General features: G+C 41.6%; 4 protein-coding genes across 6 annotated transcripts in view; all 4 read left to right on the forward strand.

The window, feature by feature from the left end:
• LOC118792924 (serine/threonine-protein phosphatase 2B catalytic subunit alpha isoform) overlaps positions 1-7,037 on the forward strand; it is a 105,632-nt gene extending 98,595 nt beyond the window's left edge. For both annotated transcript variants that reach the window (XM_036550772.1, XM_036550771.1), the window contains 2 exons: positions 2,101-2,130; positions 5,263-7,037. In XM_036550772.1, the coding sequence (XP_036406665.1) occupies positions 2,101-2,130; positions 5,263-5,459 (227 nt within the window). In that variant the 3' untranslated portion in view covers positions 5,460-7,037. The remainder of the gene's footprint in view (positions 1-2,100; positions 2,131-5,262) is intronic.
• Positions 7,038-14,561: 7,524 nt separating this feature from the next.
• On the forward strand, positions 14,562-33,078 carry LOC118793346 (flocculation protein FLO11-like). Of its 2 annotated transcripts, none has more exons than XM_036551487.1 (14): positions 14,562-14,825; positions 19,095-19,142; positions 22,654-22,701; positions 23,533-23,619; positions 24,429-24,470; positions 25,195-25,239; positions 25,689-25,814; positions 26,270-26,314; positions 26,891-26,953; positions 27,246-27,308; positions 28,269-28,370; positions 28,591-28,615; positions 28,929-29,014; positions 30,752-33,078. In XM_036551487.1, the coding sequence occupies exons 1-14, from the start codon at positions 14,768-14,770 to the stop codon at positions 30,763-30,765; spliced, it is 852 nt and encodes a 283-aa protein (XP_036407380.1). In that variant the 5' UTR covers positions 14,562-14,767; the 3' UTR covers positions 30,766-33,078. The 2 variants fall into 2 exon arrangements, with proteins under 2 accessions (XP_036407380.1, XP_036407379.1); XM_036551486.1 differs by having other exon boundaries at positions 14,563-14,825; positions 25,686-25,814.
• Positions 33,079-43,492: 10,414 nt separating this feature from the next.
• Positions 43,493-45,194, forward strand: LOC118793649 (DNA damage-inducible transcript 4-like protein). Its single transcript, XM_036551879.1, has 3 exons — positions 43,493-43,611; positions 44,004-44,130; positions 44,699-45,194. Exons 2-3 carry the CDS (start codon positions 44,034-44,036, stop codon positions 45,187-45,189), a joined length of 588 nt encoding a protein of 195 aa, XP_036407772.1. The 5' UTR covers positions 43,493-43,611; positions 44,004-44,033; the 3' UTR covers positions 45,190-45,194.
• An 18,694-nt stretch (positions 45,195-63,888) lies between these two features.
• On the forward strand, positions 63,889-65,673 carry LOC118793355 (histone H2A.Z). The gene is made up of 5 exons (XM_036551502.1): positions 63,889-63,967; positions 64,249-64,326; positions 64,591-64,704; positions 64,846-64,975; positions 65,219-65,673. The coding sequence occupies exons 1-5, from the start codon at positions 63,965-63,967 to the stop codon at positions 65,278-65,280; spliced, it is 387 nt and encodes a 128-aa protein (XP_036407395.1). The 5' UTR covers positions 63,889-63,964; the 3' UTR covers positions 65,281-65,673.
• Positions 65,674-71,816: the final 6,143 nt, after the last annotated feature.

Consider the following 71,816-nt stretch of genomic DNA (forward strand, 5'->3'; position numbering starts at 1 on the left):
CTGCTGCCTGAGTTGACCATCACCTGGGTTGTTTGTGGTCCAATGCGCCGAACTGATCTCTCTCTTTTCGATCTCTCCAGTCTACTGGTTATCTCAAACATTGTCTGTCTTTCCTTCTTTTTCCTTTCTCTCTAGAAACCGCAGGTATAATCTGTTGCGCAAGTATTCTATCAGACGTGTTTGTGAGACAAAATGTAGATTTCACCCTCCCATGTTGGAAAACCCGATTCTCCTGATGGCTTCACGTTATATCTCCTTTACATCACAGAATAGTGTCTAAAGTTTTCCTCTCATGATCAGGATGTCCTCTCTGGAGGAACAAGAGGCACTCATTGAACTCTTACTTCCAGAAATGAATAGAAATTACACTAGAATCAGAGTAATGCCTCAGAGTAAAATGCCTCTTTTTTTATTTTAAATATTTTTTGTTGATTCCTAGCTTCTGTGAAGGCGGGGAGATGACCCCAATCAGATAATCAATTAAACCTGACATAAACTGTGTATGAAAGGGGATACTCAGAAACTACCTCATCCACACAAGGACAGAAATCAAAATAACCTCACTCTTGTCTTGTTGACATGTTAAGTTGTTTCTGATATGCTTTGCCCATATGCCCCCCCCCCCCCCCCCCCCCGATCAAAAGCTGTGTAGGTCTGGCCATTGCAGTCTGGCCCCCTAAAATCTCAGCCTACCCAAAGTTCAGAGCACCCTGTGCCATAGGCTGTGTTGAGATCAAATTTTTAGTGCAGGTGCGTGCTGTTTTGGCTACACGATGACCCTGCACCTATTTCCCTGGGATAGAAGCTGTCCCTTGCGGCTGTGTGCCCTTGTAACAGGGAGCAAAATTCAGAAAGAGTCTCCCGTCCGAAGCCTGTCAAAAGCAGAGTGACGTTACTGGGATTCCTGTTGCAACATTGGTAGAATCACAGCGTGACGGCGGTCTCTCTGTCCAGACGGACGAAATGTGCTTCTATTGCAATGTTGTGGCCCTCATCATTTGCTGGTTTGTTTTCGTTTTGTTTCTTTAGCTCTGTGTGTGTGTGTGTCTCGTGTCTCGCTTTCCCCAGAGGTGGAAGGCATTTGTCTAGTGCAGGGCTAGCCGCACATTTTATTTACACATTTCTTTGCAGCCTACTGTTGTAGACGTTTTGTTATGTGTAAAATAAACGGTAAGAACAGAATGGTTGTGATCATCCTGACAAAAATAAACACTATAGAATAGCAGTCAAAATACGGTAAGTGTTCTAGACAAACTGTATTGCTCTCTACTGGTCCTGTTGCTTCCTCAGTTTAGTGGATTGCTGATTCAGATAGATGCTACGTTTTTAGACGTGCCTTATGTAATTAATAAAATAATGTTTAAGAAATCATTTTTCCTGGCACAGTTTGGGTGGCTATTTATCTTGCTGTTGTTTTTACTCATATTAAGTGCTCATTCTGTCGAATGAAACCTGTACTTTGGAACTATAACGTTCTGTCAGTCGTTCTTTTGGAACAGTTACCAGTTCATTCAGCAGTGTCACCGCCTTATTTGACCTTATTTTACCTGACCTGGTTTTATTGATTGGAGATGAGAGGGATTGTCTGTGGTTGCGTGTTAGCTGCAAGTCAACCAAAAAGATTAGACAAAGACAAACCCTGCCAGATGCACTTCTGGTGGTGAATGTCCTTAGCTTACCTGAATTTGTCGATTGCCTCTTCAGTAGAACCTCCCTAATACTGCTACCTGTCATGTGCTCTGCTTCAAAAGCCAGCTTTCTTCGTTAAATGGCGTGTTTTTTTTTTTAAAGACTCAAAGAACTAAGTTCCAAACAGGTTTTTGACAAACGTCCAGCACTTCTTCTCAAGTGGTGTCCAGTTCGAAGTAGAACAAGGGCTGTCAAACGGACGTTCTTAGACCCGTATTTAGGCTCTGTTTCCAAGCTCCTGCTTCTGTTTCCTCCTACTAACATTCATGTGTGTCTCTCTATCAGAACCACAAGGGTTTAACATTAGTCTGTTCTGTTGCTTATTGACTACTGCTTCTTCTTCTCCGAACTGAAATCCTATCTGCTCACTTTTTCTCACTCGTTTTGCAACCCCCCTCTTCTTCTCTTCAGCTACTATTGAGGCTATTGAGGCAGATGAAGGTAAATAAATAGGCTGGTCTACCTCTCTGTTGCTTTGGCAATAGACAAAGGGCCCGCTGGGTTTATTCATTTTGCCGTAGCTTGTATATAGTGTGTGGGTGTTGAGCTAACAAACTGTGCAATAGTGTTAATCACATGAAAACAAAGGGGAAAAAAAGACAAGGAAAGCCATGTCTGCTTTAAAGGGGAACAACCTCACTGCCCAGTGAAGGTGCAGCGTGCACACAACACGTGGTCTGTGTGCAAACTTCACTTCACTTCACTTCACGGTCGTCCCATCACACTGGGATACACGGTGCTTGTCACATGCCTTGTCACACTGCCAGCACGTCCAACCCATCTCCCTCACAGGGCACTCAGCATCCAATCGGAAGTAAAAACAGCAGACCCGTGATTCCACAAGCACCGCCCCATGAGTGCAGATACGCAGCAGGGTTTACATGTTTTTATGTAAGTTATGAGGGATTATGAAGAATTGCTTTTCATACTTCCACACTGTGACATTGCAGAGCTGAAAATATGGATGAAGAGAACCCTGTTGCTCTGCGTGTAAAAAGTTATATTTCAGCCCGTGTAAATTTTCATTATGGCACAACTGCCTTTTGGTGCCTTGCAAGATCAGCTGTAGTGTGTCAGGCTAAGAGTTTAAGTAATAATGCTCTCCCTAAAACTGTAGTAACACTATACAGAGGTCTTCTGTCTCAGAGCCAGAGTTTGTTCAGTATATGTGAAATGAACGCTCTGTAGCCCACCATATACTCATTCCGAGAAAGATGCAATGAAAGGGACTTGCAGCGCTATGTTACTGTTTTTGTTATCCAGATGACTCAGACCATCATCTGTTATGGCCAGTACTATTACAGTACACAAAATACAGATGAGTTTCTCCCTCGACACTCTCTGATCTCCACTCGCTCAGTGCCATTGTCTGATCTGAGTTTCCACTTGTCCAACGGGGGTGTTTTTTTCAACCTCTTTTGTCAGAGTGCCTCATCCTGCTTTTTAAAATCCCAGATGGCCTGCCCTCTTATTCAGCTGGGAATGGCGTCACTGCATAAACTTTATCCAGTTTAGTTAGCACCTTGCAGACTTGGCACTAGCAGTCCAGAAACCCAGGTAGTCTGCTGTTGGGGAGTGAAGATTTTGACATGCCATGCCAGTGCAACAGAGGCTGATCTGAGGACAGAGTTTTACTTCTTGCATGATGGTGGACAGTGTCATTGCACTGATCTGAGGACACTGACAACATGTCATATACCTCTGTATTCACACCAACCACTCACATGTAGGTTCAGATCAGATACTGCTATGAACCTCAACTCAAATTGTTCCCCTTTAAAACAACGTAAGAACTATTTTTTTTTTTTTTTGCCTTAAAAAAGTTTTCCATCGGATTAAAATTGTTTGTTGACATTGATTGATCTCTTCCCAAAAAAAGCCAATTGGATTTTTTTTTTTTTAATGATTTAGCCTCCTCTTCCCTCACAAACAAATGCCAGAACAACATCAGCTGCACACTAAATAGCAGTTGGCCAGCTGCTATTTACGTTAGAATTGGTGGTGAACTCCTTACCGACTCTGATGGGCGGTGTGCATCCGTGTTGAACTGTTTTTTTTTTTGTTTCTTTTTTGCTTTTCCATGTGGCTCATGTGATCCTGTTGTGTCATGTTCTTCTCTCTCTGAGCTGCTAATAACCTGTCTAATGACCTGCGCTATGCAGCAACACCCCCCCCCCCCCCTCCACAATTCAGCTTTTCAATAGCTTCAGACAACAATTGGTGGTTGAGAGAGGGATAAAAAAAATGTGAAAGCTCAGATCCAGAACACAGGGATCTCCAGAAACCGTAGCTCCGCCCCCCCCCCACTGGTTTGCTGCATGCCGGAAGCAGGCTTAACAAGTGGTTAGCACCGTCAGTCTGTCCGTCTGGTCCATATTCAGCGCAGCTGATAAACCCAGTGCGGTCGTACTGTGATGGTACTCTTTTGGTGTTCCGTATCAGTGATCTCAGTTTTAATCACGTTTGATATTGTCATTTTCTTTTTCTCTTTTTTTGTGTACTGCCCTATGTTTAGCCAAACTGATACAATCCCATTGTAAGGCGGGATTTGTGACTGTGATGACATTGTGATTGCTGGTGGTAGTATTGTTGTGTTTTTCGTTCATTTTGACAGTTTCGCCTAAAATGCCGTTTACGGATTGTGCTCGTTTTTTGTATTACTGTGGTAATGTGGACACTTTAGATGCCAGCATATCAATGCCAGTATCAGATATCAGTTTAATAGCTGCTGTTTGGTTCAAAACCAACATGTACTTTCTATCTTGACAGAATAGCTATAGATTTTGTAGCTGTTTTGATTCAAAAGGGATGTTTTCAGCTCAACTGAGAGCAGTGATGATGCCAGTGTTGGGATTTAAGACACTGAATGCTCACACATTGTCAGTGAGTTTTATTGCTGTAACATACCTCCCATACATGTTATTTCCATGCAGTGAATATCTGGTTTGTTCAGTAGGCTGTGTGTGTAGTCAGCTGAGCTGTGTTGAGTAATGGGCCATGTGCCCTGTTGAGGGGAGAACTGGTCAGACCGTCTCATAAACACTTTTCCAGGGTCTCCCTACAGCCCTGTTATCTGGCCCATGTGGTCCCTGTGTCTTTCTGCCTAAAACCACACCCTATATGTCTGTGGAAATAGTCCTGCCAGGCCCTGCAAAAAAAGGATTTAACTTTCCAGATTGACATGAATTACATGACGTGAATTTCCCAAACCACGTCTTTGTAATGTCCTTAGTGATAAGTCCTCTTTTCCGTGTAAAAAATGTTACATTTAAGTCCATTTTGTATTCAGTTGTACAGTTTGGGGACACAACCCTTTTTAAACTGTCCGTTCAGAATATTCATATGGTGCTTGCACCAACTTTGAAACTCACAAAAGCGTTCTCAGTGGTCTGCCCAGAGCGGTTTCCTTGGTTTTGTTTCCTGTCAACAAACACTTGGCACTGAACATCACCAGAGACGACCAGGCAGGTCATAAGGGTGGGATGTCCCGTTTTTAATATCCACCTCTGTCTCCTCCTCCGCTACCCACCCCCTCACCCCCTTCTCCCTGCCCCTCTGCCCCCCCCCCCCCAGCCATCAAAGGCTTCTCACCCCAGCACAGGATCACCAGCTTCGAGGAGGCCAAGGGGCTGGACCGCATCAATGAGAGGATGCCGCCGCGGCGCGATGCCATGCCCTCGGACGCCAGCCTCAACTCCCTCAACAAGGCCCTGTCCTCGGAGACCAACGGCACCGACAGCAAGGGCGGCAGCAGCAGCAACATCCAGTGATGGCCCCCCCTTGCGTGGCCTGCGGGGTGCAGGTGGGGGGCCGTCCCGGGGGAGAGCCAGGGCGCCCTTGCCTGCTCCACCCGCTAGCTTGCCACAGGGTTGAGGCTTATTGAGGGATCCGGTTTTGCAGGATCGAAAAAAAGGTGTAGAAAAAAAGGGAGGGACGAGAGTGTGACGTGCAGAGAATGATATCAAACCATACATTTGGTGGCGTGTCACTTCCTAGTCTATGGGTATGCCTTTAAAAAAATATATGCTTGTAGAAACATGAGAAGTTATTGCTGGTTAACTCTTTTATGAATCATTGGGGATGTACTTGATTATTGCATTGGGAGACAGAACTTAAAGGGTATGTTTTGAAAGGCCTTTGCTCAATTACTGGATATGAAAAATTTTGTCTAACTTCTTACTAACTCTTATACGTTTACAAAATACAGCACTAAAAATGGACAGTACATTTAAAAAAGTTTTTAACATATAAGGGTGTACAAACTAAATGAGGACTATTTATTGATAACTTTTTTTTTTGCTACTCTTATCATGAAAATAGCTCTAAAATAAATTAGGCAGTCTTAAAAGAATGTTGCAACATTGTTAAAATGCCAAAAAAGGAAAGTTTTATGGTTTTGTACAGGTTATGCTTACCTCAGGTTTAAGTGGTGTGTGCGCTGGCCCTACTTTCTGTATAATGGCTAATTAACTTGGCAATGAATACCTTTTTTTCCTTGGAGTTTAATAACTGGAATTACATTTATCATTTGCAGATTTTACTTTGTTTTTTTTTTTGTTTTATTTTTTGTTTGTTTTTTGGGAGATAGAATTATTGGTTGGTTGTGGCTTGCTGGAATTCTGTATTGATGAGTGGTAACTTTTTTCATTTAAATATAGTGAGCAAAAAACACGATTCAGTGAGAAAGCATCTATATTCTGTAAAAAAGAGGAATAACTACAAGAATCTGCCTATGCATGTTTTATAAAAGTAAAGAAATGAAATAATAAATAAATGAATTAAATTAACATGGCTGCAGAATCCCTCCGGGGACTGTAGTGTGCTTTGTGGATATTTACTGGAAATGTATACTGGCATTCTTTAAACTCACTCCATGAGACTGCTTCATGCCTTCTTTTGTAATTAAACCATTGAACTATTGAAAACGAAAGAGGATTCATAATATTTTTAGCATAAGCTTGTAAGTGCACATGTAGTCCGATTTAGCATGTTTAGCAATTCTCGTGAGATAAGTTTGTGGTTACATGTTGAACTCAAAATGCATGATAGCTGTTAGTGTCATAATGGTTTTAGTCATTTTCGTTCTGTTTTGTAACGTGCCACAAAAAAGTGTAAGTTTATTATTACTATGATTACTATATTATTATTTGGAACTCGTTTGCTTTGTATATCAGTTGCGGAGTTGTTAATGCTCCATACTTTAAGATATAACAGAAGAAAAACTCCATTGATCTTTTTTAACAACTGTTTAAGTGCCCAAGTAATTCACTACAACATGAAGCCTTGCTTTTGTAATTTGACTTCTAAACTGTTGGCAGACAAAGCATGCACTTGCAACAATGAAAAGTATTTTATATTACTGTTCAATAAAATGTGCATGAAATTAAATCTAATCACATTTGATTTCATTTGTGCGCGTGTGCATGCGAGTGTGTGTGTGAGAGAGAGGGAGAGCAACAGAGAAGAGAGTTTGGACATCAACAAATAAAAATTTGAGCAAAGATAAACATGTAATATGATCCAAATGCCCTTATTTATGTCTTCTGTAATTTCCTCTGTATCAATATTTTTTGATGCTCTCTGATTGGTCCAAATGCTGCCCATGACAAGTCTAAGTTACCCAGCGATGACTTCAAGTTGTGGCGGAAGAGGAAAAACAGCATTCCCGATAACTTAAAACTTAAAACAGGTCTGTTACTTGTCTAGTTATGGTCAACAAGGGTGTCATGATAACGCAGAGAGTACCGGTTGTGAGGCACACTTTCTGGTCCTGTGGGTTCAGACACACTCACCAGAATACCATGAGGGAGGCTCAGAGGTCACCAGGCAGTGAGCCTTGTCATTGGGAGTCACATGAATCTAGAAGAGACATGCGATTTCCTTCAAGATCAGTCATTGGACAGTGCTTTGGTTTTTTTTTTCTTTTTTTTTCCTCAAGCACTGTTGATTAGTTTTCCAAAGTCTTGATAGTCATAACAACTTCATGGGAAACTTGGCAGCCCTTAGGTGTAAGGTGTTTCCTTTTGTATACAGCCAGAGGATCTTTGATTATGTTCTGAAAAACAAGCACAAGCCTTTAGAGTAATGTCTATTTCCTAGAATACCTACCTATTCCTTAGCCAGTACATTACGCAAATATCTGGTGTATTTGGAAATTGGATGTAGACATAAATAGCTAATACAGGATTATGACAAAAATGTAAGTGAAAGTTATATGTTTGTATTTGAGGTGTTGTTGAATGAAATGTTTGTTTGCTGTTCTGCACAGTAAATGTTATCTTCTTTTCAGAATAAGAATGGGTGGTACTACTGTTGCAAAATGAATCCATCACTATTGTTCCAATAAAAGGACCTCGAACAGATCAAATTCTCATTGGCTTGTATATTTGCAATAAAAGAATTTGTACAAGTTCTTTTCAAAAAGGGTCCTAAAATTAAATCCATTTAGCAGAAGATGCTTGATTTACTTGCCATTACAGAAAAAAAACTTTTACAGCTTTGTGAAAAGCATACAACAATTCTCTTTCTCGATGTGGTTTATGTGTGCCAAACGTGTCAAATCTTCTTCTCTGCTTACGCTGGTGCTGAAAAATACACTCCAAGAACAAAACGTCTGCGGCTTGTGCCAACAAGGTTGCACAGCAAGATGAGCCAGACTACTGTATCAGCAGTGTCACTCTCAAACTCTGCAGCACAGAAGAAGTCTGTTTATCATCAGGCTGGTGCAGAGTGTGGGAAAAGCCATTTTGGATCCCCTGAAAATGGGTAAGATTTTCCAGAGGAAGTGAGTTCTTTCGTGGGCCAGATGTGTGAGGTGTCCCATCTGAATTTACACATGGTGGGACACAACTGATCTTTCCTCGACAAGGGGAGTCTCGCCCTGAGGTTGACCTCTGATGAATATCTAATCTCCCTCTGCAAGAAGAACCTTTCCTCTGATTTATGCCATCCTTCCAGGGAGCGTCGTGATAAGAGAAACATTGTGACACAATGATATCTGTAATGTTGAAAATAACGGGTGCGGCGAAGGGACTTCTTTCAGCACTGAATCATCCTCACTGGAGTGTATTTTCAGGGAGGGCACCAACAATAAAGAGAGAAAAAATAAACTCATCTTGCATAGTTTGCATTGCTTTGGAGCAATCAGTTTCCCCATTCCTTCTGTATAAGGACTTCCCTTGCTACCAGGAATGAGACCTGTTTAAGACAATGTTATCTTGGGAATTGGGGGACAAGGGGGAGCATATGCTCGGAGAGATCAGGGGATGAGTGTATATCCATGCATACGAGGAGGGGAAGGAAGTGTATGCGTGTGCGATAGAGGGAGAAGGACCGAATCGGGAGTGTGTGAGAAAGATAAAGAGTTTGATTGCGAGGACAGAGGGCTCATATGTGAAGAGGAGCCTCGGCCAGGAGGTGAGTGGATTCCCTAACGAATACGCCTCGCTGGCCCCTCGCCTTTAACCCCTGTTGGGAAAATGACGTATCTCTAAGTGTGCTATACTTCCGCTGCAGTAGAAAAAGAAATCCAGACCTCGTGATCACCACAGCACTGTCCACAGTGGAAAGGGGTACTTCCAAGGCACTGCTTGGAAGAAGGAGTATTGCCATTGACAATACTGATGCAAAGAAGGTTGTAAAACTTCAAAACTTCATGTTTTTCCACTTCAGCATTACCGACTACCAATTCATAGTCTTGTTTGCCATATCAATTTATGAAGATCAAGCTTTTGTACTGCGTATGCACTCACCAACACAGACACACCCTTACCCGGCAGCTTGCGAAAAAGGAGGCATGGCCGTTCTAGAGGAAAGTGTGGAATGGCGTCAAATTTACTAAATAAGGTATTGTTTAGTAAATGTTTACAGTATCTACTAAACAATTGCTCTTTCCTGTTATCAGAACTGTACTGGCTCAGTCCTCTAGGGCCGGACTGGCCAGATGGGGGAGGTGGCTAGATGGTAAGCATTGTCATCTAGGCCAAGCCCCATCCTCCTGCTGTCTTGTTGTTGTGTGAGGGTTATTGGTCTTGCAGTGGAGAGCCCAACGGAGCGCTCTCACACCCAGAGCCTCTTGGCAGGCCGAGGTACGAACAGTTTACACTGAGGGAAAGCTTAAGTGTTGTGTTTGTCAGGAAGCCTTCTGCAGGCCCTCTTTGAGCAGGCCCCATGTACGTGGGGCACAATGGTAGCTGGAAGGAAGCGAGCCTTTTCATATCCTGTTTTGGGAGGGCCCTGAACCTCCAGTTTGGGAAGGAACAGAGTGAACTCCTCAGGAAGAGCATTGGATCCCTGGCAGGCCTCAGTCTGGGCCACCAATTAGCATTGTCGACCGCACCTTGGTAAATTACCATCAGCATTTTAAAGAAATACAGTTAAAATTCTCAACTGTTGCACAGACATACACAGTCCTGGATTTCAGCTTATGTTATGTGCAGATGTTCTTGTGCAGAGAAAGTTATATAGTTGTGCATGTGTGCAATATAATATACATTTCTTCTATTTGTACATATGGATAATTAATGAAGCAACTCCTTTTTCAAGGATACAAAAGCCCCGCCTGGAATCAACCCTTTTTTATGAGCCCTGCTGCTTCTCACCTCAGCTTATCACTGCTTAGAAATTGACGGCAAATTTATGCAGTGAATGTGTATCACATAATATTCTCTCATGCAAAATGTTTCAGAGCTAAAGCAATAGATGAAACTGAAGAAACGATAGCACTTAGCTGGGTTTTCTGTCAGTCCTATTCTGTATTTATTTGGTTTATATAGGAATGATATGTCCCCTTAGGTGGAAGGGGAAAATGAAGTGTCAAATAACTTTAAAAAGGGAAAGAAGTTTCCTCAGAAGCCTGCCTGTGTCCAGCTGCACATCTTAGATGAAAGCGAAAAAAAAACTAGAATGGAAATACGCATATTTAGAGGAATCTTTTTTTTTTAGGATTTAAGTGATTTCTCCTGAAGCCAGCAAATTACATAAAAACAGGAAGAGCAGAAGTCTCCGAAGGGAAGGTCGACAAGCACCACACAAGATGGTAGCTGCAGATGAGGCGTGACGTTGTCCACCCCTGGCACTTCACTAAGGACGGCCTGCATTCTTTCAGTCTCTCCGAGCTTCACAAACTCCGCGCAGCCCTTGCTAGGGAAGCAAAAGCATCCACATCCACGATAACAATAACATTCCCAGGCAAACAGCCGATAGTCATCTGTGTGCGTGACACACCTAGGAAAACAGTGCTGCCGGAGAGAGAATGGGGAACGCTGCAGATGGGGTTGCAGAAACCTCCCGCAGATCTCTGCAGCGCTGTCACCACCCTACGCAGCTCCTCAACGTGCCAAACCCCCACGTCTTTGCGCTAATTCATATGAATGCCATTTAGATGTTGACGATATGAAAACAATGAGAGCCTCCTGCAAGTGGAGAAAGATTACTGGGCTGGCAATTCTTTCAGAGAAGAGCAAAGATTTTCTCCCAATTTACGCTGCGCGGCAAAGCCAAGCTTATTCTGGTGCAGGTTCGAGTTGAGTCTAACTTTGAAAATGGAAGCGTCTTCATGCACAAGATATTTGTAATGTGTGGTGTATATATTCCTGGGAATAGTGTGAAGTACACGATTTGTTTTTTTTAATTTTTTGTAAACGCAGTAAGCATAGCATTGATAGGTCTGTGTATAAAACATACAGCATTAGGACACAATCACCGCTGTGCTGTATGTGCAGGCAAATCTTTCTGCAGTCCTTCTGGAGTACATACAGTTTCATTCTGCCACGTCACTGTTGAAGTACAGTACATCCTCTCAGGGAGCGCTGGGCTGGCCCAATATAGAAACACACAAGGCAATGTTCCTTCCTGAAGGTGAGTCCCACTTCTCCTGTTTGTCTGCCTTTGTATACATTAGACAGGACTTCTTTGTCCTGGACTTTCAGACATCACATAGCGCACCAGCGGCCTGAAAGCACTGGCTTCCATCTGCCCTGGTCATAATGGAGAATAGGTACGGTGGTAAAACTGAATTATGCTCTGACTTCCCTTTTTTGCTTCTTTTGTGTTTTTTTTTTCTTGTATGAGCTTTAATAAACAGCATACAGTACAATGTCCTCACCCATTCCAAAAAAGCAAAGAACGAATTCAAAACTAAATCAATGCAAGTTTTTAAAAAAAAAAAAAAATCCAAGTCAAGTGGATCAATCATTAAGCTTTTTTTTTCTTTCTACCTATATAATAGTCCCAGGCCTAGAGTCCACATGCTGTGAGGCATCTATTATTTCTCACAGTTAGAATTTCATTCGCATAGTCCAGAAGTGCTCAGAAAATTGCTCCTTCCCCTCGGTGACTGAGAAGAGTGACGAATCAGCTCAGTGAGTCCACAGAGAGCATTATTAAAGGCTGAAATGTGAGTCAGAGGTAAAATCAGTCTTTAGGACATAGGGGTGGAGATCATGATTAGTATGATTGCTTAACGACAGCTGAGTCACTGAGGCTGGTATGAAACCACAAATTCAGTTATCCACTGAGCAGGAAATTGCAAACCATTGCTGTGGCTCAACCAGTGTGATTTTTCTCTATCAAATCTAGCCCCTTGTACTGAGATGTCTTTGAAGTTCCACTGATAATTTTTTTTTATCATCCATCAGTGTGATTCAGCTTTTCAGATATATATACTTTTATGTATATATACCACTTTTATGTAAGTGGTAAGGCGCAGGGCTTGTTGTAATCCAAAATCTGCTGATTCAGTAGGGATGGGTAGCCATTGTTATTCCCTTAGGTAATGTACTTCACCCAGATTACCTCAGCAAACATCCAGCTGTACAAATGGATAATGTACAACCTGAAAGTGCTGGAAGTCGCTTCAGAAAAGACTGTCTCCTAAGCAAACATAATGTAATATAGAAAATGATCAGCGTGAATAGATTTGCTTGCTAGAGTGGTGGGGAATATCGAAGATCCAGATAGAAATAGAATCCGCGATCATCCCCTCGCCTCGGAGGGAATTTTCCTCTCATGGTGTGCATTGGCCTCTCTTTGTAATCACAGCGGTGTGTGTTCCTGTTACTCGAACCTCACTCCGTTCCCCCTCCCCCCCCCCCCCCCCCCCCCCCAGAACAATGCTCTTCTCCTATATTCCCCGACAACTGAGTAGACAGATAGAAGCTCCTCCGGCAGTGTTTGTTGTCATTCGAGTTCCTGACTCACTGTACGGTGGAGATAAAGGCATACGTACCCGCGCTGCTAGCCGCCGTATCAAGTAGCCTTTGTGACGTCCATGTTCAGTCAACAGGATGTAGAAGACTGAGAGAGAGAGAGCGCCGACGCTCTTCAGATTTAAGTGGAGGCATTGGGACTGAGAGATACTATAGGCAGACTCTGTAGCATGATTGCACTGTTCAGATAAGGATTTCAGCTCATTTCTTTAATTTGCTGAAAATAAATCTGGACACTAGAGGCAGTAAAATCTCTACAGTGCTGAAAAAGTATGTGGTGAGGATTAACTCATGTCTGTTGGAGGAAGTGACATTACACTGACTGGTAACAAAAGCATGGATTTATGTATTTCAACAGCGCCCCAAAGTGATCTGAGGTTTGAGTGGCTGCATGGTTAAAGACTTCTCTGTAAGGCTGCTGTGTTCTGCTTACCTGCTGATGTGATCCAGTACTCCATTTCCCCTGTTACGACTGGCTGGCTTCTCACCTCAACACAAGACTTGGCTTGAATTCTGCACTTAGGCATAATGTTTCCTGCTCTTGGCTAGATTTTAGGATGTGGTCATGACCCAGGTCATGACTCCACTGACCATCGCCCGGCCACATATTGTAGGAGGTCCTCTCCTTCCACGAATTGTACAATTTTGTTCCAAGCAAACAACGCAGCAAGCAATGCTGGCGCCCTCTCCTACAGCGCACAGTTGTTGTTTGTTAATCCTATGACTTTCATTAGAATACAAAAAATGTTTTTTTTTTCTCCTCCTCAAAGGCACAGAACAATAGGCACCTGGCTTTGTAATCACTTGAGTGTTTTTTGAGGGAGCTTTCGGATAGGAAGCTGGCAGTGAGCACAACGTGAGGAGTGTTGGTCAGAGAAGAGAAAGGCCCTGCCTGATTGCAAACGGAAAAGGCTAATCAAGCAAGCAAGGTCAGGCCTTTATATATGAATAAAATCATCAATGCCTGCACTCACTCCCAGCTTATAAGGAAAGAACACAGGGAACACTCTCCTCTTCCTAACAGCGAGGTACAAATGATAAGTCATTACTTTCCCTGTTGGGTTAAGCTGAATTGAATGCTGTGCAATGTTTCGTTGAGACGGCATCCAAAAGATAATAGCAGTTATTGTGCAGTGGACCTGTAACCCTTGCAGTATAACAGGATGTCCAATATGTTTATGGTTTCATCATACACAGCGTAGGAGCAGGAGGGAGTCATAACCCATACTGGGCCAAAATCTGCACAGTCAAATCGAGAATACGACCCCTATCAGCTCATGCCTGAACTTCTTTAACAGAGCATGAAAACGGAAGATGAGCACCGAGACATGAATCAAAAGAACTTGCTGCTCATATTTGAGACAACATCCCATGCATTTAAAATTCCTACAGAGTCTTCATTACAGTAGCATATTTTTTGTTTTGTAGTGCTTAGGGTGTGATAGGCAGTCTACGGCGATAGCATCCCCAGCCTCTGTGAGGGCAAAGGCGATTTGGCTCTAGCAGACGGCAGAACCCCGAAGTCACATAGCTCCCCGCAATCGGACATGTGACAGCCTCTTGTAATGACTCCAGCTGTGAAGGGATGGGGGCAAGGAGGAAAATAAGAGAGAGAGAAGCCGGCAATGGAGCCACAAACACAGCTTTAGAGACGGAGTTCCTGTGGACAGCCTAAAGAGCACTCCCACTGGCTGACCTCCCCACGGGAGCCGCTTGACTTCCGCCCCTTCTCTGTCTGAGGAAGTTGCCAAAAATAAGCAGCAGTGGGCCTGAACCGCAAACACCTTTTCCACTCACTAGCCACAGAGCGCAGCCCTGAGCAGGAGTTTCTCCGTCTGCTGCTCCCTAAACAGACGCTCCAAGCCGCTACCATGAAGCCCAGTGGACTATCTCTGCTTCTCCTGGCATCTCTCCCTCTGCTCACAACAGGTAAAGCTCCATTCTGCTCTCATTTCGCTATTGGATACTAACAAAGTGTCATGCCATGTGTTAAAACGTTGGGACAAAGTCATAGGGTGGGACACAGCACTGGGATGCTTTTTGAATGGGAAGTTACAGCCAAGCTGCAGGTCTTTTGTTGTGGACAGTGAATTGTAGTGTTGGAAATTATGTGCTTTTTATTGTGGTGTATTTTTTTCAAACCTTTCGTGGTTAGAAAAATTCTCCAATTACAGCCTTATTTTGATTCTTTAATACTTAGATTCTCTGTTTATTTATGTTATTTTATACATTATACTCATGCCATTTGTTTAAATACATTTTTCCTTCTTAAAAAGTCTGCTTTTTGTACACCATTTAAGACCATTACCATAGGTTTACTAGTAGATAGAGATCTACCTATGGGCTTTAGTTCTAAAATTGCACAATATATCAAATCTCCAATTTGATAAAACTCAATATCTTACAAAAACTCTACTCAGATCTGTTAAAACATTCACTCGTTTCCATATAACATCTTTGGAACCTGGAATTACAAAAAAAAGATTCAATATCATGTCAATCCACTTACATTGGATATTAAATAATCTCTAATGTTCACTAAAATTCATGCTATAACAATAGCATCCATATACTAAATTCAAACACTACAGCCAGTAATATAGATTCAAAAACTCTCTAAAGTCATTTTCGTAACATTAGTGGTATCACTATTGCCATTGTCTTTCCATCTCAGTTCAGTTAAATGAAATTCCACTGAAATCAAGCTGAATCAAATTCAACTGAAAAATCTTCATAGAAAAATTATGACCGACTTTCAATGTATTAATTGATCTCAAATTCATTCCTGAATTATCTGAAATGAAATGGAATTGACCCCAACTCCACTATCAACTGGTACTATCATAAAAGCAAGTTCAAACACCCCTGTTGAGACTTTCACTGCAGTCCAACCGCATCAAAATGAGCTCTAAATGAGTTTTTTCCGCAGCTAGCGGCGTTTTCCATCATCCCTCAGCGGGGGAGCTGAGGGGGACATTATGTCCTGTGTGATGTGTCCACGTAGGTGTCTTTGAGATACAGAACAGATACTGCCGTAAATGGTTCCCCAGGCAGTAGCAGGAAGATTGGCTCTCGTGTGGAGGTTTTGCATGTCTTATCAAGGACCCACCCATGGCCATGTAGGATGTGCAGTGGAGGAGCCTTCACAGGGGGGGACTGGAGTGGCAGCGCTCTCAGCGGGAATAATGACTGAACATGGATTTCTGTGTTTTATATAAGAGGGTGGAGTGCCGTTTGTCTCCGCTCGGACAGGGGCATGCGTTTTGCCATGTGAGGCATGCTTGCTATTCTATTCTGTGTGCGAGTCCAGCACAAACCTATGGACAAACTCTGAAATGTGCAGTAATGTAACGATGTGCAATGTTTTCATCTAGAAGTATAACAAGAATACAACATTTCATGTTTATTGCCAGGTATAAGCTTCCGACTGCTTCATTCAGCGCTTTATAGCTTGACACACATAGAAGCAGCTTCAATATGACGAAACTTGTCTTATTTTAAAAGGTTTGAGCCTTTCCTTTTCAAGATATTGCATGACTGTGAGCAGACGAAATCACTTTCCAAAATAAAGATAAAAGGAATACGCCATATGCTATAGCCCATGAGAGAGGTTTTCTCTCTGCTATTTAGAGTAACTGGAATCACTTAATTAATTAATGCTGGAGCCACAGGTTTAGTCCCAAACTCTGAGGCATTCGCAGGTTCTACAAAGGAATATGTGTGCACAATGCCGACTTAACAGATGTTGAGGCAGAACAACATTTAATTTTCAGCCTTTTCCAAAAGCACGAAAAAGAAAGACAGTTTTTCTTGGGCAAAATTAGGAAGATTTGCCCCAAATTTCAACACCTCCCTGAAGAAGAGAAACTCCCATTTTTCCTAAGAAAGGAGCTGTGTGAGCCTAGCAGCACAATATATTTTTGCCTGTCACAGCCTGAGAGCCAGTGGCAACAAAATATATTTGCCTGTTATAGTCTGAGAGACAGTGGCAGCATAATATATATCTGCTTTTTATGGTCTGAGAGACAGTGCGTGACACCACAATGCCAAAATTGTTTACAATTGACACTTTAATAATGGTTATGGAATTGGTTGATAATAATTGTTTTTTATTTGTCTGTTTTTTTACTCGTTTTCTTGGTTTTTGCCTTGGCAAACCCCAAACAGTATGCTAATAAAGCATTTTGAATTTTTTATGTTAATTTTTGAATTGAACTGCATTTCTTTTTTTTTATTTAGAAACAGCACCTGAATATTTTTTTGGCAACACAATAAGCGAATGGGAAATTTTGGAACACAAGTCAGGGACAATAGACGCGCAACAAGCTCGAGAGGACCTGGGTACGCACAAAAGAATGTGGCCGATTTGACTGTGGAAAAGAAAAAGAGGGGTGTCTCCCCTCGATTGTTTATTTTGCTTGCCTGTGGGCGTCATCCCAAGAGGAAGTGCCCTGGCACGCTGGCTCAGAGGGGTGATCTCACTGCCGATAAGCAGTGGGAACCAGACTGCCCCCTTTCTCACAGCACAGGGAATTATGGTGTATCTGCAACAAATCTGTGCCCGGCGCTAATCTTTACAACCCACCCAGAGGAAAACATCCAGAGCTGGATCACAGCTTTTTTCTGCTCAGTTGTTGTCTTTTCATAACACTAATATGTCAAATAAGTTCATTTGATACAAAAGATGTTGAGCTTGAGGAGAGGGAACATACCTTCATCAGGGCAGGTGTAGCACTGTACTTAATAGTGGTTTCTGTTTTTTATTGCTTTTAAATTGCAAAACTCAGAACTAAGTGTTGTAAATTGTACCCACCTGTAGACACATGTTATTTCTCAATTTGTCTTCAAAGGTGCCCTATCTCTAATTTGAATTTTTGCAAAATACTTCAATAGTTAGTACTTAAATATGTATTATTCTCATTATAATTGTGTGATAACAGTTAGTTTTCACTCCCTCAAATGATCACCCCATGAAAATACAGAACAACTTTGAATAATTACTGCGTCACAACATAGAAGAGTCGTGTTCATCGGAATGCACAAGTAGCGCGTGTAAAGTATTGGCTACCACTGTAGGTGTGAAGTTACGGTCGCTGCTGAAAACCTGCTCGCAGTAGTGCTGCAGTGATGTCATCTGCATATGCAAATCTGTATTCAATGCGCGGGATGGGAAGGAAAGACGGCAGTGGCGGGCGTGGCCATGAGCTCATTCTTACACGGAAGAGGGTTGGGAGGGTCTGAGCTGAAAATGGCATTCACCCCAGGAAGACTGAGAGACGCATTATCGCTGATTATGATATTCCAAGGATTATAATATTCCAAGAATTCAGTCTCAGTTGCACAAATTTTAGAACGGCTTGATACCATGAAGTAAACCTATTTAAAGTAATCTCAAAAATGCTAGACATGTCGGCATTTACAAAACGTACCACTCCTTAACTGCTTAATACCTGTTGAATCAGTAGTTATTATTATGGGATTTTTCCTTGACATGCTGTTCTTCAGGAGTGCAGCTACTGTGTTATTGGGGGGTGGGGGGGGGGGGGGGGGGGGGGGGGGGGGGGGCGCAAACTGCAAAGCGACTTACAAGTGAGGCTAAGCTCATTAGAGCTTAAAGTTAGAGCTGGAATTTGATTGGTGGCAGGCAACAGCTTCAGCCTGTCTCACAGCAATCATTATACCAGACATGGGTGCACCGGTTTTGCTCTGTCACAAGAACACATAGCGGCAAATAACACAAATTTGGCAGAACACAATTATAATGGCTTTTCTTACATGTAAATATACATCATTTACATCAAGTAACAAACAACAAACAGTTCTTTCTTATGTTATTTGTACAATATACATTCTGAGTGAATGGCTAATTTTTAGCTTATATTTAAGATCTAATGATGTCAAGAAATTGCTGATAAATGTATTGCTTTATTTCTAAGCATTTATTAGAAAGTGAGCAGAAAAGAGGTAATACAGTTTAATACCATACATCTAATCTGATCTTTTTATCCTTGTTGTTTTGAACTAGGTTTTAAAATTGACAGTAACAGTTAAATAACAAGTAGTAACTCCCTGACCAAAGTGGAACTTTACTTACTGTTTACTTACAGTCCTGTGCTGGTTGTGTCCCTTGTTCCAATATGGTGTCTTATTGCTGCTAAATGTATCAGTCCTTTAAACTGAATAATATCCCCGTTACAGTGTCTTCGGAGTCAGAAGGGGGTGCAGCCACATCAACCGTTACCCCAGGTAAGTGTGGAAGGTTGTTTGCATAATTGCCTACAGTGGATTAAGAAACCACAGCCTGTTGGTCTTGTGACATGTTGTTACAGAGCACACGTCTCTCTGTTTGAAACCCACCATCACTGGCTGTGATTCTGACTTATACACAAGTGTAACATTACAGGTGAAACTCAGTCTTCCTTTGATCAACTCTCGTGCTCAAGGTATTTGTACAACATACAGATTTTTTTAGTCACACTTAATTTAAATAACAGCCTAAATATAGTATTGTAAATGCATTTATAACGCTGGCTCAGAGGGGTGATCTCACCACTGATAAGCAGTGGGAATCAGACTGCCCCCTTTCTCACAGCACAGGGAATTATGGTATATCTGCAACAAATCTGTGCCCGGCGCTAATCTTTACAACCCACCCAGAGGAAAACATCCAGAGCTGGATCACAGCTTTTTTCTGCTCAGTTGTTGTCTTTTCATAACACTAATATGTCAAATAAGTTCATTTGATACCAAAGATGTTGACCTTGAGGAGAGGGAACACATCTTCATCAGGGCGAATGTGGCACTGTACCTAATTGTGGTTTGTTGTTTTTTTATTGTTATTAAATGCCAAAACTCAGCACTAAGTGTTGTAAATTGCACCCACCTGTAGACGCATGTTATTACCTTTCTCAATATGTCTTCCAAGGCGCCCTATCTGAAACACATTTCAATTTTGGCAAAATACATACAGCAGCCATTTCTGACCACATGGAGCAGTATGGAGAAGAGGCTGGCTGTGGTCATGGTCTTCTTTGCAGTCAACAGTTAAAATGCATAATCTCAGAACCTGAGCAACAATGAAGGTCAGAAACTGAGGTTTATGATTGTCAGCAGGTCAACAATGCCTCAATTATCTGAGAACTCTGTACAAAGAATACGGAAGTAATGTGTGTAAAGTATTGGATAATGCTGTAGGTGTGAAGTTATGTGAAGTTGCTGTCGAAAATCCGCTTGCAGTAGTGCTGCAGTGATGTCATCTGCATATGCAAATCTGTATTCAATGCGCGGGATGGGAAGGAAAGACGGCAGTGGCGGGCGTGGCCATGAGCTCATTCTTACGCGGAAGAGCGTTGGGAGGGTCTGAGCTGAAAATGGCATTCACCCCAGGAAGACTGAGAGAAGCATTATCGCTGATTATGATATTCCAAAGATTATGATATTCCAATAACTCAGTCTCAGTTGCACAAATTTCAGAATGGCTTGACTATGAAACATGAAACAAACCTATTTAAAGTAATCTCATTTCAAAGAAATACGGACAGGATAGAAGCATTCTGATGGCAACACGTTGTATTGTACAGTAACTGCAGAAGTACAATCATAATGGTTGACTTGCATGACTATACTTTGCACTTGCAAAGTATTGCATTAGTATTGCAGTTCGTTTTTGTAACAAGAATATGTATATATTGATCACATTCACATTTGCTGTAAATGCTCCTCATCCATTTTCAGTTGAAGTTTTTTTTTTTTCTGAGATTACTTCACATTTATGTGATATGGGCGGTTGGTTGCGAGCTATCTAGCTGACTATCTGATGAGATGCGCTAATAAAAAACGTCTCAAGTATGGAATAACACCGTCCGTGTTTATTCATCAAGCAGTAACTTTAACACACCCAAGGATTCAGAATCTCACGCAGACCTGAACGAGCTCAAGTTCACGTTCTTTAGTTGCAAACGGATACGTTCAAGTTCACCGGAAAAATGAGCACGTTCAATGAACGCGCTCTTTTAACGCATTCATGCACAACTGGTGAAGCTTCCGCATGTTTTTGTGTGCTGTGACAGCCGTGTACTTGGGCTCATACACATTTAGATTTCACAGATACGTTCAACTCAAACAAAGCGGGTACATTGTCAGTTAACACTGAAAAAAACACTTCTACCTTCGCCACTGTAGATATTACTTGGAATGTGGTCTTTCTCTCACATCACACACATACACACACACACACACACAGTAATTGCTCTGAAGGTCAGCCTTTATCTGCTGGTTTCTCGTACGGGCATAGAGCCGTGGAAGCTTCCGTGAGTCCGGCTGTGAGGAGTGATCAGGTCCAGTCCGCATGCCACTGTGGTTCCAGCACATGCTGAGTTTTGGATTGCGGTGTCTGGCTCACACCTGCTGACCATGGGGAGAGGGGTCGGTGGCGGGCAGGAGACAGCATCCATCTTCACCAGCGGCCTGGACAGGAAGTGTTTAAGGGCCGGTCGGGGAGTGGGGGGCAGGGGGACAACAGTGTCGGCACTCCAACAGGATACAGCTTTTCACAAGTTTGTGCACATGAAAGAGGATGAGGAATGGCACATATGCACAGGGTCAGTCCAATCAGGCGATGAGCATGACACATCCACCGTTAATCTCCCAAAATAAAATACAAGCAAAGGACCTTGACTCTTAAACTGTGACAGCACGACAACAACAAGAGGAAGATCTGGTGAATTGCATTCCTTATTTGTTCAGATCCAGGTGCACCGACAGCTGTAAGCAATTTACAATTAGCATAGCTGGATACTAAAGTGATTCAAGTTTACCACAGCAATGCCTGATAAAAAAAAAATAAGACCTGTAAAGCTTTTTATGAAAAGCCTAGCTCCTGAACTTTTATGCCACTCTCCTGTCCTGAATGCACCATCTGGCTGAAAAACAACAATCATTCACACGTATCTCCACGTTAGAAAGGTCATTTGTTAAATTTGTTAAAACCGCTGCTAGTTTTCCACACTCAGCAATCCACATGGTTTTCACAGCAAAGAGAAATTGCTGCTGAGGAATTATAAAAATAGAAAAGGTACAAGCATTATATGTACAAACACAGGGTATCACACAGTTCCAGAACAACGTGTGTGTGTGTAAAGTGGCTTTTGAAACATCAGACATCAATTTAGCTGATAACCTATTTATGTTCAATTACGTGTTTCCCTACAAATGGTTTAATGTTCAGAAGATAACTATAAATTGGCAACAGGCACAAAGAAAGCAGACACTTCCACTGAAGCTCTTTCACTATGGTACCATACAGCTTGTGTTAGGAAAAACTGAAAACAAATGCCACTCTCTCCAGTGTCATTCCTAACAGTAATTATTGAAATCCCAAAAGAATTGTTTAGAACATTCAGTGCTGGAGTGTTCTGTTTTGTTGGTTTTGAGCCTTCTTTGTATCACATGCTCTTTGTGGAGTAAGATAACATGGAATGGACATTTATTACATTTTAAACCTTTAAACCTCCAAAGGTCCAGTGCATAAATAAAAACATTAATACATGAGACTCACCATCTGAGACCTCAGAAAGAACAACTGTAGTATGAATGGAATAAAAGAACATGTGACCTGTTTCAATTAATGAATGATATTATTAAACTAAAACACTGTTATTATAAAAGAACACATACAAACTGACATATTGCTCCAATATGGTGTCTTACTGCTGCTAAATGTATCAGTCCTTTAAACGGAATAATATTCCCGTTACAGTGTCTTCAAAGCCGAATTCAACCGAAGCCACATCACCTGTTCCCCCAGGTAGGTGTGGAAGGTTGTTTGCATAATTGCCTACAGTGGATTAAGAAACCACAGCCTGTTGGTCTTGTGACATATTGTTACAGAGCACACATCTCTCTGTTTGAATCCCACCATCACTGCCTGTGATTCATGCAAGTGTAACATTACATGTGAACCTCAGGCTTCCTTTGATCAACGCTCGTGCTCAAAGTATTTGTACTACATACAGATTTTTTTAGTCACACTTAATTTAAATAACAGCCCAAATATAGTATTATAAATGCATTTATAAATACATCATTACTTCTTAAAGTGTGACCTTTATAAGCTTTTAGCAAATAGAGAGTGAGCAGGAAGTAAATCGCTAATAAACATGAATAGTCTGTTTAGTCTGAAAGCATGATTAAGTGTACTTGTCATCTGTTCGGGAACACTCTCACCTCAAATTATTGATCGCGTGGTTATTGATGGTCGAAGATAAAAAAGGCTGAAATTCAGATTAATGATTTCCACAGATAGCTGTGGTGAAGTCCATCACTTTTTACATGTATGCTTTTTTTAATCATTAATATATTACATTTGATTATGTATTTTTGAACAGTTTATGTATAGGTGAAAGCAAATATCTTCATTGATGCATGCACAGATGTTTAGATTCACAATAAAAAACTACAAAATATATTTGAATCTGGCACCCAGGTGACCAAGGATGATGACCAAAGTCATGACCTTCATAGAATTGTTTAATTATTACTGTCTTTCTCAAGCCTGTCCATGATTTGTGCACATCAAACAGTTACATGTTTTCATTGCACTGCAACTAAATAAATCTGAATAACGTGCCCATTACAGCACCAGGAAAGAAGCCTGAATCATCTGTTGCAACAGTACCTGCAAAGAATGTTTCAGCTGTAGATACGTCTCCTGATGCTACCTCAGGTAGGTGTGGAAGGATGTCCCAGAGCTACCTACATTGTGTTAAGAAACTACAGCCTGTGGGTCTACTCTTGTGTTATACTGTTACATAGCATACATTTTTGTATTTGGTAACCACTATCACTTATCATGGTTCAGACTTAATCACAAGTTTAAAATTAGCATAGCACTGCATATGAAACTCCGTTGTCTTCCATTGATCAACTGTTGTGCTTGTTATTTGCACAACACACACTCTGAAGTGTGTAAATTATTTTAACACACAGGCCTTTCATGACAATGTTCAAAGATGAAAAATAGTTTATACAAAATGGGTGAAATTAAGATTGATAACTTGCCTAGACAGCTGTGGTGATGTCCATCGCTTTTTAATCATGTATTACTTATTATTATTAATATATTACATTTGGTTATAGTTTCACAGACTGTTTGTCTAAAAAGATAATATATGCATAATATATGCTTATAATTATAAGACCAAAGTCTGCACAGTCGATGTTTTTCCAGTTCAATAAATACTACTCAAATTTGAACTGAAGTGGTATTCCCAAATCTAAAAAGGTAATTAATTTGTGCATTTTATGGTTAATATCTGTTCATTACCTGCAATAAGTCAATAATAACAAAAAGAGGTCATACAGCCTACATAGTATTTAACAGAGTATATAATTTATAAATGCATTATTACTTATTAATTAAGTGTGAAATTTTACAGGTAGTAAGTCACAAGTTAATAGCTGACACATGTCCAGTTAAGCGTGTGGAAGATGAAATATTTTGTACTTCTCTTCTCATCTGTTTGGGATATAAAGGACCACAGAACAAGACTATGGCAAAAGCTCCATCTGAAGAAGGTACCGATCCTGTATCTTTACCCCACTGCATTTCAATTAATTAAAACATTTCATAGGAATGTTCAACAAAACCACTGTTAGTAAATAAGACTGAATTTAGTGCAAACTGAGACTACTGTGATCATTGCCAGACATAAATTTGTACAGTCAATGTTTTTACAAGTTAAATAAATACAAGTGACATTCTGACCAAAGTGCTATACTCACATCTAAGAAGGAAGTCACACCATGTATTTAATATTTATTCCTGAATTTCTACAAAGAATATGTTGTTCTTTAGTAATTAGTTATAACATATTTATTTACTGTTATTGCCATAAACAGGCCCTAAAAATAAAGTGCAGCCTTTTGGCTGATGTTATACAGTGTTTTGCTGGTACTATAATAAGCATCCTTTGTGGGGTGTGTCCTATGTTACAATGTTAAGTCTTATATACCAAAAGTGTAAATGAAATTTTACACTTTTGTTGTGCTCAAGTTAATTATACAATATAGATGTTGAAGCCTGTGTCTAATTTTTACAAAGTACACTTAATTAAAAGAGCCTAATTATACCATTATAAAATCTGTTGTAAATGCATTACTACTATGTTACTTTTTAAAAAGTTTTTTGAGCAAACAGATAGTGAGCAGGATGTGAATAGCCAATACACCTCAAATTTCAACGTGTGAAAGTCACCATATGTTTGTTTAAGTGAATCTCTCATGTTTTCGGATTTTAAAGGAAAAGTGAACGGGACTGTGGTGGAACCTACACCCACACCAAAAGGTACTGATCCTGTTGATTAACCCCACTTGTAATTCAATGAATTAAATCACAGGCTTTTAGTGAGAATGTTCCAAATTAGGATTGCTAATATCCCCAGGTGGCTATAGTGATGCATGTGTTACTTTTATTATTAATACATTACATTTGACTGTTTCTTTCAAGAGCTGTTTATTCAAAGGGAGACTAATGTGATCATCACCAAACCATTTTATCAGTTAATCTATAGCTGAAAGTAAATATCTTCATTAATGCACTTGCAGATGTTGAGAAGCATAACAAATTTCTGTGTTTGAGTCTGACATCCAGATGGCAAAGGACAATGGTCAAAGTTATGACTCTCAGAGAATTATCAGTTTCCACTATTTGTGCACATTAGACACCCTTTTTCATTATTTGCACAGCAACTAAATGCACCAGTACCTTAAACTGAATATCTTCCCCATCAGTAGGCAATGATACAAAGTCAGCTGGAGATGGAGCTAATTCAACTGTAGGTGAACAGTCAACTTCAGGTGCAGATGCAAAGCCTACTCAGACTGTAGCTGGAAACACAACATCTGCTGGTGATGCCTCAGGTAGGTGTGGAAGGGTGTCTCAGAGTTACCTACAGTTTGTTAAGAAACTACAGCTTGTGGGTCTACTCTTGTGTTACACTGTTACAGAGCACACACTTTTCTGTCTGAATCCCACCATCATCATCATGGTTCTGGCTTACTCATAAGCATAAAATTAGTTTAACATTGCATGTGAAAGTCTTCCATTGATCAAGTATTGTGCTTGTTATTTTGTACAACATACACTCTGAAGTGTGTGGTTTAAATTTACCAGTCACGCTTACTTTTAAGTGCCGTTTAGAGCCTAATTATAGCAATCAAAAATCACACATGAATTATTAACTGTGACTTTTTATGAGCATTTCACAAACAGATAGTGGGCAGTTAATAGCAAATAGCAAATACATGTTCAGTTTCAACATGTGAAAGTTTAGCTATCTGTTTATGTGAACCTCTTGTCTGTTTGCAATTTAAAGATGCAGGGAACAAGACTGTGATGGTTTATCCAACCAAGGCAGAAGGTACTGAACCTGTATCTTTACCCCATTCCAATTCAATAGACACCATTCAAATTCTGACTAGAGTGGTACACCCAAATATACATGCATTTTATGGTTGATATCTGTTCATTAACTGGTGTGTTACAACTAGTTACACTTTATTAAAGTCATACTTTATTAATTAGTTATAACATATTTATTAAATGTTATGGATTTAATTAGGCCCTAAATATTAATTGCAGCCAAGAGTGTGTGTCCCGTGTTACAATATGGAGTGTTATACACTAGCAGTTATACTGGAACTGAAATGTTGAAATGTTACAACAGGTGCAATGCTGTCTATAACACTGATTCTCAATCCTGCTCCTGAGGGCCCCCTGCTCTACCTACCTGACTGAACTTATCAGTGGTACTTTTGATTAGCTAAGCACACCTGATTTAATCAAGAGTATGCACACTAATTTCAATGAGGTGTGTTTAGAGCAAGGACAGATAGAAGAGATGCAGGACAGTGGGCCTTCAGGAGTAGGATTGAGAAACACTGGTCTATAACACCATGGGACAGTAGCACAATTTTAATCACTTTTGTTACAACAGGTTTAAGCAATTCTTCTATAAGCAACACTGTCGACGAACAGGAACAGAAAAACCAAGAGCAAAGTATGTATACTCAATGTTTTTTGACCACTTAATCTATAGCTGAAAGCAATTAATCCACTTACAGATGTTTAAAATATATACATAGATAAAGTAATTGCCCTTGCCATACCAAACACTTTTACCAATTGAGCCACTCGAGAGCCTTTCATAGCTCCTTTCTTACCACCATACCGCATGAAAGGCACCATTAAGCATGTCATCTCAGCTTTGTAAACTTGCTTTCCATTGCTTCATAACACCGCATTTTATTTGTATTATTCAGAAACTGAGCAGAATATTTCTATATTATTAGCAGACAAAAATCTGCAAACCGATGGCAATGGATCACCGATGAAGGAAGACCAACCAAAATCAGGTAACAAACCTTTACCATTACCCCACTGTCATGTAGAAACTTCACTGCTCTCAAACTGGCACCTCAAACAGAAAGGGAGCACTGTCTGCATATCACTGAATACAGAATTATATTTGATAATCATACAACAGGCAAGAACTATATGAACACAGAGTACTTTGTTAGTGTCTGTGCCTCTGAGAGACAGTAGTCTGAGCATGCTCTCAGCTTCAAGTCCAGAAGTTCTATGCAGCAGACATAAGAGATGTACAGTAGCAGCGTGTTTTTATGTGGGTGCTGGGATCAGTGTGGTCAGGTAGAGTGCACACTGCCTCTCACCATCAAAGTGTGACAACTGGCAAAGGTGCACATGCAGGAAGGCACACCACAGCAGCCCGAGCCAGCTCACATCCGCCATGGGAGGAAACTGGCACTTCACCCGATATAAAGCCGCAGCTCATGGAAACACAATCAGAGTGACAGTCTGTCCCCGGTGCTATGACTGGAGCCAGCGTGAAGGTTTGGGTGTTTAACCCCGGAGGGCACTGTGGCTGCAGGAGACGGAGAGGGAACAGCCTGTCCGGGTGACGTGGCAGCGGAACATGTTTTCCCGTACTTCAATGGCTTCTGGTGACTCCCCACTGTAATCATGTACAGCAATGGGGCAGTGGTGTAGCATAGTGGTAAGGAACATGGCTCGGAACCGAGAGGTTGTTGGGTCAATTCCCTGCTGGGGCACTGCTGCTGTACACTTGGGGGAGATACTTAACCCACAACAGCCTCAGTTAATGGCCAGCTGTATAAATGGATAACTTAAAACTTGTAGCGTATGTAAGTCGCTCTAGATAAAAGCATCTGCTAAATGACAATAATGTAATGTAATATAATTAGTGACAGGCAGTTTTAGATTGAAGGAGAAAAAAGACATTTTCTCACACACAGTCCGGTCACACTGAATTGGAGACACATTTTCTCTCACAGATAAGAAAATGCTCTGGATCCTGTTGCCTGTCCTTGGGGTGCTGGTTGCCGCGGTGATCTTCGTGCTCAAGTCTAAGTGCATGAAGGGCAGTTCGCACTCAGGTACGTGCATAAACTCCACACTGAAGTTCAGATGCTGTGGTTACAGTCTCGCTAGCTGATGATTTGTGATATTTCACCTGTGAGTAATTCAAGAAGCTCACATCCAAGATATGTCATTCCAAAAACCCAATAATTTCAATAAAATCAATAAATATATTTTTAAAATTATAAATAAATGTACTGATGCAGACCCATGCGAATGTCTCATTTCTTCCCACAGATGCAGCAGAAAATGGAACAGAAAAGTAAGGGCGAAGTCAAGATTTTTCATTCATTGAGTTTTGAGTCTATATGAATTTGTGCATATTTGAGCTCACTGCTGTCAGCAGTTGTTATGAAGACCCAACTGATCTGTTAGTTTGACTCCCTGGGATATGCTGATTGAGCTAGGACACTAGACTCCCTCTACTAGACGCTATACTACACCTACACCACAGATATGAGCTATGAAATGCTGACCAATTCTGTGAACGGTTGATGAAATGGTGATGAACGATGGTGGCTTGAGTACCAGTCTCTTCTAACAAAAAAAAAAAATCCTCTCTTTCGAAAATCCAGCGCATCTTTTCAAAGCAGATCAGACTGCAACAAAGATGGCGTCATGCTTTTGGGGGTGAAGACATCCTCTGGAGGGGAAGACAATGGTATGTTAATATCTCTATCATCCAGAGAAAAAAAGCTAAAACAATTCTTTCACTGTCATAACTTTCTCGTTTCAACCTAAATATTGTCAGCAGCTACACCTACAGAGAGATACCTCTGAAAATCCTCCGATGTTAACATTTTATACGTACAAAATTTCTTGGTCTGTCTAATCTGCTGTCAATAACAGTCTGCCTCAGGTATTCTTTGAATAGTGCATAGCTGTTATGCTCCCTGAAATGCTATATATTGCAGTCTTTTGGGAAAAAAATGTTGAGAAATTAGACCAGATTAGACCAGAGACATTGGAAAGAGGAAAAAATAAGCATTTTGAACCACATATGAGCCCAGCATGTAAAATAAATGCCCTGTGGCCAAGGAATTTTGTTTTTGCAATATGAGTTCTGTCACTACCTTGTAAGGTGTGCAGATGACAAAAGAGCATAAGATTAGATCCCTTTGTAGGATTAAAAGGAAACACGAAACAACTCTACAGAGTAGATTCAATTTTTCCTTGTCTCCTACAGATTCCCCCCCCCCCCCCCCCCCCCCAATTCACGATTTTGTTCCTCAGGCGTCGACTTGCAATTATCGAGAGGAAGTTTCCAGCTTTTAATATCTCATTGTGCCGCGGCCGTAATGGGCCGCACTGCTGGGGACGAAGGGGAAGGTGTTTCCTGTGATTTTTTACTCCCCGCCCCTGAAGGGCCAGGAGGGGATGAAAGATAGAGACTTCCTCGCACAAACGCTGGCTATTTTGAACAGGGGCCATTGTTTGTCTAGGGCTTGGAAATGTCAGAGACTTCGGGCCGAGCGGTAAACAAAAAAAAAAAAACCGCGGCCAATGGAATGCGGTCACGTGAAAAGGCCTGCCCTAGGAGCTTTCCCCCTTATGCCACTGCAATCAGTGCCCGCGGAGGGAAATGCTGTCAGGGCCGAAGAATCTGTGGAAAGGAAAGCCATGCCCTGCATTATTAGTTTAGCATTGCTCAACACCATTGTTGCGGTTGTGTCAATACTGTGTAGCCATTTTAATGTTTTTTTTTTTTTTTTTTTGCTTGTAAATTTTGAGTGAAACACTCATTATTGTTGTTCGTAATTGCTATAAGCTATATAAATCGTTGTTCATTTTAATGAATGGAGAAGGGGTGTGTGCTAGATGGCATTAGAACAATAACAGTGACAGAATGTGCTCATGCACAATGTTTGACATGTATGAAATTCCCCATATTTAATGAAGTGGGTAACCATGCCTGCATTGTGGAGATGATGTCTTCTGGTTTTGTGATTGTAGAAAAAAAAATCACTGCTTATTTAACATCTAATGTGTTTATTCGAACTGTGTAATATGGGCTTGTGTTCTTGACCCCTAGGTATCTGCTGCCTCTAATGTCCTATCAGAACATATCCCAGCCTTAATGTCGCCCATAATTATCTTTATTATTGTTCTTTGATGAAAACTGGATAGGGATCAGTTTTTTAGATGGGGCATAATCTACACTCCGTAGAATCTATTCCTGAGGCACTCAGGCGCACCCCTGGTATTTTGGATATACAGTGCCCTCTAGAGGTACAAAAGATAATTACACTGATATATTAACACAGCAACCACTCAGGCGTCCTTGTCCCATCAAAATAGAGTATATTTGAATTATATAGAAATATTATAACAATGTTTCTCTTTGATTGTACCTTTTATTTTCTTGTCCCCTCATCAAGATCTTTCTTTTATATTCCAGCTGCTGCCAGATAAAGGAGACATGCGACTGTGGCAAAGTGTTCTGACCAGGAATAAGGCTCCTCATCTCTCATTATTTAATACTACAATATTTGGTTGCATTGCACATTAGGTGCAACTGTTTAAAGCATATATGAAGCCTACATGACCATGACATAGCTGCTGTGTGAAACAGTCATAATACATTGTGCATGATGTGCGACACACTTTATCACATATCACATGTAGAAACTCATGTCACATCAACCCCTGCTAACAGTGTCACATGACATTGGGACATGTGTTGCCCAAGCACATGGCACATATGACAGCTGTGTCACATGTGCCATGTGACAGGATTGACAGGGTTGCATTTATTCTATCTGTTATTTTATATTGTAAAGTATGTTGTGTATCATGCACAGAGTATTGTGATTGCTTAATGCAGACATTATGCTATGTTTATGCGGACTTTATGTGTGTTTCACTTAATGTACAGTGTGACCCAGTTTCTATACGGAAGCAGACTGTTGCAAATCTCACAGTAAAATCATGATGTGTAAACCGCCGATTCAAAATGAATTACAATACAGAGGGTGAGTACTGTACTGTCAGTTGTCAGGACATTTGTGACGAAATTTGGCTAAAATAAGCAGTGGCATATTTTAGAAAAAAGTGTCAACTTTGAGATTTAATAGATTAAATGTCTTAAATTTGAGAAGATATATTTTGTTTTTTAAAATAAACGTTCAGTGAACTGACACTGAAGTTCAAAATGACGGAGTTTGATAACCTAATGAGTCCAAAGGCCTACAGAAGATCCTGGCCCTCAGAGTTACTGTAGACGGTAAAATTAGGCTGAAGGGTCTAATGATTGATGCTGTTGCTGGAGCAGTAAGTGAGTCTTACTGTCACAGAGTAGTATCTTTGCCGCATCTGCAGGCTGCATTTGCAATCTGCAATAGAAACATTAGCACGTCTGGAATGGAAACCGAAAGATATCAAAACAGCACAGACACGTGCACTGCTGGCTAATAAGAATATATTGAAGCTATAATGGCTGTTTAGGTGGGCTGTGGGTGCAGAGATTTCAGTACTTCATAAAAAGATCTTTCTAGAAATGCACTATAAAAATCCCTAAAAGCCAAAGTTGTTTTTTTTATTATTGTATGCAGTTATTTTTTTTTTATTATTATTATTTTTGAATAGGCTTCAAGAATCAGTCCTGGTGTGCCTACCATTTTCAATATTTTGAATAGCGTTTCCCTTTTCTGTTAAATTCAATTATTCAACTAAATTTAGACATCGATTGTATTATTTTGACACAAAGACCAATCAAGCCAAACCCCTCATTCCCCAAGGATCCCTTTAGTGAACGCTTTCTGATTAAATACACAGAAAACCTTGAACTGGAGCCAAACATTATTATTTTCACAGTTTTATATTGTTTCAGGTGGTAATAATGAGGTAAATATGCTGAGGCACTAATCATTGATATTTTCATTGGCATGATATTTATAAATGTACCACTCTTCAGTGTTCAGTGTATTTTTTCCATGTAATGCCTTATGGCAAAAGGAGTCCTTCGTGAATGAGGGAGTATCTCTTGTGGATGTACCAGTAAAATCGTTTAATTTAAGGGATATATTTTGAAATCTCTTTTTACTAAGGTTGCGCTTTAGTTTGTGTTGAATTATTTTGTAAACATATCAGTGTGCATTAACGTAGCTTACCATAGTGTGCCTGAACTGTGTTTTAATATTAAGATCTGTTGTGGATTGGAGAAAATGACTTTATGGTCTTTAATTTTAAAATCCAGAAGTGAATTTATAACAATATCATCGGAAGCCACACCCCAATTCCAACACGTTTCAATGGATGGTAAAATTTTGCCAAAAAGCACCTCAAATGGTTAATCTGTAATGGTATGAAGATCTCTTACTCTTTTGTCTGTGGTTCTGTTTTTATATTTTTTTGGAATAATTTTAATACACTGCAAAGCTTTAAACACAGTTTTAATTTTGTTTTTTAATATATGTGAACATTTCTCTTTAACTTTGTGGTTTTGTGGAAACACAAACTATATTCTTTCATCCAGTTTCATGAAAGCACACTTTTTTTATTTCTCTTTTACATGGTGGAAAATCGTGACTGGAACCAGCGTTTTTGTTCTATGTGTTGGTAACTTAAACCAAAACTGGAGTGTCTAAATTGAATTTCATTTCAAATGTGCTTCTGTAGCCTAGTCTTGCCATGTCATAAAGCACAAATGACTGAATGACCAATTACTTGCATAACAAATCTGGATATTGACTCTGAGGCATTAATTAAAAAGGCCAGGTAAACTAATGCATTTCTATGTGAGTTTTTTTCTTCTTTTTTTTTGGGGGGGGGGGGGGGGTATAGCATAAGATTGCCCTAAAAGAAGATGTCTTTTGAGATTATTTTTAGCATTTAGGTATAAGATGACAGCTAATGCCTTCAACAGGCTCCACCCAGGAAATGGTTGGCAGGAGGCATATTACATATTATAAGTCTTACACATAAATGTAATACATATTTATTCATATAATACACATATTACAAGTCTCCTGTAAGATACTTTGGGTCCACTGTGATGGAAGACCCAGGTTCCCAATGTGCTCTTGCCTCTCGGGAGACTCTTGACACAAGCTCTGTGATGATCATCCTCAAAATTAAAAGGAAGTCTGTGAGATGGTAATGTTTGATTCCCTTGAAGCATTCAAGTGACGAGGGATTTCCTGTCATTTCCCTAAGAGAAAAACATCAATTCAGACATGAACACTGTAGCTAGTGATACTTCCTTTTATTCTGCTCATCTACGCTGTTTAAATTATCCAGTCTCCATCCTGTTTGTGATTGGACAGTGAGTCACATTTTTTAATGTCAGCCAAACCTTTGCTTTCCAGTTGTCCATTCTTTTCACCTGTCAGTGAAGGCGTGGGTTCGTAGAACTGCATGAGCATTAGAAATCTGTGTACTTGTGCTGTAAAACATTAGGACAGAACTGGCGTGGTAAACATAAACACAACATTCTGTTCTATTTCGTTCATTGAGGGTGTCGTTAACCTTTCTGAGTCAAACGAATGCCTCAAGAAAGCATGTAAGAGATGTGGAGAAATCCCCAAGTCTACCTGTAGGTGGCGCACAAGCAAAGGCCTTAGACGAGTGAGTATGGGAGACGCGAGCTGATACTCAGTTAAATTACCATCACTGCAGCAACAAATATATTTTCATGAAAAGGGTTTTTGAAAGGCCGCATTAAAGTGTGTTTTCCAGGGTTAAGTGGGTATGGATCTGACTAAAGTGAGAGGTTTGCTTGTTCTTGTTTATCTTCAGGCATAATGTGGTATGTGACATCTTCATTTATGTAGCTCCATTCAGCACACAGGTATTCAAAGTTTGGAATTGGATTTGATTTTTTTCACTAATCAAACCACCTGTCATAAATAAAATATGTTGATTGTATCTCACTGCTAAACGATCAGTGGAAGCTTGATTTATTTTTCGTGTTTAGTGGCAAGTAAGTGATTAGTTCCTTCCACTGCGACAAAGTCATCATCGGAATCAGATTTTTGCCCAATTACAGATCATTAGCCTGCCTATTAACAAATTCCAGTGTGCAGAGAACTGATACATAAGTCAATGATCCAGCGATGACCCTAAAAAAGCTCTGACTTTGTTTCTCCCTCTGAAAGAGTTGTACTTATTGCCATCTTGGCACTGGGCTCCATTTCATTTAATTCATGAGCGCTGAGGCTTTTTCTGTATCCTGTGAAAGAATAGCTGGGGTAATGGTTTATACTTTGGGCACGTTTCCACCTCAGAGATAGAAAAGAGCTTGGCGCCATGCCGACAGCAGAGAGCATGGCCTCGTTTCAGCTCCGCTGCATATTCCATTTCATTGGAGAGACCCTGCCACACATGAGCTCTTCTTTCCTATTGCTGTTTGACAATCAACATTTCCTATATTTTTTTTTCATTGGAAAACATGGAAGACTAACATATAATCCTTCATTTGCAAATCAAATCAATACACGTTCTGGTACAGTAGCCTTTAACAATGGGATTGCCACAAATCCCTTAATGCCACATTGATACTTGCTGTACATGCCTTTGTTAGCTGTAACATGCTGGTGGTTTTGAGAGAAAAACCATGCGTTGTTATTTACAGTGGTGCATTGTGGTCTGTACAGAACTGAAAAAGGACCTTCAGGTTCTGAGGCTTGGATACCTGTTACTCTGCAGAGGCTCCAGTGCATCTTTTCGGAGAGGGGAACCTCCTGCCACCCTGGCAGAAGAAGACATAAAGGGAAAGAAGGGATACATGTAACATTTAACACCGGAAGTCAGCACATTTGGCATTGTTAACAGGGAGACAACAGAGGCCCTTTGGATAGCACCCCGCACCAACACCGCCCACACACACACACACACTCTCTCTCTCTCTCTTCTCTCGGCCTTGGCCTCCCCCTGCACACGGGATTAGTAACACGAAGCCTGTTCTGCATTATTTCTGCTTCACTTGGAGAAACTGAGCTGCCAGATGGAAAAGTTTAACAGGCTTAGCTGGCAGGCCCTGCATGCCTGAGCCTTATTTCAGGGCCTCTGGCTTCAGAGGCTCAGAAATGGGCCTGGATGCCCGAAAACACGCCAACCAACAGACAGCGCCATCGATGGGGGGGTGGGGGGGGGGGGGGGGGGTCACAGCATTCACCATCATCATGCACAAACTCACACGACTGCACAAAGAAATGCACTCACCATATTTCTGTGTGTGACATGGAAAATATATATATATTTTTTTTTAATCATTTTGAGAAAAGTATACAATTTTTGGCATCAACCCCCAGAATTCTTTTAAAAACCACCTAAATGACTTTGAACATGAAATGTTCGTTACCTTTTACTACAATCTATTCAGAGTGTGATAACAAAAATGTGTCACATCTTCACACATTTTTCACTTAATTGGATGTGCATATTCTCTACCAGCACTGTATGCTATGTAGTCCAGTATTGTCCTTGCTCACACCTTCAACACCTCTCCCTTGAACCTAATTGTCAATTGTGTGTCAATCATTTGTTAATTGTGTGCACCTGATGATGATTTGTTTGAGGAACCAGCCTATTGGCTAATGAGTCACAGCTGACTTTAAGGTTGATTAAATACAGGTGTGGCTGGAGAGCAGGAGAGAAGGCTCAATTTTGTCCCTGCTTTAGATTGGTGTAGGCTGGTTTCTTCGTCTTTGTTGTTTGGTTTTAAAAATAAATTATTTGTTTTAACCTTTAGTTCTTTTCCGCTCTTTTATGGGAGTAGTGTCGGCCAGCTTCTCTACAGACGAATAATTGTCAAGTCACCTCTTAAGCAGTTAAGGAGTTAAGACATAGTCAGACATAGCTGCTTCAACATTTCTCCAGTGGCTGGTGCATGCCTTGTTAGTTTAATGTTTAATAAACCCTATGCCTGATCTGTAAATGCTTCAGGATTGATTTCAAGCCTTACAGAGATGAAACCAAACCGTAGCAGGAGAAATTGTCATGTTAGCTGTGATTTATGGTCAGTGTTTTACAAGTTTTTGTGTCTGTGCCCTGTACGTTTTTATGTGTGTGCGTGCATGCGCGTGTGTGTGTGTGCGCGCAGGCGTGCGTGTAAGCGTATGTGTATGCATATAAACGTTAGGTCTGGACATGAAATGAAATTTTTCAAAAACTTGGCATGTTTTGGATTCTGCAGACTAAATAGGTAGAAACAGCATCCTTGGCACCATCTCTGCCACCTCTGTGCTGAGTGGTTGGAGACAACCCCGACTCACCAGCCAGCTAATGACAAACATGCACCCCGGGGTCCGAGAGGCTTCAGGTTTTTCCCTGAAGACAGCTGAAGGACACAGTTGTGTTGCAAGCTCTACGTTCTTTTGCTAGACACAGGTATGCACCACTCAACACATTTAGCTCACACTGGCACTGAAGTACTGGGTGGCACGCATTGGCACCAGGAACCATCAAACTTGCAGGGAGAGAGAGACAGAAATGGGATTTGTCTGTAGTAAAATCAGTACAATACATGATATTGCAGTGTTTGTACAGACTGCAGAAACATATGTGCATATGCTTTTTAATAGGCTGTGAAGAATGGGTCTTGGTTTGTGATGAGTGACAGTATGTAGATAACAGGAGGGGGAATAGATTAGAGCTGTTTTTGTGAACCCTTAGCCACAACCAAATTCATGAGAAGTGTGTGTGTATATATATATATATACTGTATATATATACTTCTCATATATATAATAGATAGATTTATTTATATGTATGTATTATCTTTCATGTATCTCATAACAACTTACCACATAGTAAGCTCTGAACTCTCTGCTGACCCGACATGACTTTTACCCAAAGTACTATTTTTTTTTTTTTAACTCCAAGAACACAAACATGTCAGGCAGCATGCTGAGGCTTCCGAGATGCAGCATGTCACGGCTTCAGGCCACCTACCCATGCGGGGACAAAGAGAGCTGTGACTCAGAGCTCGCGTCTTACCAAGAACAAACAGGGTACAAAACACTTGTTTCCAGCATCGCGGGGAGGAATAAACATGAAACGGGGCAGCAACAAAAGCGGATCGATGGTGCTTCCTCTCTCCCGCCTCACACGGCACCACTCCAGCTCTCTCTAATTGACGGACCCGGGAGTGTTTTTGAGTGGGAGGCGAGAAGCGGGGCCCGTGCATGCTGCGCAGAATTAGAATTCTGCCCATGGACTGGGGGTTAAAAAAGAAAAAAAAAAAAGCGCGCATGCATATTCAAACCATTAGACTCAGGAGGCGTTTAGCGGCAGGCACAAGAAAGTGATGGATAGCGGTCACCATGTTGGAGGTGTTACCAAGGCAACTTGTGTGGGTTAAAAGCCTGGAGGCTGCCTTGGGAAATGGAACAGGTCCTGAACAAAGAGATCAGATCTGCCACATAGGAAGATACACAGCACAGCAACATATAGCGGTTTACACGGTTATAGCTGCGTGGACCAGCAAAAGGATCAATGCTGTCAAATTAGCCATTGATGAAACGACAACTAGAAAGTTTTTGAATGAACCACCGGAAAGTAGTTGAATGGTTGTGTTGAGATGTGAGATACACTAAACTCTTTGTACTGTCAACGTGTTCCTCATTAATCTTGTTTTTATTTATAGAGTAACTGACTATTCAAAAAAGACAGACACAAATCACTAAACTACAGTCCAACAGCCCAGACTGCCTTCATTTGTGAAAACACAGTATACCCCTTTGGCATGGGCTAGATTGTGTTGTAAGCCTACTTAATCCTATTTATACATTACTTGCCTAAAATCAGGATGAATCTTTTAAGTGAAATCTTAAAAAGAACAGTCTCAACACTCAACACAGTGATGAATATCTCTATGTGTGCCTTTAAAATGACCTACAGCATGCCAGGTATAGCCACAAAGTATGTTGCACGGGAATTCACCCCTTTATGCTTGTCTCATTAAACTGGACAGTTAAACAGTTAAACCTGTTTCAATAAAGTTGCCATGAGTTAAAATGCCAGTTTCAAAATGAAATGATCAACCTGAGCTAAGGTCAGCTGACACTGGTCTGACTCCTGCCCACTCTCAAGTACCCACATGGAAAGCTCTGAATTCCCTGCTGACCCAACATGACTTTCCGGCGCAGCCCAGCAAGGTTGCGCCACCTGCATTCCTCGGTCCAGGAGGGTCACATGTCAGGGGTCACACGCTCAGCACACGCCTATGGATGTGGAGGATCTTACCTCATCTCTCCCGTCAGCGGCAGCAGTGTGTGACATGGTTCCTTGGTGTTAAACACACTGCCGAAAGGGGTTAGCCTATCCTTTGCACTCTTAGAATGTTCCGTGGGGGTGCGGAGCTTCAAATTTCACAAAGAGATGCTTTGTCTTCATTCTGTTCCATCCAACCTCCTACGCCTTTTGATACACCTGCAACTGAGACGGTGGCTAATTTTTGGCAGAGGACATATAGCAGGTTCGGTGGCATCCTGAGCCTATTTTATCTGTCAATCTTGCTAGGGTGTTTTTGTCAAAATAAATATTTTGGGCATCTATTTCCTGGTTTTTCACCTCAGATTACAAAGAAATATTCACTTCTGCTTCCTGGAAAGGAAGAAATATACTTGAGCTTTATGTGATTACAGTGAAAGGTAATGTGCACACATGTCACCTATTGGTTAAAAAGTATAAAGTATGAACAATATCCTACAGTGATTAAAAAGCCATGCCCAGACTATGGCAGTGGAATGTCTATTACATAGACCCTTATACAGTATGCTGTTTCATTATTCACAAATGCAATTGTCAGACATTTATAAATATGCTGATACTGACCCTAAAACCAGCCAGCCCAGTTTCTATAAATAAGCACTGTTGGCTGGGTCTGCTCTTGCACAGGCTGGGCTCAGGCAAGAATTAGACACACAAACCTCTCACAGGCTACAGTATCACTTCTCATCCAACCCTTAGATCGCATTGGCTATCACGCCATTCTGACTCCAGCATGCTGAAGATAACCCACGATTCTTTACAGAAAATACTGTACTAGGGGTTTCTTGTTGCATCAGCCTATTTCCACAGAGGTATCAGCGTTAGAAGGTTTCATTTGGAAATGCATTCCTGTGTCAGTGTGCCTCTGTGGGACCCGCACTGCACGCCAGTATTCTTTCTTATAAAGCATTATTACAATGTTGCTGAAACCTTAGCTCCCTTGACCCCCATTCCTTCAGAGGATGCCAAAATCAGCTGTTCTCCATCACTCAGACTCGTGGATACACACAGCATGTCTCTCTGCTGACACGTGCCACCCTGTTTCCTCAGAACTCTATCCCTTTAACCTCATTTAGTAAAGTTTAACCCATTTTGAGGGTGGGGGTAGGGGGGGCAGGGCCGGTGCTATGGGGGTGCTTAGGAGAGCTCCTCCAGACAGACCTCAGTGCACCTCTAGCTGTATCCTTATATCCGATGTCGATGTCTGCATCGTATTTATTACATTTTTTTAAGATATGAAGTTTTGGGCCCCCCCCCCCCCGATGATTGCAAGTGCAGCCCTCTGTATTTTCCACAGGCGCCGAGTCCTGGGGGGGTCAAAATCCTGGCCATAATCATCATTCTGTTGAGAAGAAATGTTGCCTCTTGAAGGAATTCAAGTGTATTTTAGTTGAAAGCCTCAATATGATCCGAAATCATGCCAATTGTATAAAGGAAGGATTAGAAGGAAAATGGAAACATCTTGTCTGAGCATGTATCTGTCTGTGATGCAGTTTTTAAAACAGAAATGCAGTCTATTCCATAGGCCTACTGATACCTCACATAGCTGATTCACCTTCAGTCTCATTGGATGCATCTTTTACATTGTGATGGGTCTGGATATATCCATCACTCCCACTCCAATCACTCCCACGTGTTGCTGCCAAAGAGAAATTAACACCTGTTAATGTTGCACAGCGGCACACAGGGGTCTGCAAACTCAGAGGGATCAGATGCTAAATGAAACAGGCACAAGAAAACCTTCGCTTTCTCCAGTGCCTTCATTTGACTGGATCCAGCATATACGCCACATAGATGGACAGGCTACACATCAGAATAGAAGCTTTAATTGAGCTGTCTTCGCACATGTGACAATCACTCCAAAAAAGCAAATGGTTTAACGCTTATGCTGCAGTCATCTTTTTGCTGATGCATGCAAGACGGGTGTGACAACCGTCAGATTTCTGCTTTATTATATTGCCGAGTAACAATACCTGACCTGTTAACTAAGGGTAAATCTTAACTGTAAAGTAGAGTATTCCCACGTGGTTTTACAAGCACTGCAGTAACGGTCATGACACATGAAGAATACCATGCCTAACAGATAAACTCTCACTAGCTAGCAGCTGGAAAGGTGTCAGGGCATTCAACACATTTATTGGACTCGCTCATTTATTTTCCCTCTCTCCCTGTCTATTTATATTTCACAGTCAGATAATAACAGAGATAAGATATCAGTCATCTGTATCTATATTGGGTAAAGGTTTTGCCTTTACACTTAATGATTTCACCTCAAACATCCATCTTTGAGGGAATGCCTCATTGTTTTAACTGGCTAGGATTCACGGTACAAGTTCTACTAGCTAGTTAACTGCCAAACTGTTCTAGCTGGGAAATCAGACAGATAGCCACACAAAACTATTCCACCAAATAAATTTGCATTTGTATGTGAAAGCTGACAGCTAACGTATTTGACTGAAGGCAACACCTGTAAATACTGCAGATGGTTAGGCTGGCTGCAGTCTGAGGAATTTAAGCAATCTAGTGAGCTAACTTGTGTGTAGCTAGCAGATGACAATCAGCAGCAAACAACAGTGTTGGCTGGAAACAACCATTTCAGACACACACCAAAACTCTGTTCTTTTCCATCCTTTTAATGGAAAAAAGTTTTAAGTTTAAAGTTTTTGCCACTATAGGGAAAGAACTGAGCTGTTGAAGTTCGCTGTTTGAAGGTGTATCGTATTAGTTGCCCTATACGCTGTAGTTGTACAGATCTGATAGTACTGTGTCCTCAAACAGACCTTGCTCTCAGCTGAGAACTGTTTCATTGTGGAACTGTACACATCCTGCCCCGGACTGTCGCTATACTTACTGTATGTACTTTTGTAAGTCGCTTTGGATAAAAGTGTCTGATAAATAAATAAATGTAAATGTAAATGTAAACTGAGGAACTACTACCAGCTACCTACAGGAGCCTTATGGTATTTTCCAGAAGCTTAGTACCTCTGTCAATATCGGGCATGAAAGGGGGTTATGGACAGAAGAATTTCATTCGTAGTATCCAGCATCGTTGTTCCAGCATCAAGTTCAACCACCACTCAGAAAATTTAGGCACATATTGGCAAATTTCAGGGTCACTGAGTACTACAGGTCAGGTGATGCTGATAAAAATATCAACATGAAGCTGAACCTTTGATCAGTTCAAGGTTTCTGGAAAGGCCATCACCTCATATACAACACAATTTTACCTCAGTGAACTGTGAGGAATATTGCTGAAGAGGCAAGTTCAATCCAAATAGCAACTATTATCTATTATCTCTTTCCTCAAAAAGGTCAGGTGTCTTTGGAATATCTCAGAACTAAGCATGTGATGTTGGTTGTACGAGTTTGGAATTCATGGCAGAGAAACAAGTAAAAATTGAAAAAAAAGAAAAAAGAGAAAAAAAGAAATTGTCATTCTGAATAATTATTTCCAAACATGCTGAACAAGTATTTCCCAAACAATCACTTTAAAAATGTTGCACAAATATTATAAATAGTGTATTAGGTATTAAAAGTCAAAGACTTTTTCTGACTACCAAACCTTTTAATGAAACATTAAAACTGTAAAACTGTTATGAATGTTTTATATCTTATATCTTTATATAATATTTAATTGTATTGTATTTATTGTTTTGTATTGTATAATTCTGTCTGCATTTATGTTTTCAATGTTGACACCTGCACCAAGAGAAATTGCTTGTACATTTGTACTTGGCGAATAAAATTCTGATTCTCATTCTCATTCTCATTCTGATTCTGGTATACTACATCCCCTAACATGAAAGTGCTGTGTTCTAGGGACTGCTGTATTGTAGTATGCTTGGTTTCTGTCAGGTTACACAAGGCAACTTGTGGTAGGGCTTGATTAGTGTTATGTTCACACTCACTGTTCTATGAGTGTTGTTAGCCTGGTCTGACACTGTTGCTCATTTAAATTGAATGGATACACTTATGCTCTATTGTGCTGGCGGTCACTCTGGATAAGAGCGTCTGCTAAATGCATTTAATGTAACGTAAAATTGAACCAGGCAGGAATGAGACTTGAAGTTAACCACAAAAGAATTCACTTTCAGCCTACAGTCACTAATAGGGCGCCACATGTAACTGCAGCCATAAGTTCACAAGCACTAGGGAACACCACCAAATGGTCTACTATGTTTGGATGTGTGCATCTGTATAGCAGTGAACTGTGCTTATATTTAGCAAATATCTTAGCCCCCTCAAAGCTCTTACATTTAAGCAGTCAATTTTTAAAATGTCGACCCTTCTCTTTGCATGATTGTGACTGCTCTGTGCACTGTTTCATGCAAAATTATTGATAGATCAATGTCTTTCTTTTAAAGTAGGAAAGTACAACGGGGGTAGCTCCCAATTCACCAATGCTGATCATTTTCAATCTGTGAGGTAATCTGGTGTGTGCAAACCAACAAATAACCCTTGGTTTCTTCATTGACTGTAGGTATTGTTAAATGTTTTCTTTTCTCCCGTTTTAAAATGAATAGTGTCACAGGAGAATATCTAACATGGAACAAATAACAGTTAAAGTGTGAATTACGGAGGCACCTGGGCGTCAGTGTGCTTGGGACAAGACAAAGGCGGACAAGCAACCGCAAAGAAGCAAGGAGAATAGACTGCTAATAGATAGCAACAAAATAATGGCCATCTGCAATTGGCTACCAGTCTTTCGGCTTCAGCCAATGGAATGCCTCGAATGCAAAAAAACGGTCGACGTGAGCGCCGGGAGAGGACCGTAGACCCCGCGCAGCTGAGTTGCCTGGTAAACTCCAGTAATTTCCAGAATGTAACACCTGCGCCCATTGGTCGAGCTGGCCGGGCGCGAGGGGGCCAGCTGTGCGCGAGGGGGCTATAAACTTTGAGCGCAGCGAGCGACGCTGCCTCACTCAGTGCGCGAGCGGGGCAGGCTCTGAATGAGTGTGTGCGCGCGCGAGGGGATAATTAAAGCAAGGAGCAGTGATCAAATTTTAATTTATTTTTTACAGTCGTCGTACAGTCTGATTCAATACGGTAAGCCATCTCTGAATTTGATGTGATTTTATTCTGGTGACCGGCTTGTTACGCTTACCGCAAGCGTGAAGTAGCACAGTTAGCAAGCTAACGTTAGCCTAATCTAAAGTAATTTAGCAAGATACTTGGGAAGCTAACTCGAAGTACCTTTAAACTGTGTAGTTAGTCTTGTTGGCACGTACGATTGCTTGCTTGTAACCAGTTTTTTCACATCGTTTCATTTACTTCGATTCATTTAAAGGCTTTACAAGTGGTAAAACCTAAAACTATAATGTAACATAATTAGCTAATTGGATATGACGTTACTAGATAGGTAATGTTGTTTAAGCGACAGACTCTGGGGAAGAATGATAATTTCAATACCTTGCATGTTGTTGTCTTTTCAACTGCAGTTCGCAACGACAAATAACAGCTATTTCACCATGGTTGCAACTAATACGCTGAAGAACAAAAACGCGGAATGCTTCTCGGAGCTGGTAGAACGTAGATACGACCATGAGCAGGCTTACATTGAAGATGGTGAGTTCTTTATATTCTTTTATTTGCCGTTTTAGCGTTGGCTTTTCGAGGGACACTGCAGGCAGCGCTTATTTTTCTGAGTGTTTGGTGCAGCGCAGTGGCGCATTTGTGAGGAAAGGGGGCGGCGGTGAAATCGACACACCGATGAAGTCATCTTTAAGCCAACTTGTGTAGATCCTGTCTGCTCCCTGTCCCTGCTGAGTAAACGCAACCCAGGAATTTCGGTTGTCTTTGTATGCATACACAGAATTACTGTATCAGTTTGTCAAGCTGTTCTTTCGAAAACCTGGATAATTTTGGAAATGTGTGTGTGATAATCACTGAATTTCCTAATGGTGAGTGTAAACTAGGATCAGTGAAGGTGCTGCCTGGAGAAACATCACTTAAATTACTACCCAAAAATGGTTGCAAATAGATATTTAAGGTGACATATTAAAGAAAAGTTATCAAGGGTATATATTGCAAGTAGTCAGTCATAAGCTTTGACTTAGGTCATGGTCTCCTATGACACCTTTTTTTCCAAAACAGTCCTCTTCATTTAATGGTTCCTATGCATTTTCTCTTGCAGACTTGGAGTACTGGGATCACAGCCTGTTGGAGCCCAACATGAACAGCGAGGTGTACGAGGACCGGACATGCCAGCAGCTGGCGAAGATGTTCGAGAACTGCCTGTCGCGAGCCAAGAAGACCAAGCTGCACTGCTCGGAGGTGCTGGTGCCCGAGAAGCTGACCCGGCGGATAGCCCGGGACGTCCTGCGCATGGCGTCGGGCGAGCCCTGCGGCCTGAGGGGCTGCGTCCTGCACGTGCTGCTGGAGGTGGAGAACATGTGCAAGAAGCTGGAGCGCATCGCCTACGACCCCAGCGTGGTGCCCACCTTCGAGCTCACGCTGGTGTTCAAGCAGGACGGCAGCGCCTGGCCCAGCCTCAGGGACTTCTTCCTCATCGGGGCCTGCTTCACCCCCGGCTTCCGCCACGCGCTCAAGCTCAGTCCCGGCTTCCGCCTCATCAAAAGGAAACTGTACTCTTCCTCGGCTGGTACTGTTGTAGAGGAGTACTGAGGACAAACGGGGGGGGTGGGGTGGGTTTGGGGGGGGGGCGCTAGATGCACTTAGCGCCTATGCGTTACAGTACCTGAATGTAAAGATCACTCCTGACTGAATGTCTAGCTCTTTTTCTGTTTTATGGGAAAATGTCCTTTTTTTGTGTGAGGAGTAGGTGTCGCTATGATTAGATGAGGTCTTTGGGATTTCAGTTTACATTGGGATGTGAAGGCTTTTTTCTTTGTGTCCTGGGTGGTACTACCAATAGCAGACATACAGTGGCCACAACTAGAGGCATGGGTTCAGGTGTAGTGTCTGAATGTGAATGTTACCTTACAGGTGATTGATTCAGAAAACTTTCATTGAACTTTTGTAAACTAGGATTTATTTGTGACATTCTTTCTCTGAAATCCCCTCAGTGTCCTTTTAAAGGCAGATGTTTAGGGTTTGGGTAATGGTAAAGGTTGTTTTTTGCACACAGGTTTTTTTGCAGGTTTTATAATTTGGCCAGTTGTTTTACAAATTAGGCCCTTTTGTTTACCAGGTACACCGTGGCACATAGTAAATGCCAGTTTGCTTGTTTTTAGACACTTGCCATTGTCTAAATGCTTATGAAGATTAGAAGTTTGTTTCCTATTTTGTCCACTTGCGTTCTGTGAATTTAACACTTTCAGTTTTTTGGGGGGATCTTTGTAACTGCAAATTTGAAAGTGTTTGGGGCCATATTTTTAGATGAGTAAGACTGTCTAGACAAATCTTGTGTATTTCTGGTAGCTAGCCATCATCCTTTTATACATGCTGCTTATTTTTCAATGGCAAAGGATTTTTGATGCGTAAGGAGGGGAAAGAAGTCATTTTCCCTACAGAGTGCCTTTTAAGGTGTGTTTTAACCGAACGTGATGTTAAATTTACGAGCGACGTGAATGCATGAAAAGTCAATGGCAGGAGGCAAATGGGCGGAGTTAATCGTGGCGAAACTGCAACCGACGCGAAATGGACAAAATGACGGTTTGCTTGAGTTAAAAAATATTCAGCTCGAGCAAAAATTTCACCTGGCAAAAGCCAGTCACCTTCAAGTAGGGCTAGAAGCCACGCCCCCTTTCCAGAAATGTCTTTCCAGAAATTGGTGTAATCAAAAATGCTTGCTGTGACGTGGCGTGGAAATTCGCTTGCTCATTTTTCAGGCAAGCGATCAGACCCGTGCAGGTAAAGAAGAGTGAAATTTCGCGTTGCGTTCGGTTTAAATGCAGCTTTACACTTGTCTAGGAATTGTCCTCGAGTTACAACGAATCGGATTTTGTCTGCCTATTCAGTTTGTTTGCACTTTGCACATTTGTTTTTTCTTTGAAGATCATTGCACTACAAGAGTATAGTGTACGTCTGTTCTGTCTCAAGTGCTTATTGCAGCGATCAGAATTTTTTCATGCTTTATTCCTCTGTTTGGTCGTTGCCTTTTTGGGTGTTTAATAGCTGCGGTGCTGTTTATCGGCAACTGGAGGTTTTTTTTTTTTTTTTTTTTTTTTAAAAACTAATTTCCTGTTATAGGAAGTGGAAATACTTGTCTATTTGACAATAAAATATTTTTTAAACCATGAATGTGTTTTCGGTTTGTATGATTGTATGGTAACAGCACTTGCCGAGTTGGCGTGTGTGTGTGTGAGAGAGGGAGAGAGAGAAGTTTTTATATCAGTTTACCCATAAATATCAGAAGATTTGAGTTGATTTTTATTAATTTTGTGAGATAGGGGGAACATCCCTATCTCTTACACTTCATTTGTTGAATGTTCATGTTTTGCAATCACAAAAATTCAAAAAACCAACCAATGAATTGTGTGCGGAAGTGTACCATAGTGGTTAAGGAGTAGTCCTTGTAACCGAAAGGTTGCCGGTTCGATTCTGCTATGGCACTTCTGCTGTACCCGTGGGCAAGGTACTTTACCCACAGTTGCCTCAGTAAATATCCAGCTGTATAAATGGATAATATCCAACTGTCTGCCAAATGCCGAAAATGTAATGTGTCCTATTGCGTACTGGTGTACTCCCACAGATGTAGCAGTTTTAACACCAGTAGAACTCCCATAGCCCCCCCAGGAGTACCTCTATCTCTGCCTCTTGCGTACATCCAACACACCACTCGATCACGATCGATACAGACGCAAGACGTATGCCAGCTCCATTATTCGCCCGTCAAGGGTTTTGTTTTTTAGAATTTTTTTTTTTTTCCGTGGGCTCCTGCTGTATGAATAATTCATAAGGCTGAGGCAGACTCTCAGATTGAGTTGGGGTGTTCATCCATGCTGGTTGTACTGCTGCAGCTTTCACTGCAGCGGGGACAATGGCAGCTTTCAGGCCTCCCCCCGGCAGAAAATCGGGAGCAGGAAAACAACACAAGTGCCTCATTAATGCGGGAACGACGTGACAAGGGGGATTCTGTTCAAACCGTAAACAGGGGAGTGGATACAATGCTGAAATCAGGCTGTGGGCCTGCTCCTGCTCACTCGTCCACTGCAGAGTACCGACACCAGTATACATGCTGCATGGCATCAGGGCACACTTCACTCTGGTTTATTCCATATGGCTTAAGCTGATGTTTTCAATATCATAAGAATAAGGACTGTTTGTGTAGAATGCGAAATCAGGCTAACATTTACTCAAGACCTGCTGTAAAATATGGCCCTCATCTTTCTGCATGACAAAGTAACTACTTTGTGTATAAATAACTATTTAATACAATATATATTTTTTAAGACCTGGGTTTATTACTGTAACAAGAAATTTGACCTATATCTTTGTTGATGTAATGAGGATATTTTGGGCAATTTTGGGCCTCAGTATTATCATAATGAATTTTATTTGTAAACACCGTGGACGCATAAATCACAAATATTCAGACAGGTAGTAAATAATGTAAAACCATCAACTCATAAAAATGTTGCCTAGAGGAAATTATCGTAATGCATTTTAAAAAGGGCAATCTGTCTTGCTTTCCCTTAATGCATTTTAGCTGCATAGGATACTGAGTTCCAGTGTTTTAAACTAATTTGTCTGGTATTGAACTATGTGTTTAAAATCAACCTCCATCTAATGTATTTTGTCACAGCACTTTCAATTCATGCATGGCGACATAATTTATTAATAATGTATATCGGACCCAATAGAGATTTTGCATGATAATTTTTCAAACTCTGAGAAAAACATCCTATCCTACATATTCTATGGGTTAAGAAAATGTCTATTCAATAGATAAATAAGTAGACATACTTATCACTGAGAAAGTGTGACCCAGTGAAGAAGTTCATGGTACCTTCCCAAGAACTATAGAAAATTCTGGTTATTTTATTTGCTTCAAGCAGAAGTCTGCCAACAAACACTGACTCATGTGACTCCCCAGTGCTCAGTTCTCTGTAAGTATTATGCTTGTCCTATTCAGCAAAGAAGTCTTGTAAATGGCGTCAGTTGTGCAGAGGAGAGGTAGATTACAAATCAAAACCCTTAGCTACGTTAGGAGGAGCAATTCTGTAGTGAAACCAATGCTACTTTTATGAGCGGACTCCCTGCTTTCAAAAGAAACACCACAAAGGAGGACTAACTATGAGAGGGAAAAAAAAAGATAAAGATCTGATTGGGTTGGGGTGAGGGATTGGGGGGGGGCAGTGTTTTTGTATTAGACTGTAAGAGTGTTAAATCGCTCTGGGACCAGGAACAAACCACCCATTTGATTAACATTCTAAAACAGCTCTCCAGTGCCAAGAGCCTCAAGGTTGCAATAGAATAAACACTCCTGTAGTCAAAGATTTGCCGGGTCTTTGTGCCTCGGCTGCCAATGGAGCTTCTCTAAACATTGGTTTAATTGAAACCTCATTCTTCTTCAGCTCTCAATCCCAAATGGGGCATGGAGGGGAAGGGCATTGGCCATTAATCACTTCGGCAAACAATTGACTGGAATACCCTGTCTACCAAGAGCCGGGAGCTGATTAATTAACCCCTCGTGCTCCATCTTGCACTCTCGCAATCACCTTGTAAACAACCACACAAACACCAGTGGGATTGTATAGGAATATTTGCATTGCTTTATGAGCACTGTGCTAAACATCTACATTCCATAATGCCATTTGAAGCTTCCCTTAAATGTCTTACACTACAACACTTATCTGAGAAAAACCTATGCCCTAAGAATGTGTATTTCATCATATCACCGTTGTATTTATGCAGTATTGCTATATCTACAGTTTGTTATTTCCCATTGATATAGAAACTCATTAACAGCACGGCTCTATGGGCAAATATGAATATGGAGGAAAATGGAGCACAAGAGAAGCAGGAGGAAAGTAGTCCTGGCTGTGTGCTAAAAAACCTTCCACCACAGAAGTGTGTCAGAGAGAGGGAAACATGGTTGTTAATTCAAATGCACCCCCCCCCCCCATGTATGTGTCTGTATACGGACTGAGAGTATCACAAGACAGGCGGCAATAGGAGCCTTCTTTAGAACTGTAGGAGACGTCATCTAAGATGGCAGAGCTAGCGGAAGCCGAGTGACCTGATTAACCCTGTCACCCCTGAGAGTATCTGGTGGCCCCGGGGGCAGAGCACTGCCCCCAGGGTCACTGTGAGGTGATGAATGACGGGCACATCGTTCAATTACAGCAACTTTGGACAGTCAAAAAACACAGTGAAACAGAGCTGTCTTTCTTCCCCACCCTTTTACCTCTGATTGGCTCGTGCGTAGGCCTCAATCCAAACTCCTGCTGACAACAACTGTTTTCAACCACAGTTCCAGCTGACATTGCACAAAAGTGATTTAGTTTAATTTTGGCTTCTGGCCTAGTTTTCAATGAGTTGGTACCTGAAAGTGACAAAGTGCTCAGTTTATGTTGTTGTGTGTAAAAGCAAGCACACTTCACTGTGGTGGAGCACTGTGTTAGTTAGTTAATCTTTCTAATATTGACACTGCTTAACACATTTTTAGAATGTTGCAACACAGTGTTTGAGTTACAGTTCATACTGTTGTTTTGTAATAACAATTCAAGACATTTGTCTGTGAAGGCTTTTGATATTCAGTACTCTTGCCAATTACTAGTCAGTTTTGGAAATACAGAAGGTTTGGTTTACCTCACACACTGGTATTCGGGACACCCAGATCAACAAGTATTGACGTCTGAGGACCACCAAGAGGATGCAAACTTGTTTATCTGAGAACATAAATGATGCTACATGTTTTTATATGGTCAGAGCTTCAGAAAATGACTTTCAGGAGATGGACAAACAGCTTGGTTTTGCTTAGTAGACTGCTAGTCCTCAGTCTGCATCAATTGCATATGAGGATAAAACGTTATAGTCCTAACAGAGAAGAAAACCCCACAAAGAATTTCTTCATTCAAATGATGAATGCATTCATTTTTTGAACGTAAATTTCTTGTTTACAATTTAGTCAAACACCTGGGAGTGACGCCCCATAAACCCTGCTTCCTAATTGCTAGAGTTCCCCCTGCAATATACACTCTCCTATTAAAAAGCTGGTCCCAGCAAAATCTGCAAAGTTCAAGGCACCTGGACTTCTTCCAAGCAAAACTGTTGCAACAGGGAGACATTCATTTTACTTGACATCATCAGAGGTTCGAAGCGACTTAATTCATGCCAAGTCTTGTGAAGCCATTGCTGGCGTGGAAGGTCTGGAAAAGAGACAAAACATTTCATTATATTGTAGCATAGCATAATTTATACTGTGTTTGTGAAAAGTGGCTTAATCTTGAAAAGGTTATAGTTGGTGGAGGGGCTATGGACTTCAGCTGGAGTGAAAGATGGGTATCATTACATGGGTGATTTGCAGCCTTCATTTTCAATGTGCTGTCAATTTTTGAAACGTGTTTTTGATCAGGCACTGTGAACTAGGTAATGGATGATGCATGTGTCTTTCATTGTTGTTTATGAGAAAACCCTGTTTCTCTCCTTCTCTCCTCTTTGGTTTCTTTCATGGTAAAATATATCACCACTCTCACACAACACCAAAGTTCAGCCTATGTTCAACTTCCTCTGAACTTTCCAATTTATGCATAAATAAAAAACAATAATGGTTCTCTTATATGACCTTCAGCGCATGTTTTTTCCAGCTGCAATGTTATGACGTAATTGCATCAGCCACCAAACAAAAAATACGCCTCGGCACCTCAGTTATAATTAGTCCCAGAAGCTATTCACTGCAGAGGCAAAATCACTAATGCCAATACAGTCTGCTCTGAGAAGAATGTTTTTGCTTTAGCTAAATGCTTCCTTATGAGAAAATAACGACCCGTGCTCCTGAAATCCGCCATTTGCTGCAAAATGGATTTGGAGTGAACGTGTCAGAAAAATGCATCATACATCCCATCTATTCATCTGACCTTTTTATATGATTATATTGGCTTAAGCAACATTATCCTTAGCTGCTTCCAGCACCTAAATGTGAGCAGCTGGCCTGCACAAATGTCTTCCATACCTGTTTTCCAATGCACCTACATCACATTATTTACAGTTGTGTGTTTATTGCATTCACATGTGGCAGTGAGACTTTTATTTAATTTCTTCAGTTGTGCATTTGCCTGAAAAGGCGTTTAGATTGCATGGCAGCAGTCATTCACCATTTCTGTTCAAATGGTTGTAGTAAAAGGATGTTCCATTCCCACAGTGCTCGGCGATATGCAAACCTCAGTCCGTATCATAAAATAGCGGTGACGGTGAGATAATTCCGGATCTCTCACACGCCTCGCTCGTGCACGTTTTGCGTGGAGATGCACCTGCCGTTTCCTGGCATGGGGTCACATGATCACCCTCCTAAACTTTCAGTCACCCTGACAGAGGTTCCTCATGCCCACGTTTCTTATGGCAGCGGGAATATGGGGCAGCCTGCTAATGTGACAGCGCTTGTGTTTTTACTACGTAAATCACAGGGTGCATTTTACTTGGGTCAGCGCTCAGGGCCCGGGTCACAAGGCTGGAAAAGAGCATGGCGCTATCTCTGTAAAACTGATACTGTGCTACGCTCTGACCCAGATCCAGACTCTATTCCAGGAAGCTGAATTTTATTGACACCTGTCTAAGCCTGCTCATATGCCTTTGGAATACTTTGAGATCACAGCAATAATACCAATCATTAACAAATCATGTTACGGGAAGGGAAACATAAATATTGGATTTACAGCCAGCCGTGGCAAATCATTGTGTCTGTCACAGAAGATCTGCTTTTTTTAGCTTCATTATGGTATATTTCACAGGATAGTCCCCTTCTGCAACACCTCTCAGACTGGGGTCTTCTGAGAAGTCGCACTGCCTCCTATTCACTGCAAGCCTCCCAGTTCATCAAACCCCATTAGCTGGTGTCCTTCAGAGAGCCCACGGCGAAGTTCTCTGCAGCCTATCAGCACTGAACAATGGGCGACAGGGCCAAGTTTGCGCAAAGACCTTCAGCACAGAAAAATGCCCATCAGCACCATGTTCCCTCTGTGTATTACCACTGAAGCTGGTGCCCCGCTCTGCTAAACAGCCTCCTACCCTCTCCTAGCAGGGGCTAATCTTCCAGGAGGAAGTGCAGCATTATAGGGGGTTGGTGATTCGTCATCAGTGTATCACAGCAGGCCCGAGCGATTTGTGGATGAGTGTCTCACTGTTGGCGTGGGCTAAAAAAAAAAAAAAAAAAAAAACTCCATTAACACCTGATGGAATCTATGCATTGCCAAAGCCAGGGGTCTGTTGAAAAAGGAGATGGGACAATATGATCATTAATGTGTATTTCAATAATGAAACCAAGTCCAAGCAACGTATAGTTCAGTAATGGAACAAAGAAAAACACTTCAAAAAGAAACACTTCGCCTCACGTGTAATGGACAGTTTCAAGAAATTACAGTGTTCGTTCCCTCAGTTCCAACTGCCTCAGCCTACAAACAGTTCATTAGTAATCATTCACTATTAATTTGTTTTAGTGTTGTTATTATTTTATACTGTCCTTAAAGTATGAATAAACATAACCATCTGTGTTTTCCTTTTGATCAGGTCAAATTTTTACTGTTAGAAAATATTTGCTAATGTATCGTATTAAGTAAATAATGAACTGAAAACGATGCTAACTAAGCAGGTACTAGATAAGATTTCCTTTTTGGCAGTTGGTATATCAATTTGGTCACAAGGTAACTGCTTTACTTTGCACTACATTTCATAACTATATATTAATATTAAAATCTGAACATATATTACACATTTATCACCTAGTAACTATCTCTTCACTCTCTGCTAATTTTTGTGAAACATACTGTATCTCAGTCTCTGGCAATGCATTTATCAGCTTCTCAAATAAGCCATGGATGACCACAGGTTGACCTGTATCTGAACACCTGGCGTCATGCAAACAAAGCAGACAGAGACTCTGAAGAAGACCCGGTGTCTCGGAAGGTCGTTTTTCAGCCAGTGATACCTCCTATGCAGCCTTGGTGACATCATCACTACACAAAAGTATTGTCTTCCCAGTGCCCTGAATTCAATACCCGTCCGAGCAGGAGGAACGGGTCTGATAGCCATTCCCACCCTTTCACACGCAGCCTTTTCCTGTGCACCTATCCTTCCTGGTGAACCCGCATTCATTTTAACTTCCCAGGTCACCGTCTTCACTGAACACAGCACTGACATTTTCCCTCCCCCGCTGTTTCGCCGGGAAAGGCCACATCGCACCACGCTTGAATCTTTCTGTGCGTGTCAGCATGAATCTGTCCAATGCTGAGAGTGATGCCATCACGCCCACTTCCTGTAGGGAGTGCCAGCATGTGCCACATGCGCTATTCTTTGCTTCTTATCAAGAGGAAGACACATGCTTAGCATTAATGTAACATCTAAATTAATGTAATGTCTAAATGTTATACAGCAATCATTTCAGTAGCCACCATTGCACTACCTGCTTGTAAATAACTTTTCCTCATGTTATCAGAATATTCAATATATAAATAAATAATCATATTCCAAATTATTACACAAACACAGTCAATCAAGCACACACACATAAACATACTTCAGCATATAACACACACATACACACACATGCACATTGATATCTACATACACGCCATAAGCTCACATACCCAAAAGCACCCGGTCATGCATACATGCACACACGGTTGGGTCCTTCCACACGCACATGCAAACATACACATAGACATACAAATCCACACACACACAAACATAGTCGTTCACACACATATGCTCATAACCCTAACCCTAACCCCAACCCCAACCCTAACCCGCGCATACACGAACATGCACACAAAACACAAAAACACACACATGCAGACACGCACACAAACACAAACACAGAGAAACACACAGGCAGCGAGGGCCTGCAAAGGGCCGGTGGCTGTGGGCACAGGAGGGAAGTGGGTGTGTGTGTGTGTGTGGGGGGGGGGGGGGGGGGGTACAGGCACGCGTGTGAGTGCGCTGGCCCTTTAAGAGCTCTCCACAGCTGCCTGACCCTGGGTGAGCGCTGGATGCACAGTCAGCAGAGCAGGCACCACATCAGCAGCGCTTTGCACACACACAAGAGGGAAAAGTCCTCCGCTCTCTACCCACGGCCCACAATGCAGGAAAACATAGCGCTCCGGCATTGGATCTCTCCTGACATCTCTCTCTCTGTGTCTTTCTCTTTCTCTCTGTCTCTCTCTCTCTCCCTCTCTCTGTCTTCCTTTCTCTCTCTGTCTTTCTCTCTCTCCCTCTCTCTCCCTCTCTCTCTCTCTGTCTCTCTCTCTCTCTCTCTCTCTCTCTCTCTCCCTCTCTCTGTCTCTCTTTCTCTCTCTCTCTCTCTCTCTCAGGCCAGCTCCAGAGAAGGGAGGCCTTTTGTTCCTCGGCTATTCAGCCCTCTCTGCAGTTCGTTCTTTAATGGTGGACGTGAGGAATAAATATCGGTCTTAACACAATGAAATGGAACATTTTAGTCATCTCACTACTGACGCTCGCCAATCTGAGTCCTGCTATCATGACATGCTGTAATTTATTCTTACTACTGATCTCCTTCTCAGCCTCCAAAAATCAATTTCACTGAAATCCTAAGCTGGGGAAATGCTGTCATTGAGTACAAGATAAGAAGTGAAGTAATTCATGTCCAGCCCTCTGTGGAGCATATTGTTACTATTTAGCAGTCCTAATCTGACACATTAAATGAAGAACTGGAAGAGATGCAAAAGCAGAAAATGTTTTCCAAATACCAAAAATCAGTGTCAGTCCTGTACAGTACTAAACTATGTCAATTCTATGCAAAATACACCAGAGAGATAAATATTCTCATTAAGATGAGGTTTAGGTAATCCCTTAAATAAACAGGTAAATTTAGTATGCTTTTCTGCCCAATACACAAGTAGCCAGGTTACAGACATATTGGTAACAAACATCACATGGAAAAATACAACAGACATACAACAACATTCTCAGTGAGAGAATCGGTTATGTGATGCCTGATGGATTGGCCAGCTAGCACAGAACGCTGTTTTTCCCTTGTGACATTTGGGTACGTGGTGCTCAGGCCATCAGCAGAGGCCTGCAGGGTCCCGGTGCTCTCCGACCGTGTCGTCATTCCGTCCCGTCTGCAGTTACTGGGAAGCAGGGTGCGGAGGGTGCGCTGTTCCCGGCGCCACGCTGGGGTAGCCCAGCGGTGGCGTGACTCGGCTCATTGTGCTCACTGTGAGTCAGCCCGCGCTGGTGATGTCACCTCCCCTGCAGCCGCTGAAATGAGGACTGATACATCCCGCACGTGAGCGATCTGGTCACCTCGGTCAACAGGGCTGAGCATTTCTAGCTGGTTAAAAGCCGCCGGGGGAAGTAACTTTCGACCACCAGTGGTTTCTGTATGCACTTTTGTAAGTCGCTTTGGATAAAAGCGTCTGCTAAATAAATAAATGTAAATGTTTCACCCAGCAGACTGCTTGCCAGTATGTGAGGTAGAGGGGTGGCAGTGCAGCATAGTGCTAAGGAGCAGGACTTGTAACCAAAAGGTTGCCGGTTTGATTCCCAGCTGGGGCACTGCAGTGTCTGCTAAATGCCTGTCACGTCATGTAATGTAGAAACAGAACAGGCGGAAAAGCTATACCTGTGTGGGCTTCTTCTAGAACTGGTTTGTATGGCAATATAGCGCCCTCTTGGTTTTTCTGCTTTGAGGCAGATGGGTATTGTGTTTCAGAGAAGCACAAAGATGCCCTGATGTGCAGGTATGCGCAGGGACTGGACTGACCAATCGTACAAAGGACAGGTAAAGCCTCTGTGAAAGGTACGTGGGTACATGCACTGTGTCATCCCAGGAGATATGCTGAAGCTCCACCAGCCTGGCTTGTTTCTGATCTGAGAACTTCTCCATAAAAAACTCTGTCCACAGAAGCAAGCACAGGGAGCTTTTCTGGGAGTGTCCTTCTACCTGCACTCCACAAGAACAGCAGGCACTTTCCTCTGTTTTTGGAAAGGGCAGAATTAACAACGTAGCATAAAATGTGAACTGATTTCTCACTGTACGACATAACCAGCACTCCTCCTTCTTCTCAGTCCCCTGCTGTCTTTTGTTTTCTTTGGTTACTGTCTTTGATTTGGGTTAATCTGCACATCAGATCTGTGGTTCTTCAGCCAGGAAGTCAGCAGTGAAACTGGCCTTCTTTTAACCCCTCCCCTTTCCGCATGATAGGGTGATCCCATTTCAGCGTGCATGTTTGAAGTGATCGTGAGGAACAAGACGTCTCCGTAAGACCCTTCCTGGGGGCCAAAATACCACTTTGGCTGCATTACATCACGGGTCCCGCTAACGCATATAACACATGTCTGGAATACTGATGCTTTTGTTAGAAAGGTGTGTAGAAATAGAACACACTGTTTTTTATAGCAAGGGAAAGAGGGAGAGGAGAGGGGCACAAAATGTCCTAAGTAAGATCTAACTAATGAGTGAAATGTGGTTCAACAAACCAATAAATACGTAGCATAGAGAAGATAGTTCTCAAGAAAAATTCTGTATCCTCATCATCATCATCATCATTGTCGTCATCGTCATCATCATGGTCATCATCATTCTTACCACAACTGTTAAATTCATTATTAGTATTATTATTCCTGCTGTTGTTGTTGTTATCCAGTGTTGTCATTACAATGTTGCATAATATCTGGAATAAAAATAGTCCGATTGAACGCATGAGCATGTGATGGGTCTGTCCCACACTGTCCACGTGGCAGCTCCTTGGTTTCGCTGTATCAGTCTGCTGCGCGGTGAATGACCTCCCCTGAGCACTGTTTTGGAACATCATGATCCGAGATAGTTAATCAACTCGTCTGGCGGACAGGACGCGTTGGCCCGGGACGTCAGTCTTCAGAACGTTACGCACGACCACTGTCCCCCCCCCTCGCCCGTTTCAGAGGTCTGGATGACAAGGCCAAGCCTGTAAAGAAGTCACTCTTCAACATGGCTGAATGCAGCCAGCAAGTCAAATGTGCCAAGATGGATATGGACAGGTAGGAGCTGTTGCATAATGTCATCACATGTCATTCACATCGGTGCTTCGGTAACACAACGCCCTGTCCATCTCTGAGTTTTGAGATAGCAAAGCTGTTGATATGTTTTAGATTTAGGGGTTTTTTTTTCTGCGGGAATGTGGGTGTTTCACAGCGGTAACAAAGAACATTGCCTACTGCCTCGGTTTTCTCAGAAGTGAGAACTGGAAACATGCATTGTATGGCTGGACCCAAAGTTGTAAATTCTCAAAAAAAAAAAAAATTTGTTCTAAGGCCTTACAACATTACAGTGCCATATGTCCCATTCTCACGATCACTGGTAAAATGTTAAAAAAAAAAAAAAAAAAAAACAACAGCTCAAAGTATTCACCTTAAATTACTCTTTCACCATTTGCTTTTGACTGATGGGTGAACATGACTGGCGGATTTATTGTTTAAAAAGACAAGGGACAGAATGGAATGTTTATAGGTTTCCTGGAGATTACTCTTAAAATAAATTATTCAGTCAAAGCTTGCAGTCTTATGTAAGGAAAGCAGTTTTGAATAACTTAAAATTACAAAAACCATGACTGTTGAAAGCTACTACAGTTTAAATTTAGCTTGCAGAGTCAAGTTTTGGCCACTTACAGGCCTTTAACTCTTCTCCAAAACCAGAGAGAGGATAAGCCTTGACTTACTGGGAAACTCAGTAACTTTTCTAATCTGCTTTACGTCAGGCCCTGTAAGAGTGTACCTCCAGAAGTCTTATTTTTAGAAGATTACATTGATTCCTTGCTCCTTCAGTGATTAGAATGGAGCTCCTGGCGTGAGCTGCTACCTTCCACAATGCTCTCCGTTTAGATCCTTTAAGTACTGCTTTCCACCGGGAAATAATAAACACCACACATCAGTGTGTGAACACCGTTTTCTTGATCCTGATTTGTATTTCAGGTAACTGAAGGCTCTCAGTGGAACCCCAGAGCAAGCCTCCATCACGCCTGGTTTTATGATTTGCTAATTATCAGCAGGTCTGAATTTCATAGTCTTAGCACCCATGAGAGGTGCTGTCTGTGGCATAGACTAGCAAGAGACTGCCAGGGTTATAGTCTGTCATTGGTGAGTTGGATAAGCTTGGTTCTGGATGTTATTTAATCAGCTTTTAGTACCATGCAACATCTGCAGGTGAACCTCATTCACATCGCAACTGTCCTGAAAATATATGAATACTAGGGTTTCTTTCAATGAGGACAGTTCACAAAAAAAGAAACCCAAAGGAAATGGTTTTAAGGAAAACATGTAATGTAATGTAAAAAAGAAACATCTTGTAGAAGAGAAGCAGCTTTGTTACTGACGGTGGTAAAGTGGTAATGACACCCATCAGGGTCAGCTGTAGCGCCAGTGTATAATGACTGACCTGAGAAAGGTTACTACTCCTCTGATGTATGCAGAGCATTATTTATGGAAAAAAGATTGACTATGCCATGCCCCAACCTTCATATCAATCAAATCATATTGATTGGCACACAAGAAAGACAGACGGGGGGGGGCTTGTGTGTTGAGCGCAAACATGGACTTCAGTGTCACGCAAGGCTGGCCAAAGTGTGACTAGATCCAAGCCCTGTCTCCCTGTGCAAGGTTATGTGCATCCCATGACTGGTGGAAGTATTCTTCTACAGCAGCCCACCTAACCTCTGCCACCACCCACCCAGGTGTCCATGATTACTGTTAAGCCCTTACAGCGCAATCAAGGAAGATAAAGCAGGACAAGGCTGTACGCACTGTTGGGTGCTCTGATCAAACCACTGTCATTGCAATCACTACTCAAAACAGCTTGCAGCTGATATGGGTCCTTAGATGTCTGCTGACGTTTCTTACATCAGCAAGCACAAACAAACTATACATCCAAAAATAAAAAATACATCTCTGTTCCAATGGGGCAGCTAAACAAGTGTATTTTTTATAACCACTCCTAGCATTGTGATGCACTTATTTGGAAGTCGCTCTGGGTAAGAGTGTCTGCTAAATGACGTAATGTAATGTAATGAAAATATATAAATCATTGCCATTTTGGTATAGTGCAATAAATTCCTACTTTGCATTAATGTATTTTAAATGTATTTGCAATATATTCCTGAGCTGAAAAACACATTTCTCCGTACATTACATTTCATTTTCATATGGGTTAGGAAACGTTCCAGTTCAGGAGACAAGATAAATGTATTATATAATCAATTCAGTGATTGCACTCAGTAAATCACTGGTGACCTGGCTGGAACAAAACCCACAGTGCACTGCAGCTTTCCAGGAAATGAGGCTGGCACCCACAGGTGCCTTGACGAGCCCTCTGCCACTGTTCTAACCGGGGCCCATAACTTTCTCTTCCTGTCACCATGCAGCAATCCTGCCCCAGTCTGCCCTTATGTCCATTCCACACTTAACACTCTTAACAACTGTATAGCAGCATCTCTTAAAAAGGTTTGTAACCCAAAGTGGGTGCAAAAAATGTGCTGCACTGCAGAGTGTTGAAATAAATTTCTAATTAGCATTTAAATGCCCAAGGGGCATTGGAAATCAGTGTAAAAATCTAATAATTATTGCTATACACTCATAATTCTACAGCAGTCAGAACTCCTTAAAATACTTTAAATACATGTACATACTTTTTGATTGTAGATAGATAGATAGATAGATAGATAGACAGACAGAACTAAAACCGTATAAAACATTCTTAAAGAAGACATTTGAAAAGAAATCCCTACTGTACAGATGTTAATGTTTGGTTAAACTTAGTTCATCTGCTCACAGCACACAGACCTTCACCTACAGGTATGAATTGAAAAATATTCACCTACTGCCACCTACTGGACACACATCATAATTCAATTAGGCCACAGTGTCCGCCATCAAAATGAGAGTGGTCCATTTTGAGTTACCAGTTGCCTTAAACATTCAAAGAGCGGATAATCTAATCTGAAAGAGCACACAGTGTGTTACAGTAGGTACCTGATGTGTAGATATTGTTAATATAAAATTGAAATGTATCACTGGCTCAAACTCAGAGGGACACTGAAGACCCTCCCAGGCTTCAGTGTTCATGGCCTTTGAAAAGGATTATTCTCATTGCAGGCCTATGATCTTCATGGTGAGCCTTGTGAAAATTCCCTCAGGAATTTATTTTGATCTGATAAATTGCACCACAACCATTTTCAAAGTTCTCACATGAAAAAAGAATGAATGTGTTAATGTATGGTTTACAAAATATCATTCAAATTCTTAGGTGTGCGTATTTTTATGGGTTTGAGTATACTTTACTTTCACAAAAGGCTATCTTGCTGGATTTAACTGGACTGTGCTTGCCCTGCTGCTGAGCTCCAGTAATTTCTGAAAATTAAGTGTGTTTTACATTTTTAAAAATCAACAGAAAATAGTTAACATGAATTTCCTTTCAATTTACTGATGTGGTGTCACCTGTACAAACAGATGATGGCAGTAACAGGATTTTGAAAGCGAGGTCTTCTGAAAGCCCATGCCAGTCTGTGCAAGCTGTCAAAACTGTCCTTTGGAAACCAGATTGTGCTGCTGATTTAGCTGACATTGTTGGCTTGTTTCCTTATTTCTTTCAACAGACTGCATCCACTGCTGACAAGGTGCCAGCCCTCTCAGACAGGGACAAGGATCACTCCACTTGAATGGTGCCAGCTCCATATGTCAGTCCACGTCCAGCTGAAATGGGAAAAACTGCAAAAAGCTCTACCTTTTGGAATGAACTCACACGACATGCTGTCTTTTTTCTTTTGCCAGCTTGGTTTTGTCCTCTGGTAATTGTCGGTCCAGTTAAACTGACATTGTTGCTCTATACTCTTTCATTGCCTTCAAGCTAATAGTTGAATTCCAGAGATGGAACTGCTCTTTATAAACCTAAAATGAACGAAACACTTGAAGAATATGGCCTTAATTTTCAAAAAAATTACTGGAGCCAAGGAGCCTGGTAAACGCAGTCCAGTTATATCTGACAATGTAGACATTTATGAAAGGTAAATATATCTCACTCGCACGATAAAGGAACTGTATGGTGATGTCAAGGTAGAAGCAATCTAACAGAGACAAAATTTTGACCTTGGACATCCACAGCACAGTCTTTCTCTCCAGCTTACGGACAGATTTTCATTTACTACATTCTCCTGCTTAAAGCTTTGACATACGTGGATATAATTGCAATTTTTGTCTGTATTTTACACATATACCATTATTATTGGAAATTGAAAAACATTTTCTTTGACTCTGGTTTTAAACATCAGAATTTTTATAGATGATATAGCATTTGTGAATAAATCTAATTAAGTGCAAACCAAAATAGCATTTTGATTGTATTAAGTCAAGATTACGCCAAGTGATATTACAATGTTATGGTAAATACCACAATGACCATTCAGAAATAAAGAGCCGATTTTTAAAGGACTGTCATACTATAGAAGCACCTTCTTGTTTTGATATCATACACTGTAATTTGGGTAATATATTAATGAAGTGTGGGGAGAGGTAATTATGGAATTCTCTTTCATGCAAAGTGTATATAAATATGGTAATCTACAGCAGCCAAGGCTGGTGAGGCCAGGGGGTGATCCCAGGTTCGGGCCAGAGAAACCTTGCCGGAGGTAGAGGAAAGGGACCTGCTTCCGCCACAGCAGGAAAATGGTGCCACCCCCTCATGGTCACCCACAGAGATAGGACTGGTTATTGTTATTGAAGGGAAATAAACAGGCAGATTGGCCACTGTAAGGTTGGAAAGGTGAGTGGAGCACTGCATTCCTGACGACTCAACAGCAACTGAAGGAGTCCCCTGTGCAGCTCTGCCGCCTCAGGGCTAAATGCCGACAGAGCTGATCATATCAGTGCACACTGAACTTCCTCTGCCTGTATATTTTTTTTTAAGGAGGCTGTGTTCTGTTTAGACAGTGTACATAATTGCTGGCATCACCTTTCATAAACACTCTGCATGAGTTGCTCTGTTTTGCTTCTTGGTTGTTCTCTTCGTTTAGCCTGTCTTGCTGTTGTCCTAGCTCACAAAGCAGGGTATGCTGTGACCTAAACTCGTCTTTCTGTATGTGCACACTGCAGCAATGTTGTGGATGTACAAAACCGGACCTAAGTACAATTCTATTTCGCATAATTCCCCCCAGAAAATCTGTTTTCACTGTTAATAACTATGGAATGACATGATATAATCCACAGTGTATGTGACATGTTATTTGAAATGACATTTTAACAGTCTAGGTGTGAGTTGAGGTGTGTTTGATTTTACTGTATGTTTTAAGTATGCAGGAATTTAGCAGTAGCAAGGACTTGGATGTAAAATAGATATTCAAATTGGTTGGGTGGGTTTTAATTGAATTTTGCACTCATTGTCTGCTTTCACAGAGACTGGGCTGACTTTTCTGGCTGTCTTTTGTTCACAGCACCCACCGTCTGACACCTACAGACATCAGACTGGGTGACTATCACTGGCCATTACCAGAGAATCACCAGAACCCTTTGAATGAATTTTTATCCTTGGTGATCACCGTTCAAACACATGCACAATAATGGCTGCCCTGTTCTTGCTATTATTGCTGTGAAATGTACAAGAAGATATACTGTGGGTGCCATGTTAAGGATGCAACAAATATATTTATCTGTGATACTCTCCCTCCCTCTGTGTCTCTGTACATATATAACTGAAAACATCTGCTTTGGTGAGGAGGATCTGTATTCTTATCTGCATTCCATGCTCAATTTATTCATTATTTTTATTCCACATTTCCACAGAAGCAACTGGTGCTGAGATCTCTCCATGTAAGTTCCTGCAAACCAGGTTTTGGATACTGTAACTGATAAAGCTATTTATCCTGAGAAAATAAAGGATTGTTGTTTTCTGCTGTATAACATATATGTATTCTAAAACAATGATAAAGCCACTTTAAGTAATACGTGTATGTAATCCTAAAGTCTTTAAAACTTTCAGATATGCTCTTTGTGAAATGGAATAACAGTTGAAACAAACAATGGCTACGCTTACTGCAAAAGGGAAAACTTCAACGCCCAGCATTCTTCTAAAAGAGGCGCGCAACCTGCTTTTCCCGCCCATTGACTCATACTTATGGATTGTGGTTGGTTAGGCGTCTTGTCAGAACGCTTCCGCATAGAAATACAATTGGTTTATTGGCTGACCACGAAGACCCGGATGCACAGCATTCCATGCATATATAATAACGCGAAGGCGGGACAAGTTGTTTAAATCGAAGAAGACGGATAATTCTGTCGCAGGTTTTCAAAACAATAAAACATAATGGTAAGATTATTTATATTCACTGTGCTATGTGTACATGCTTGATACAGTAATTTCAAAGCATACAATTTAGGTTTATGGACAATACTTGAATAAATTCGAAGAACAGATACCGGCAATTGAGCGGCAGCGTTGAGACCATGATTCTCCGAGCTCTGCAAGAGCTGGCGATAAGCGATTGTGTGGCTGGGTCGGTCGGCCGTGAAAATCGCTTAATTGTGTTGAGTACAGGCGTTGACGATGCGTTATAGTTGTCTTCATATCATTTTATTTTATTTTCTTAGGCAGGTGGCAAAGCTGGAAAGGACTCCGGTAAGACCAAGACAAAGGCTGTTTCGCGCTCGCAAAGAGCGGGGTTACAGGTTAGTATCTTTGTAGGTGGCCAGTTGGTCATATTATTGATTTTTTTTTTTTGACGTGGCTAACTAGGCAGCTGTTTATGACTTCTTGATTCTCGTTTGTACTAAAATACTGCAAATTGGTTTGGACGGTAGCTTAAAAGTGGTTTGATTTTTAGAAATGCCCCCAAATGTTTGCAGAAGCTGCTGGACGCTGGAGTTGGTCCACATGGACGCACTAGCTGCCGAGCCTGTAGATTTAAAACTTCTCTATTCCTCCATTGGCAGTTTCCCGTCGGTCGTATCCATAGACATCTTAAATCCAGGACCACGAGTCACGGTCGCGTCGGGGCAACTGCGGCCGTGTACAGCGCAGCCATCCTGGAGTACCTGACTGCCGAGGTAACGTTGTCGTGTCTCCCAAAACTTCCGAAATTGTCTTCTACCGTTGTGTTACCTGGTCTGTGGCTGGTTTGTGGTTTAATTGGCTGGGCGATTGGTTATGGCGGCGTACGCTAACATCACCCACCTGATTGTGGTTAGGTTTTGGAGCTGGCAGGAAACGCTTCCAAGGATCTGAAGGTGAAGCGTATCACGCCGCGCCACTTGCAGCTGGCCATCAGAGGCGACGAGGAGCTGGACTCGCTCATCAAAGCGACCATCGCCGGTGGAGGTAAGCCCGGAACATTCCGTGTCGTCTTAAGGGCTTTGAAGGCACTGAGAATCGCGAGAGTGCGTATTAATTTGCAAAGGCAACGAGGTGACTAGTGTTAAATGCCAATGAACAGTTTTCCAAGTATAAGATAGAACTTGCTGTCCTTACTCCTCCACATCAGTGTAACTGGCTCTGGCCATTCACAATGGCTGTGAATTGTTTTTGCTAATGGAGAATTCTTTCCCTCTCTCCTGCCACCAGGTGTCATCCCCCACATCCACAAGTCTTTGATTGGGAAGAAAGGACAACAGAAGACCGTTTAATCTGCTTGCAGGCGTGTAGTTTAAGCTTTCTCAGGACAAGTGTTGCTTTGAAATGGTGTTTCTTTGTTCTTAAGGATGTATTGCTTTGTCATTGACTTGATGTTATGAGCGTCTGCTCATTTATGGGGTGTTTTAAACAAAAGTTGGCTTCAAAGAAGCTTTTTACTTTAAGCTTGACCTAGGGTACTGTAGCTGCTTTGTGTACACTGTTGAACACAAGTCAGAGACTGATCGGTGGTGACATTTGCTTTAAATCCTAATGGTTTGGTGTTGTGTATTGGAATAAAACTCAGTGCCCTCTTTCTCTACTATTTGTTCATTTCCTGTGGTCTTCCTCTTTTTTTTTGGGAGGGGGGGCATGCTTCTTGCATGCTCATACACCTTTGCATTCACTGCCCCCTCTGTCAGCTGAAGGTTGAGTTGAATTCCTCCTTTTATGCCTACACTTTTTTATATAAAGGGCACTTGGGGGTTTTGGTTTTTCCTCGCTTTTGTCATTTTGTGTATGTGTGATTTTCTTGAGGGGGGAAAAAGTGATTTTAGAAATCTAATTGTTCCAAGATGTACCAAGCACACTTAAGAAGCCCTTGTGTAAATAAGTAAATAAGCTTTGTATGTCCAACAAAAACCTTTCCCTGGGTTATATTTCTTAGGGCTCATGGTGGCTCAGCCAATGACAGCAGTAGGTGTGAGCTGTAAGACTTAAACCTGCTGGATATGTATTTTGTATATGTACTTAGATTCTGAGTCATGTCTCAAACTGACTGCCCCCTGACTCATAGCACACTTCTGTGGTTTTTCAGATGTGTGCTGTTTTCTGTTTAACTGCCGATGCAGGTGGCTCCATTCTCTGACGGGAGCTCAGCTGTCCACTGCTGCCTTCAGAGTGTTTAATGCTTTAAATGTTAATTAAGGTTCCATTCTGAAATCCTGATGACACTGGCAATATTTCCCAAATGAATAATATGTCAGTTTATATTATAGCCTCCTATTTATTTGCTTTGCAAACACCCTTGTCCAGGGTACCCAGCATAGACAACTACAGGGAAGTAGCCTGTGGATCCCATAATGTAGTTTACATCATACATGTTGAATATGTAAACATGAGCAGACAGGGAAAATATTTCCTGCTGTGATGTCTGGAATTCAATGGGGTAGACAGAGGGGTCAGTGGGGTGGCCTAAGTTAGCAGAGTGAGCCAAAAAGCATGCCAAATGCATATCACCAACTCATCCTTTTCAACTCATTGCCCCCTAGTGGTAGAATAAGCTTCCTGCAACTGCCAGAAATACAGGATCACAACCTCCACAACAGTTCTACAACACTGGGTCAGACTTTACCTTGGTTCCCATAACTTAGACCTATGCCAACCCTAGCACGCAGTGTCTGATCGCACCAAACACCTGTGTGAAACCTGATATAGTGTTAAGTAACTTTACAGCTCATGGCTAAGCACTGCTGTTAGAACAATAGTAGTATTGTCCATGTGTGTGATTGTGTGGCACTATGAGAAAGCCATCAGTTCATGTTTTTCTTACAGATTATTTTAAAGCGCTATACACATGTTAGTATGACATAGGTATGTTATTAAGGTTAATTGTTGGGTGCTGTATGTTATCACAGTTAGTGTTGTATGCATTTACAGTACTGTGTTACTGGATGTCCTGTACCACTGTACTTACTCATGTTGTTCCTGTGTGTGTCCTTAATCTTATTTTACTATGGCTGCCAATTAAGAAATATTAATAAGTTTCCAGGTTCAAGTTGTAGTTAGTACAGGGCAGGGGGACTTACGCTTTAATGTAAAGACAGTCTACAACTACAGTCAAAGGCAAAATGTGCTCGCTGTACTTCTGTCTTAATATATGGAGGGTATCAAGTGAGTATCCAGCAAATGGTTTCAGTAGGTTCAGATAATATTGTCAAAAATATACCAGTGCTTTAGCAAAATGAATGTACTGAAATGGTATATAAATTACGTAAAAGAATGGCTATCAAGGACCGCTTGGACTGAATGATTCATAATGAATTCAGCTTTATTGTATCAAGAATTACATTTAGATATATAACCTAACCAGTGTGGTGCTTTTGTCTTATATGAGTAATATGACTTATATGACTAATACAATTCAGCATTCATTTGAAAATCTACTCTATTTTTTTGGTCGTTTCATACGCCAGTGAACTTGCCGTGATACATACATTTCTGTAGGCGTAATAACACTTTCCTCATAGGTGGCAGTCAAAGACAAAGAACCTTGGCAGTTAGATGGAATGCCCCCTCAGAATTCTCAGAATTTACCTATGGACTGTATAAGTGAGTACTGGATCTTGAAATGACTGTTCTGAAAGGAAAATAACCTGCATATTATCTTGCTCATGGAGGAAACACCTTGTGTTTTACCAGTATGGCCCATAGAGGGCGCTAAAATGACATATATGGCAGATGCAGCTGATTAATTTCCAATATTAATTATTAGTACTATATTTTGCTCCTTTTCAACAGCAGTCAGAGATCTGACAGTAAAAGGAATAAAACTGTTACAAAAGGAAAGCTTTACACTGGTTTGTAGGAATTAACTACAACTTCTGTGCTGAATGCAGATTTATTTTTTCATTAATACAATTATATACATAATGTTCAAAAATTCTACTTTAGCAGTATATGCATTTCTGTGTTTAATGCACACGTTATTAATGCAGTAATATTCAGAAAAATAGTTTTAAAAGTCATTAAAATTCTACTTTCATGTTTCTTAGGCATTTTCTCCAGATGATGTAAATTAACTGCTTTCAGACAACTCAGTTTAGTTTCAGTGTAATGATGCACCTAAGAAAACATATGCCATTATATTTCTTTACTATTTCTTTACTACAGATCGAATTGATTCTATTATGTCATCTGTTGTGTAAATAGCTTTAGTCTGCTAATGATCTGCAAAACTTCCTAGTTTTCACACTCGATGAGCAAGCAGGAAATGTAACATGTTTGTATCAGGCTTCAAAAGCAGCCAGAAAGGCAACTAGAGCGTCAAAACATTTGGGGTGAAAAGCTTTGCAGTTAGCTTTTAAGATGACTATAAAATAAAAACTTTGATCATTATGTTTTGGGTAATAAATGGTGAAACAAGAAGCAGGGAAGGATGCACTGAGAAACAGGAAGCAGGGTACACTGCACTGGGAAACAGGAAGCAGGGAAGCGTGCACTGAGAAACAGGAAGCAGGGAAGCGTGCACTGGGAAACAGGAAGCAGGGAACACTGCAATGAGAAACAGGAAGCAGGAAAGCGTGCACTGGGAAACAGGAAGCAGGGAAGCGTGCACTGAGAAACAGGAAGCAGGGAAGACTGCACTGAGAAACAGGAAGCAGGAAAGCGTGCACTGGGAAACAGGAAGTAGGGAACACTGCACTGGGCAACAGGAAGCAGGGAAGACTGCACTGAGAAACAGGAAGCAGGAAAGCGTGCACTGGGAAACAGGAAGCAGGGAAGCGTGCACTGGGAAACAGGAAGCAGGGAACACTGCAATGAGAAACAGGAAGCAGGAAAGCGTGCACTGGGAAACAGGAAGCAGGGAAGCGTGCACTGAGAAACAGGAAGCAGGGAAGACTGCACTGAGAAACAGGAAGCAGGAAAGCGTGCACTGGGAAACAGGAAGCAGGGAAGCGTGCACTGGGAAACAGGAAGTAGGGAACACTGCACTGGGCAACAGGAAGCAGGAAAGCGTGCACTGGGAAACAGGAAGTAGGGAAGCCTGCACTGGGAAACAGGAAGCAGGGAAGGATGCACTGAGAATCAGGAAGCAGGGAAGCGTGCACTGGGAAACAGGAAGTAGGGAAGACTGCACTGGGAAACAGGAAGCAGGGTACACTGCACTGGGCAACAGGAAGCAGGGAAGCGTGCACTGGGAAACAGGAAGCAGGGAAGCGTGCACTGGGAAACAGGAAGCAGGGAAGCGTGCACTGGGAAACAGGAAGTAGGGAAGACTGCACTGGGAAACAGGAAGCAGGGTACACTGCACTGGGAAACAGGAAGCAGGGAAGCGTGCACTGGGAAACAGGAAGCAGGGAAGGATGCACTGAGAATCAGGAAGCAGGGAAGGATGCACTGAGAATCAGGAAGCAGGGAACACTGCACTGAGAATCAGGAAGCAGGGAAGCGTGCACTGGGAAACAGGAAGCAGGGAAGCGTGCACTGGGAAACAGGAAGTAGGGAAGACTGCACTGGGCAACAGGAAGTAGGGAAGCGTGCACTGGGAAACAGGAAGCAGGGAACACTGCACTGAGAAACAGGAAGCAGGGAAGGATGTACTGGGAAACAGGAAGCAGGAAAGTGTGCACTGGGAAACAGGAAGCAGGGAAGCGTGCACTGGGGTGTGCACTTTGTTATTGTTTACTTTAATGTTTGACATTGTATAGGTCTACTCTGCTTTTATCACCCAGTTTGTACAGTAGAGAGAAAAAAAAAAAAGACATTCTAAATTCTAAAGACAGTTTATCCCTTGAGGTGCCCTTAGCAAAGAAAAGTGTCATCACTTCTAAAGCTGAAAAATCATAGACAAACTGCCTCTTTGCCGGGTTGTGACAGGAATGTCATGCCAACATCATGCAGACAGGCCTCTGCCTGACAAATTGGGGAGCCCCCACCATGTGTTCGCCAGCCAGGAGTATCCTAGGGTGACTGCGCTAGGTGAACAGTGTTGCTTTGGCTGATTGGAAGTACTTTCACATAACAGATGTTTCATGTGTGGAAGCTCCCCCCCCCCCGCCTCACACACTTTTAATTTAGTAAGTGGGCTTATTTTATGTGAGGCCATGGTGTTCTTCAGTAATCATGTACATTGAGCTCAGGTGGGAGTCTAAATATTTGCATTTGATTTCTGTTTTGCTCTGCTCTGTTCGGTCAAGACAGCAGTATGGTGTAGTGGTAAGGAGCAGGACCCATGACCAAAAGGCTGCTGTTTTGATTTCCCGCTAGAAGCACTGCTGTTATACCCTTGGGCAAGGTACTTAACCCACAAATGCATCAGTAAATATCCAGCTGTATAAATGGACCATATGTAAATGTGTAACCTGTGTAAGTCACCCTGGATACGACTGCCCGCTAAATGACAGTAATGTAAATGTAATGTTTTGTAGTGGATAAATCAAACTGATGTGTATCCTGACTGGTGTTCTGTGCTGGTCTTGTTTTAGTCAGTTTTATTGAAATCAGAGCTAGACCTACCCGTTAATTCAGAGATCTGATTTAAGTGATTAGACTTGCTGTGCAGCACACTGGCAAATGATAGCGCAGCTGTGAAATTATGGAAAATGGAATTATGGTAAATAAGACGTGTAGGTTCAGAATCCAGGTGAAGTTGCTGATTGCCACTGTAACGCAATCAGAAAAACCAACAGGATACTGACAAAATTGTCACGGGACAGGATGGCACATGGGACAATAAATAAATAGAATTTATACAATGAGATGTGTGCATCGCATTACACTATTCATCTGCGTACAAGATATCCTAATCCGGTGCTTCTCAGTTGCTTACTTTTGAAATGTTTTCTCTGTATTTCCCATGAAGGCCAATGGGATGTTTGCATTGTCCTGTTCATCTGTCTGTGCACTCTTGTCAGGCACATTCTTGACTCTTCAGGAAATGTCACTGTGCTCAAGAAACTTCTGCCATAGACACATCCAACGACGAGCATGGATGATTTTGCTCATGGGTGACCTTGACTGACTTTTTAAGGTTAGGGGGTCTTGCACATGCCCTGAGGCAATTCAGGTTTGATTCTTTGGTCGAGGGCACATCAGCAGTGTGACAGGTGGGATTTGACCCTACAGTCCTCTGGTGCACCCCTACAAGCATAGACAGACAGACAGACAGACAGACAGCACGTCTTCCCCCGTCTGGTGTTTGTAAGCTCAGACTCACCGTGAGCTGTCTCTGTTTCAGTTTCTGTCCTCCTTCTGGTCTAATTTGTCCTTGCACCGACAGCGCTGGCTGTTTTCCACTGGCACACAATGTCTAAAAAGATGAGATGTCAGTTTCCCATTGTCTGAAATCCGTGTATTCAGAGACCGAAGTGGAGTTTTGGAAGAGACTGCAGAGACTTCCTGTTGTTAGAGTAATTGATGATGAGTGAGAGAATTTTACAGTGCCACCTCCTCTGCCTCCCAGAAGCGTGAATGTTCCACTTTGGCTCTGAGAATGTGAGAATATGCAAAATAGCAGCTAGCGCCAACCTCACAGCCCTGACCAGCTTTCTCTGTGTCATGCATTTATGCGGTTTGTTTGTTTGTTATTTTGGCTCAAGGCTGTGCAGATTCTGTGTTGATTCCCTAATCTTTAAATAATGTGGACGACTCATCTCTTTTACTGAGCCTGATATATTAGCCAGTCCAGATACGATAAAGATCTGTGAGTCTTTGCAGAATCTATGCAGCTCGGATCCAGAAAAACAATCTAATGGTTTCAATGCACTGGTGCTCGTACCTCATGGCCTTGAGGCTGCCACTGCTTGCAACCACAGTAGGATTTCACAGC

The sequence above is a fragment of the Megalops cyprinoides genome, chromosome 18, assembly GCF_013368585.1.
Source record: "Megalops cyprinoides isolate fMegCyp1 chromosome 18, fMegCyp1.pri, whole genome shotgun sequence".
Classification (NCBI taxonomy): Eukaryota; Metazoa; Chordata; class Actinopteri; order Elopiformes; family Megalopidae; genus Megalops; species Megalops cyprinoides.

What these genes read in the sequence shown, in the direction of transcription:
- LOC118793346 (XM_036551486.1), top strand. Translation starts at nt 14,768, where the DNA reads ATGAAGCCCAGTGGACTATCTCTGCTTCTCCTGGCATCTCTCCCTCTG. An exon ending in AAAAGCTCCATCTGAAGAAG is followed by an intron (nt 24,471 to 25,194) that starts GTACCGATCCTG and finishes CGGATTTTAAAG; the next exon opens with GAAAAGTGAACGGGACTGTG. An exon ending in GAAGGGCAGTTCGCACTCAG is followed by an intron (nt 28,371 to 28,590) that starts GTACGTGCATAA and finishes TTCTTCCCACAG; the next exon opens with ATGCAGCAGAAAATGGAACA.
- LOC118793649 (XM_036551879.1), top strand. Translation starts at nt 44,034, where the DNA reads ATGGTTGCAACTAATACGCTGAAGAACAAAAACGCGGAATGCTTCTCG. An exon ending in GCAGGCTTACATTGAAGATG is followed by an intron (nt 44,131 to 44,698) that starts GTGAGTTCTTTA and finishes TTTCTCTTGCAG; the next exon opens with ACTTGGAGTACTGGGATCAC.
- LOC118793355 (XM_036551502.1), top strand. An exon ending in TGGAGTACCTGACTGCCGAG is followed by an intron (nt 64,705 to 64,845) that starts GTAACGTTGTCG and finishes GATTGTGGTTAG; the next exon opens with GTTTTGGAGCTGGCAGGAAA. An exon ending in AGCGACCATCGCCGGTGGAG is followed by an intron (nt 64,976 to 65,218) that starts GTAAGCCCGGAA and finishes TCCTGCCACCAG; the next exon opens with GTGTCATCCCCCACATCCAC.